Source organism: Rhinolophus ferrumequinum, chromosome X, assembly GCF_004115265.2.
Source record: "Rhinolophus ferrumequinum isolate MPI-CBG mRhiFer1 chromosome X, mRhiFer1_v1.p, whole genome shotgun sequence".
NCBI classification, from domain to species: Eukaryota; Metazoa; Chordata; class Mammalia; order Chiroptera; family Rhinolophidae; genus Rhinolophus; species Rhinolophus ferrumequinum.
The window spans coordinates 73,992,139-74,064,227 of NC_046284.1; the positions used below are offsets into that span (position 1 = coordinate 73,992,139).

Genomic DNA, 72,089 nt, shown 5'->3' on the forward strand with positions numbered 1-72,089 from the left:
GCTTCCAGTTTTTGGCTGTTATAAATAGTCCTGCTATGAATAATCTTATACATGCCTTTTGGTGAACATATGCGTATGTATGCATTTCCATTGGGTATGTATCTGGGAGTAGAATCATTCAGTAAAATTATATGTATATGTTCAGTTTTAGTAGATACTGCCAAATAGTTTTCCAAAGTTGTTGTAACCAAGGATTTTTAAAAATTTATTTCATTATTTTATTTCATTTTTTTCTTAATTTTTTTCGGGTGATAATGGTTAATAAAATTATGTAGGTTTCAAGTGTACAATTCTATAACACATAGTCTCAACATTTCTTGTAATACTGGTTTGGTGGTGATAAACTCCTTTAGCTTTTACTTGTCTGGGAAGCACGTAATCTGTCCTTTGATTTTAAATGATAGCTTTGCTAGGTAGAGCAATCTTGGTTGTAGGTCCTTGCTTTTCATTAGTTTGAATATTTTGTGCCAGTCTCTTCTGGCCTGCAAAGTTTCTCTTGAGAAATCAGCTGACAGTCTTATGGGAGCTCCCTTGTAGGTAACTAACTGCTTTTCTCTTGCTGCTTTTAAGCTTCTTTGTCTTTAACATTTGACATTTTATTTATGATGTGCCTTGTTGTGGTCCTGTTTGGGTTCATCTCTGTGCAGAGCTTGTATATCAATTTTCTTTGCCAGCTTAGAGAAGTTTTTCATCATTATTTATTCAAATAGGTTTTGAATTCTCTTCTCCTTCTAGTACCCCTATGATGTGAATGTTTTTACATTTGATGTTGTGCCAGAAGCCCATTAAACTATCCTCACATTTTTTTGTATTCTTTTTCTTCCCTTTTGCTGTTATGATAGGGTGTTTTCTGCTACCTTATATTCCAAATCACTGATTTGATTCTCTGCTTCATTAGATCTACTGTAGATTCCCTCTAATGTTTTTCTTTATTTCAGTTATTGTACTCTGCTTGTGAAATTGGTTCTTTTTTATGTTTCATCTCCATTTTTTTGTTTCTTTTATCTCTGTTGAAGTTCTCCCTGAAATCATTGAGCATCCTTATGACCATTGTTTTGAACTCTGTATCTGTTAGATTGTCTCCATTTTGTTTAGTTCTTTTTCTGGAGATTTCTTATTTTCTTTCATTTGGCATATGTTTCTCTGTCTCATCATTGTGGATGCCTCTCTGTGTTTGATTTTATGTATTAAGTAGAGCTGCTATGTCTCCTGGCCTTACGTAGTAGGTGTACTGTGTGGCCCAGTGGAACAGTCTCTCTGGTCACCTAAGCTGGGTGCTCCAGTTGTGTCCCTTGTGTGGGTTGTGTGTGCTAACAATAACAATATTGTTATTATGCCTTGATTGCTGTTGGCACATCAATGGGATTGAAGAACCCTCAGGCTGATATGGTTGTGATGACTAACCACAAATACAGTGGAGGAGCTATTGTGCAGGGGCTGACCCTATGGAGCAGGATTCACTTTATTGGGGCTCTTGTATCTGCCAGTTCTGCCCTTTGGATGTGTCATTTTTGGAGGTGGATGGGTGGTGCTCTGCTGTGGTCTGAAGCTGGTTCCTGGGTGTGTTGACTTTGCGGCCTCTTGGGAGGAGATCTGCAGACCAAGGTCAGCTGCAGCCTGTACTGTGCCTAGGGCCACTTGGTATGAGCTACAAAGTGACCTGCAGATGGTTTCCATTTTGCCTGGGCTCGTAGGTGCCTGGAAGAGGCAAAGTGGGAAAGTGAGGCCAGCTGCTGCTAATGCCGGGCTTGGGGGCCCTTAGCAAGTGGTATGGGGCACACTGAGGCCAGATGCTGCTTGTTTTCAGTTTGTGAAACATTGAGAGATTTTAGGAAAGTCCACAGTGTGAACCAAGACAGGTCATTTGTATGGAAAAGCCACTGGAAGTGGCTTGGGTGGGCCCACAAGTTGTGTGGGGTGGGGTCTCAGGGACTCACCAGGACTGGGCAAGCAGTGTTAGCCAGGTTGAAGGAGACTCAGATGTGGTGCCCCCCTGCACATGCAGGCTGGGTGGTGTAAGGGCTCAACAAAGGAACAGTGCTTTCTGCCAGCACTTCTGTCTCACAGAAATCTGCCCCGCTGGCCTTCACCCTGAAGCCAGATAATTCAGTTCCTCCAATATGTTCCTGGCAAATTTCGAGCTGCTGCTCGAGCTCAGGAGCTCATAGTGAGTGAGTCTGTCAGCGAGTAAGTCCCTGAGTGCTCCCTTTAAGAGGAGCACCTGGGACTCAAGCAGCCTTCCGTCTTACTCAGCCACAATCTCTGCTGGTTTTCATAGCCAGAAGTTATGGGGACTTCTCTACCCAGCGCTGGATCTCTGAGCTGGGGAACCTGGTGTGCGGTTGGGACCTCTTGCTCCTCAGCAGGCATCTCTCAAGCCTAGATATAACTCCTGATTTTTAACCACCACACGTGGGCATACAACCAGCTTGTTCTGTGTCTCTGCCCCTCGTACCAGTGTCAACGTGGCTTCTTGTGTATATCATTAGTTATAGGACTTTTGTTCAGATAGACTTCAATGGTTCTCAGTGGTTATTGCTGTGTAGTTTAGTCATAATTTTGACATGGTCTGGGAGGAAGTGAGCATCTTGACCTGAACCCTGCTCCTTTTTTTTCTATGCCAGTACCTTATTATCATTATGACTATAAGTTTTTAATATAGTTTAAAATCAAGAAGAATGATGCCTACAACTTTGTTATTTCTTTGCAAGATTGTTTGGCTATTTGACTTCTTTTGTGAATTAAAATCATGCACCACTTTATGACGGGACCATTTGGGAAATGCATTATTCGGTTATTTTTTTTTCTTTTTTAATTAAAGTTTATTGGGGTGACAATTGTTAGTAAAGTTACTTAGATTTCAGGTGTGCAATTCTGCAATACACCATCTATATATATCATTTTATTATTCTGTGTTAACCACCCAGAGTAATTTCTCCTTCCATCATCATATATTTGATCACCTTTACCTTCATCTACCAGCCCCTTTCCCCCTTACCCTCTGGTAATGACTAAACTATTGTCTATATCTATGAGTTCTTGTTTTTCATTTGTTTATCTTGTTCCTTTGTTAGTTTCAGTTTTATATACCACATATCAGTGAAATTGTATGGTTCTCGACTTTTTCTGTCTGACTTATTTCACTCAGCATAATAATCTCAAGATCCATCCATGTTGTCGCAAATGGTACTATTTCATCTTATCTTATGGCAGAATAGTATTCCATTATGTATATACACCACAACTTCTTTATCCAATCATCTATCCAAGGATACTTTGGTTGTTTCCATGTCTTGGCCATGGTAAATAAAGCTGCAATGAACATCGGAGTGCATATACCTTTACCAGTAAATGTTTTGAAATTTTTTTGTGTAGATACCCAGGAGAGGGATTGCTGGGTCATATCATAATTCTAGTCTTAATTTTTTGAGGAACCTCCACACTGCCTTCCACAGCGACTACATCAATTTGCATTCCCACCCACAGTGTATGAGCGTTCCCTTTTCTCCACAGACTTCTTGATGATAGCCATTCTGACTGGTGTGAGGTGATATCTCATTGTGGTTTTTATCTGCATTTCTCTGATGATTAGTGATGTTTAACATTTCTTTATATGTCTACTGGCCATTTGAATGTCTTTTTTGGAGAAATGTCTATTTGGGTCCTTTTTAAATTGGATTGTTCTGTTTTTGTTGTTGTTGAGTTGTATGAGTTTCTTATATATTTTGGATATTAGCCCCTTATCAGAGTTGCTGTTTGCAAAAATCTTCTCCCATTCAGTTGGCTGCCTCTTTGTTTTGTCAATGGTTTTTTTGCTGTGCAGAAGCTTTTTAGTTTGATATAGTCCCATTCTTTATTTTAGCTTTTACTTCCCTTGCATTTGAGGTCAAGTTCATAAAATGCACTTTGAACCCAAGGTCCATAAGTGTAGTACGTATGTTTTCTTCTATGCAGTCTATTGTTTCAGGTCTGATTTTTAGGTGTTTGATCCATTTTCAGTTAATTTTGGTGCATGGTGACAGATAGCAGTGTAGTTTCATTCTTTTGCACGTGGCTTTCCAGTTCTCCCACCACATTCATTGATGAAGTTGTCTTCTGCATTGAATGTTTTGGGCTTCTTTGTTGAAAATTATTGTCCATATTTATGTGGGTTTATTTCGGGCTTCCCAGTTCTATTCCATTGGTCTCCGTGTCTGCATTTCTGCCTGTACCACTGTTTTGATTATTGTTGCCCTGTAGTACAAGCTGAAGTTAGGGAGGGTGATACCTCCAGCATTGTTCTTTTTCTTAGGATTGCTTTGGTTATTCCAGGTCTTTTGTAGTGCCATACAAATCTGATGATTTTTTTGTTCTATTTCTTTAAAAAATGCCATTGGGATTTTGATGGGGATTGCATTAAATCTGCACAATGCTTTGGGTAATAGGGCCATTTTAACTATACTGATTCTTCCAATACCTGCAAATGGAATGTCTTTCCATTTTTTTGCGTCTTCTTCAATTTCTTTTAAAACAAATTCTTATAGTTTTCAGTATATAAGTCTTACATCCTTGGTTAAGTTCATTACTAGATATTTTATTATTTTGTTGTAATTGCAGAAGGAACTGGTGTTTTTTAAATATCTTTTTCTGAGATTTCGTTGTGAGTATATAGGAATGCAACAGACTTCTGTCCATCACTTTTGTAGTGGGCAACTTTACTGTATTTGTTTATTGTTTCTAATAGGTTTTTGGTAGAGTCTTTAGGGATTTTTATATACAACACCATGTCATCTGTGAACAGTGACAATTTAACTTTTTCATTCCCAATTTGGAAGCCTTTTGTTTCTTTCTCTTGCCTGGTTGCTCTGGCTAGGACTTCCAATACTATGTTGAAAAACAGAGGTAATTAGGGGCAGCCCTGTCGTGTTCCTGAACATCCAGCAAATAACTTCAGGTTTTCACCGTTAATTATGCTATTAGCTGAGGGTTTGTCATACATGACCTTTATTATGTTGAGGTATTTTCCTTCTATACCCATTTTATTAATTATTTTAATGATAAATGGATGTTGTATCTTCTCAAATGCCTGTTTTGCATCTATTAATATAATCATACAATTTTTGTCCTTTATTTTGTTTATGTGGTGTCTCACATTGAACAATTTGCATATGTTGAACCATACTTGTGCCCCTGGGATGAACTCCACTTGGTTGTGATGTATAATCTTTTTAATGCATTGTTGCATTGTATTTGCTGGAATTTTGTTGAGGATCTTTTCATCTGTATTCATTAGAGACATTGGGCTGTAATTTTTTTCTTTTTGTGTTTCCCTTACCACGTTTGGTATCAGGGTAATATTGGCCTCATAAAATGAGTTAGGGAGTATTGTCTCTTCTTCAATTTTTTGGAAGAGTTTGAGTAGGACAGTGATTAGATCCTCTTTGAATGTTTGGTAGATTTCACTAGTGAAGCCATCTGGTCCCAACTTTTGCTTTTGGGAAGGTTTCCGACTACTGATTCAATTTCCTTACTGGGAATAGTTCTATTTAGATTTTCCAGTTCTTTGTCATTCAGCCTAGGAAGGCTATATGTTTCTAAGGACATATCCATTTCTTGACCGTAATTGAATTTGGTGGCATATTCATAGTATTCTTGGATGATCCTTTGTATTTCTGTGGCATCCGTGATAACTTCCCATCTTCCATTTCTGATTTTGTTTATTTGTGTCTTTTCTCTTTTTATCTTAGTGAGTCTAGCCAAGGGTTTGTCAATTTTATTAATCTTTTCAATGAACCAGCTTTTGTCACGTTAATTTTTTCTATTGTCTTTTGGTTCTCTATTTCATTTAGTTCTGGTCTGTATTTTATTATTTCTTTCCTTCTTCTGACTTTGGGTTTCATTTGTTCTTTTTCTAGTTCTTTAAGTTGTAACATCAGGTTCTTTATGTGGGATTTTTCTTCTTTCTTGAGATAGGCCTGTAATGATACAAATTTTCCTTCTAAAACTGCTTTCGCTACATCCTAAAAATTTTGGTAGGATGTATTTTCATTTTCACTTGTTTCTATGTATCTCTTGATTTCTCCTCTTATTTCTTCTTTGACCTAGTCGTTCTTTAAAATTATGTTGTTTAATTTCCACATATTTGTTGTTCTTCCTAGTTTCTTTTTTGCAGTTGATATTCCATTACAAAACCTTGTGATCAGAGAATGTGCTTGGTATGATTTCCATCTTCTTTAATTTGCTGAGGCTGATTTCATGTCCCAATATATGGTTTATCCTTGAGAATGTTCCATGTACACTGGAGAAGAATGCATGGTCTTATTTTCTAGGATGAAGGGCTCTGTAAATGTCATTGTATCCATTTCATCTAATGTGTCAACTGGGGCTGCTATTTCTTCATTTACTTTCTGTTTGAATGGTGTAGCCATAGCTGTTAATGATGTATTTAGTTCCCATACTAAAATTGTGTTTTGGTCAATTTTTCCCTTTAGTTCTATTAGTAGTTGCTTTGTATATTTTGGTCCTCTCTGATTAGGGACATAAATATCAATGACTGTTATGTCTTCTTGTTGTATAATCCCCTTTATCATTATGAAATGTGCATCTTTGTCTCTTGTTATCTTTTTTTTTTTTTTATCCTGAAGTGTGTTTCATCTTATACCAGTATAATGATACCTGATTTTCTCTGAATACCATTTGCTTGGAGTGTCAATTTCCACCCTTTCACTTTGAGTCTATATTTGTCTTGTAGCTGAGATGTGTTCCTTGGAGGCAACGTATGGTTGGGTTTAGTTTTTGATCTTATCTGCTACTCTGTGCGTTTTTATTGGTGAGTTCTGTACATTTATATTTAGGGTTATTATTGTTATATGAGAATTTTCTATCACTCTATCTCTGGTTTTCTGGTAAGATTGTGTCTCCATTGTTTCTTTGCCTTATTTTTGCTGTCTGTTATTTCAGTGTGGTGGTATTCTATGATTTTTCCCTCTGTTTCTTTTTTTCTTATACTATGTATTTCAGTTCTGGATTTTTTTTTTTTTTGAGTGATTACCATTAAGTTTATGTAAAAGAAAGTTTGATATTTAGAGTATTCCAGTTTCTTTAGCGTGCTTACTTTCTCCATTTGCTTTGTGTCGGTTCAGACTTTACTCGCTCCCTTTTATGTTTTTGTTGTCACAAATTATCACTATTTATGCTGTGATTTGATTTCTTTGCTGCCATAGCAAGTTGTCTTTTCCTCCCTTTTTTAAGTGTTTTTTAATTCCTTCTTTACCCAGTATGTATGTTTAAGTGTACATTGTCGTATTTGGTGTAGGGGTTGCCATTTCCTGCTTCTGTCTGTTTGAAATACTACTCATGGTTTTGTATTCCTTTGCTTTTTTGTTTCAGGTTGAATAGCCTCCTTCAGTATTTCTTGCAGTGTATTTCAGTCGTGTGTTAGAAAATTCCTTCAGCTTCTGTATGTTTGAAAAGGTCTTTATTCCTCCTTCATATCTAAAGGATATCTTTGCTGGATATATTATTCTTGGCTCATAATTTCTCTCTCCCAATAGTTTGAAGATTTGATTCCACTCCCTCCTGGCTTGTAGAGTTTCTGCTGAAAAATCTGAGAGTAACCTAATGGGCTCTCCTTTGTAGGTTACCATCTTGTTTTCCCTAGTTGCCTTGAGGATTCTTTATTTGTTGTTAATTTTTGACAGCTTCAATACAATGTGCCTTGGAGACACATTGTTGGAGTTGATGTAATTAGGTGTTCTATTTGCTTCTTGAATCGAGGATCTAGTTCTTTCTACAAGTTTGCGAAGTTCTTGTCAACTATTTGTTCGAATACACTCTCTGCTCCCCTCTCCCTTTCTTCTCCTTCTGGTATACCCATTATTCTTATATTGCTCTTTCTGATAGCATCAGAATGTTCTTGTAAAGTTCTTTCTTTTGTTTTATCTCAAGTTTCTTCTTCCTTCTGTGTCATTTCCAGATTTCTATCTTCGATGTCACTGATTCTTTCCTCTGTCTGGTCAACTCTATTACCTAAGCTGGCTATTTCATTCTGCATTTCTTTTATTGAGTTCTTAATCTCCAGAAATTTTATTTGGTTATTTTTAAAGATTTCAATTTCTTTGGTAAAATGTTCATTTTTTACTTTGATTGTGTTTCTGAGTACATTAAACTGCCTGTCTGTGTTTTCTTGCATCTCATTGAGTTTTTTCAGAACTGCAATCTTGAATTGTCTGGCATTTAAGTCACATATTTCCATGTCTTTTAGTTCATTTTCTGGAGACTTTTCATTTTCTTTCTGAGTTCTCTTGTTACCTTGGTTATTCATGGCAATTAATGAATCATAATTTCTCTTCCTAGGCATCTACAGGAATGCATTGTGCAACAGGTTGATAGGAACAGGTCTTTGTTTTGTTTTCCAGTAGGTGTTTGTAGAATGTTTTATATTCTCTCTGACTGCAGCCTTTTATTCTCTCTCATGCTCTAGTGTTGTATTTTCTGTTCACTGTTTCAGCTTCTCAGACGATGGTGGGTTTCCCTGGAAGGTGGCCTTCTCCTCTGTAAACAGGTCACCTGTGTCACAGGGCACTACCTCTGTGGGTGGATGTGGAGAGCTTCGGAAGTTCCAAAGCTCTTCCTGCACCAGTTTCAGAACCTGTGTGTTTCAAAGGCTCTATTTACTCCTGCGGGGATCCGCCCAGAAAGGTGGGGACAGGGGCACGGTGGGTTGAGAGAGGTGTCCCAGAGCAATGGCAGCAACCACCAGCACAAGAGGTCCTGAACCCAAAGCTTCCTTCCCTTCATCAGAACTAGTTGGACTGTGAGTCCTTGGCTGTGGACCACAGTTCTCAGAACTGCAAATATTCTGTTCTTTGGTCTGACACTGCTGTCTTTCTGCTTCTAGCACTGGGAGGGTGGGTGAGTTCTGGAAGGGTGGGGAGGGGTTGGCTAGGTCCTGTGCCTATGCCTTCCGTCATCTGCTTGGCAGTGAGGGCTTAAACTGCCATTTTCCTTCTTTTTCTCTCAGTCTTTGCTCCAAGGTCTCTGCTATTCATGGTGTGTTCAGCCGTGTTATATGCCGATCCCTTAGGCAGGACTGTGCGCCATAAGCAGGGCACCAGCAGTCCAAATGCTTCCCTCTCTCACAACTGCTGTACCTGTGCAATGCACGGAGCTCAGAGCTCCAAGGTCCATCTGAGCTCTGCGGCCTGCGCCATGGCCCATGTCTCCGCACTTCCCTATTCTTTCCTCCCCTGCTAGCCCAATTTGCCCACCTTTAAATGATTTCAATTGCGCATCTCTTAGTCTTGCCTGTCTGCTGCCCAGGGAGTCCTTTATTGAATAACAGTTGTTCAATTTGTTGTAAATTCCAGGGGACATTTCAAGAGGCTCACTTTATGCCACCATTTGTATGATGTAATCATTTGGTGAATTCTTAATTGTGCAAACATCATAGGGTGTACTTACACAAACCTAGTCTATATGGTTTAGACTGTTGTCCTTAGGCTACAAGCCTGTAAATCATATTACTGTATAAAACAGCAGAAGATTAAATCCAGGACAATAGAAAATAATGCAATCAAGAGATGAGGTAAAGAGGTAATATATGAGGGTGTTGCAGGTGTAACACTGCATACTGTTTTACAGCAAATTTTTTTTATATGAAGAAAGAATACACTCTAATGTAATAATAAAAAGTATAGTAGGGTGAATACATAAAATAGTATCTTAAACATTTTTACCATTATCAAGTAGTATATACTGTATATAATTTTATGTGCTATATTTTATAAGACTGGCAACACGGTAGGTTTCTTAACACCAACATCACCCCAAACATGCTAGTAATTCATGGTTCTATGACTTTATGACAGCTGTAATTTCACTAGGCAATAGGAATTCTTAGCTTCATTATAATCTTATGGAATGCTGATGCATATGCAGTTCATTGTTGACTGGAACATTGTTATACAGTACACAACTGTAAATATAAATTTCAGTATTGTTTTCTTTCTGTGAGAGATACCATTAAAATTTTGATAGGGAATGCTTAGATATGTGTATTTCTTTGAGTAATGTGCACATTTGAACAATATTGATTTTTCCAATTCATGAACATGGACTACATTTCTGTATATTTGTGTCTTCTTTAATTTCTTTCAATAAAGTCTTGTAGTTTTTAGTGTACAAATCATTAAACTTCTTGGTCAAATTTGTAAGTATTTTAGTTTTAATTTCTCTTTTAGATAGTTCACAATTCATGTATAGCAACACAACTGATTTTTAAAAAATATTTATTTAATTTTTAAGTTACCCTTTATAATCAATATTATTTTATATTAGTTTCAGATGTACAGTATAGTGGTTAGGCATTTATATAATTAAGTGATTCCCTGGAACTATATACATAGATGTTGAAACATTATTGACTATATTCTCTATGCTGTACTTTATATCCACCTGATTGCTTTGTAAATGTCAACTTGTATTTTTAATCTTTTCACTTTTTAACCCAGCTTCCCAACCCCCTTTCCTTCTGGCAACCATGAGTTTGTTCTCTGTATCTATGAGTCTGCTTCTGTTTTGTTTGCTCATTTACTTTGTTCTTTAGATTCTATACATAAGTGAGACCATAGGGTATTTGTCTTTCTGACTTATTTCACTTAGCACAATACATTTTATGTCCATCCATGTTGTCATAAACAGTAAGATTTCATTCTTTTTATGGCAGAGTAATACTCCATTGTATATATGTACCACTTCTTCATTATTCAATCATCTATTGAAGGACACTTGGGTTGATTCCACATCTTGGCTATTGCTAATCATTCTGCAATGAACATAGGGGTGCATATATCTTTTCAAATTAATGTTTTGGATTTCTTCAGATAAATACCCAGAAATGGAATTGCTGGGTCAAAAGGTAGTTTTATTTTTAATTTTTTGAGGAATCTCAAATTTTTGAGGAACTTCATAGTGGTGCACTAATTTGCAATCCTTCCAACAGAGTGCAAGCATTCCCTTTTCTCCATATCTTCACCAACACTTGTGTTTTTTTTTAATTGATAATGCCCATTCTTAAAGATGTGAGGTAATATCGTGTTGTTGTTTTAATTTGCATTTTTCTGGTGATTAGTGATGTCGAGCATCTTTTCATATGTCTACTGGCCATCTGTATGTCCTCTTTGGAGAAATGTCTATTCAGGTCTTCTGCCCATTTTTTAATTGGATTGTTTGTTTTCTTGGTGTTGAGCTGTATGAGTTTTTTAAAATAAATTTTGGATATTAACTCCTTATCAGATGCATCACTGGCAAATATCTTCTCCCCTTCTGTAGGCTGTCTTTTCATTTTGTTGATGGTTTCCTTTGCTGTACAATACCTTTTTACTTTCATGTAGTCTCACATGTTAATTTTCCTTTGGTTTCCCTTGCCTGAAAAGATATATCACAGAAAGTATCACGAGCAGCAAGTCAGATAGTTTACTGCCTATGATTTCTTCTAGGAGTTTTAGGATTTTGGGTCTTACATTTGAATCTTTAATCCATTTTGAGTTTATTTTTCTAGATGTTGTAAGAAGGTGGTCCAGTGTCATTTTTTTTGCACACATCTGTCCTATTTTCCCTGCATCATTTATTGAATAGATGGACTTTATTCCACTGGATGTTCTTGCCTTATTTGTTGTAGATTAAATGACCATATGGGCAGGAGTTTATTTCTAGGCTCTCTATTATGTTCTATTGGTCTACCTTTCTGTTTTAATACCAGTACCATGCTGTTTTGATTACTATAGCTTTGTAATATAAAGTGATATCAGGCAGCAAGATACCTCCACTTTTGTTCTTTCTCAAGATTGCTGTGGCTATTCAGGGTCTTTTGTGGTTCCATATAAATTGTAGGATTACTTGTTCTAGTTCTCTGAAAAATGCAATTGGTATTTTGAGAAGGATTGCATTGAATCTATAGATTACTTTGGGTAGTATGGACATTATAACAATGTTAATTATTCATTTCCACGAACATGGTATATGCTTCCATTTATTTGTATCTTCTTCAATTTCTTTCTTTGATGGCTTATAATTTTCCAAGTACAAGACTTTTACCTCTTTAATTAAATTTATTTCTAGGTATATACATATTTAATTTTTTATTGGGAAATATTGGGGAACTGTGTGTTTCTACAAAACCCATCAGCTCCAAGTTGTTGTCCTTCAATCTAGTTGTGGAGGGCACAGCTCATCTTCAAGTCCAGTCACCAATTTCAATCTTTAGTTGCAGGGGTCACAGCCCACCATCCTATGCGGGAATTGAACTGGCAGTCTTTTTGTTGAGATCACGCGCTCTAACCAACTGAGCCATCCGGCTGCCCCACTAGCAGCTCAGCAGCAGCTTGCTGTCTTCAATCTAGCTTTGGAGGGTGCAGATCACTGGCCCATGTGAAAGTCGAACTGGCAACCCTGTTGTTCAGAGCTCATGCTCTAATCAACTGAGCCATCCAGCCGCCCCTAGGTATTTTACTTTTTTGATGCAATTGTAAATGGGATTGTTTTCTTAATTTTTCTTTCTGATAGTTCATTATTAATGTATAAAAACACAACAGATATTTTAATATTAATTTTTTATACTGCTAATTTCCAATTTTCAGTTCCAATAGTTTTTCAGTGGAATCTTGAGGGTTCTTTACACATAATAACACGTCATCTGCAAATAATGAGTTTGACTTCACCCTTTGCAATTTGGATGTCTTATTGCTTTTTCTTACCTGATTGCTGTGGCTAGGACATCCAATATTATGTTGAATAAAAGGGTGAAAGTGACCATCTTTGTCTTGTTCCTGATCTTAAGGAGCATGCTTTTAGTTTTTCCCTGTTGGGTATGAGTTTAGCTGTGGGTTTATCATATATGGACTTTTATTATGTTGAGATATGTTTCCTCTACTCCCACTTTGATGAGAATATTAATCTTAAATGGATGGTCGATTTTGTCAAATCATTTTTTGGCATCTATTGATATGGTCATATGATATTTTTCATTACTATTTTTATTATTATTATTTTATATTAACTTCAGGTATACAGCATAGTGGTTAGATATTTATATAATTTAAGAAGTGATCCCTGTGAATTGTCTAGTACCTACCTGTCACTATACATTGTTATTACCATATTATTGACTATATTCCCTATGGTTTACTTTACATCCCCATGACTACTTTGTCACAACGAATTTGTACTTCTTAATCCTTTCCCCTTCTTTCACCCACACCCCAACCCCCCTCCCATCTGGCAACAATCAAAATGTTCTCTGCTCTATAAGTTTGTTTCTTTTTGTTTGTTTCTTTATTTCAATCTTTTAGATTTCACATAGGCGAAATCACAGTACACATGTCTTTCTGACATAGTACACTCAGCACCATGCCCTCCAGGTCCCTCTATACTTCTGCAGATGACAAGAAGATTCCCTTCCATGGCCAAGCAATATTTTATTGTATATATGCAGCACTTCTTTATCCATTCATCTATCAGTGGACAACCAGGCTGCTTCCACATCTTGGTCATTGTAAACAATGCTACAATGGACATATGGATGCATATGTCCCCTTAATGCAGTATTTTGGTTTCCATTGAATAAATACCCAGAAGTGGCATTACCGGGTCTTCCTACGTCACTTGAAATAGCCTTTGTTTTCAAGTCTATTTTGTCTGGTATAAGTATTGCTTCCCCAGATTTTTTTTTTTTTTTTTTTTTGGTTTCCATTTTCATGAAATATCTTTTTCCATCCTTTTAATTTCAGTCTGTGTGTCTTTCAATCTGAACTGAGTTTTTTTGTAGGTAGTACACATAAGGGTTTTTCTTTGTTTTTTATCCATTTTGACACTCTGTGTCTTTTGATTGGAGCTTTTAAACCATTTACATTTAAAGTAATCATTGATAGATATGTAGTTATTGCCATTTATATATACATATAAATACCATATATATATATATATATATATATATATATATATATATATATTTAAGATCATATTTTATATATATATTTAAGACCATATATAAAATATGGTCTTAAAGAAGTCCCTCTAAGACTCTTTGTAATACTGGTTTGGGGGTGATAAACTCCTTTAGTTTTATCTGCTTTGGGAAGCTCGTCATCTGCCCTTTGATTTTAAATGATAGCGTTGCTGGGTACAGTACTCTTGGTTGTAGGTCCTTAGTTTTCATCACTTTGACTATTTCATACCAATCCCATCTGGCATGCAAGTTTCTGTTGAGAAATCAGGGACAATCTTATGAGAGCTCCCTTATAAGTTACTAGTTGCCTTTCTCTTGATGTTTTTATGATTATCTCATTGTCTTTAACCTATGTCATTTTAGTTATAATGTGTCTTGGTGTGGGCCTGTATGGGTTCATCTTGTTTGGGACTCTCTGTACTTCCTGGGTTTGTATGTCTATGTCCTTTGCCAGGTCAAGAAAGTTTTCAGTCTTTATTTCTTCAAATAAGTTCTCAATCTCTTGCTTTTTCTCTCTTCTTCTTCTGGTACCATATGATGCAAATATTCTTATATTTGATGCTGACCCAGATATCTCTTAAACTGTCTTCATTTAAAAAGAAATGTTCCTTTTGTGTTCAATTGGGTGTTTTCTGCTTTGTCTTCCAAATTGACAATTTGATCCTCTGCTTCATCTAATCTGCTGCTAATCCTTTTTAGTGTGTTCTTCATTTCAGTTACTGTAGTCTTCATTTCAGACTGGTTCTTTTTAATGGTTTCTATATCCTTTTTTTTTCTCTATTGCTTACTAACTCTTTGTTGAATTTTTCACTGAGTTCACTTATTCTTTCCTTAAGTTCATTGTATATCCTTATAATCATTGTTTTGAACTCTTTATCTCATAGATTGCTTGCCTCCATTTCATTTTGTTCTTCTTTTCTGGAGTTTCCACCTGTTCTTTTGTTTGGGACATATTCTTTGTCTCTTAATTATGGCTGCCTCTCAGCGTTTGTATGTGTTAAGTGATCTGTGGCATTTCCCCGCTTTGGCAGAGTGACTTTATGGAGTATTTTTCCAGCAGGGCCAAGTGGCACAGTCTCAATGATCACATGATCTAGGTCTTCCAGGAGTGTCCCTTATGTAGGGTGTGTGTACCCTTTTATTGTAGTTAAGCCTTGATTATTGGCACATCAGTGAGTGGGATTGACTTTTAGGCTGACTAGAGTTAAGGATAGACCGTGACACCAGGATACAAACTACTGTGCAAGGTTGATCCCATGGAGAAGGATTCCTCCCAGTGGACTCTGGTACCTGCTGTGACCACCCTTTTGTTGTGCTGCTTGTGAGGTAATTAGGTAGCTCTCTGTTGTAGTCTGATGCCGGCCACTGGGTGTGTTGTATCTTGGGCCTCTGGAGAGAGGCTTTTGTGCATTCTATGGTCAGCTGCTGTTCATGACCAGCAAAGGGCTATCTGGTAGGACCTACAAAGTGATCTGTGGTTGGTCACTGTCTGTGTTGGACCCAGGACCTGTGAGAGCGGCCATGCTGCCAACAAAGGTTGGCTGCCACCAGAACAAGGCCTAGGGCAGTTCAGCAAATGGCATAACACACTCCAAGACCTTATGCCACTTGTCTATGGCTCCTTAGGCCAATCTACTGAATGAGTCTTGAGAGGTTCATGAATTGGTTGAAGTGGGATCTCAGGGAGTCGCCAGGGTTGGAAAAATTTTGCTCAATAAATTAATTCAGATTCAGATTTGGTAACAGTGCTGAAGCTGGAGCCACTCAGCAAAAGGCTCACTGCACACCAAGGCCAGCCACATGTCACCTGGGGCCAGCGAAACTTTCAGCGTTTTTTTTTTTTTTATTTGTTTGTTTGCTTTTTAATTTTTATTCTTATTATTGGGGATAATATAATATATTAGGAAACAGTGCAGTTCTCTAGGACCCTTCAGCTCTAAGTCAAGTCACAACTTTCTTTTTTTTTTTTTAATTAAAGTTTATTAGGGTGATAATTGTTAGTAAAGTTACATAGAGTTCAGGTGTACAATTCTGTATTACATCATCTATAAATCCCACTGTGAGTTCACCACCCAGAGTCAGTTCTCTTTCCATCACCATATATTTGATCCCCTTTACCCTCAACTATCACTCCCCTCCCCCCTTAACCACTGCACTATTGTCTGTGTCTATGAGTTTTTGTTTCTCATTTGTTTGTCTTGTTCTTTTGTTGTTTTTGGTTTATATACCACATATCAGTGAAATCATATGATTCTCTGCTATTTCTATCTGACTAATTTCGCTGAGCATTATAATCTCAAGATCCATCCATGTTGTCGCAATTGGTCCTATTTCATCTTTTCTTACCACCGAATAGTATTCCATTGTGTATATATACCACAACTTCTTTATCAATTCATCTATCGAAGGCCATTTTGGTTGTTTCCATGACTTGGAGACCATAAATAAAGCTGCAATGAACATTGGAGCACACGTGTCTTTATGTATAAATGGTTTCCCATTTTTTGGGTAGATACCCAAGACAGGGATTGCTGGGTCATATGGTAATTCTATTTGTAATTTTTTGAGGAAACTCCACACTGCTTTTCATAGAGGCTGCACCAGTCTGCATTCCCACCAACAGTGAATAAGGGTTCCTTTTTCTCCACAGCCTCTCCAACACTTGTGACTATTTGTCTTGTTGATGATAGCCATTCTAACTGGGGTGAGGGGATATCTCATTGTGGTTTTTATTTGTATTTCTCTGATGATTAGTGATGTTGAGCATTTTTTCATACGTCTATTTGCCATTTGTATGTCCTCTTTCGAGAAATGTCTCTTCAGGTCTTCTGCCCACTTTTCAATTTGGTTGTTCGTTTTTTTGTTGTTGAATTTCATGAGTTCCTTGCATATTTTGGATATCAGCCCCTTACCGGAGGCACTGTTTGCAAAAATCTCCCATTCAGGTAGTTGCCTCTTTATTTTGTAGATGGCTTCTTTTGCTGTGCAGAAGCTTTTAAGTTTCATATAGTCCCATTCATTTATTTTAGCTTTCACTTCCCTTACCTTTGGAGTCAAATTCATAAAATGCGCTTTGAACCCAAGGTCCATAAGTTTAGTACCTATGTTTTCTTCTATGCAGTTTATTGTGTCAGGTCTTATACTTAATTCTTTGATCCATTTTGAATTAATTTCAGTACATGGTGACAGATAGTAAGTAGTCCAGTTTCATTCTTTTGCACGTGGCTTTCCAATTCTCCCAGCACCACTTATTTAAGAGTAAGTCTTTTCTCCATTTTATGGTTTTGCTTCCTTGTCAAAAATTATCTGTCCATATATATACGGTTTTATTTCTGAGTTCTCAATTCTATTCCATTGGTCTATGTGTCTGTTTTTCTGCCAATGCCATGCTGTTTTGATTATTGTTGTCCTGTACTACAAGCTAAAGTCAGGGAATGTGACACCTCCAGCATTGTTCTTTTTTCTTAAGATTGCTTTTGTTATTCGGGGTCTTTTGTGGTTCCAAACAAATCTGATGATTTTTTTTCTCTGTTTCTTTAAAAAATACCGTTGGGATTTTGATGAGGATTGCATTAAATCTTTATATTGCTTTGGGTAATATGGCCATTTTAACTATGTTGATTCTTCCAATCCATGAGCACGGAATGCCTTTCCATTTCTTTGTGTCTTCTTCAATTTCTTTTCAGCCGCTATGGAAAACAGTATGGAGGTATCTCAAAAATCTGAAAATGGAACTACCTTATGATCCAGTAATTCCACTCCTAGGTATCTATCCGGAGAAATCCAAAACTTCAATTCAAAAATCTTTATGCACTCCTATGTTTATTGCAGCACTATACACAATAGCTAAGACATGGAAACAACCAAAATGCCCATCGGTAGATGACTGGATTAAGAAACTGTGGTACATTTATACAATGGAGTATTATGCAGCCATAAAGAAGAAAGAAATCTTACCATTTGCAACAACATGGATGGATCTAGAGAACATTATGTTAAGTGAAATAAGTCAGACAGAGAAAGATAAGTACCATATGATCTCACTTATCTGCGGATTCTAAAGAAAAGAATAAGTGAATGAACTAATCAGAAACAGTTTGGGAGACAATGAGGAAAAACTGAGGGTTGCTAGATGGGCGGGAGGGGTGGGGGGTGGGGGGGAGGGTGAGGGGATTGGAGGGCAGTCGGTGACCACAGGATGGCCACGGGGTTTCAAAATTAATCTGGGGAACGTAATTTGGTGGTTACCAGAGCGTAAGGGGGTTGGGGGTTGGGGGATGAGGGTGAGGGGGATCAAATGTATGGTGATGGAAGGGGAGCTGACTCTGGGTGGTGAACACACAGTGTGATTTATGGATGATGTGGTACAGAATTGCACACCTGAAATCTATGTAATTTTACTAACAATTGTCACCCCAATAAATTAAAAATAAATTAATAAAAAAAAAATGTCTTACAGTTTTCAGCATATAGGCCCTTCACATCCTTGGTTAAGTTTATTCCTAGGTATTTTATTCTTTTTGCTGCAATTGGAAAATGAATTTTTTTTTCTTTTTCTGAGATTTCATTGTTAACATATAAGAATGCAATGGATTTTTGTACATTGATTTTGTAGTCGGCAACTTTACTGTGTTCGTTTACTGTTTCTAATACCTTTTTGGTGAGTCTTGGGGTTTTCTATATATAGCATTATGTCATCTACAAAGAGTGACAATTTAACTTCTTCATTCCCAATTACAGTGCCTTTTATTTCTTCCTTTTGCCTGATTGCAGAGGCGAGGACTCCCAACATTATGTTGAAAAGCAGAGGTGATAGGGGACAGTTCTGTCGTGTTCGTGAACGTCGAGCAAAGGGCTTTAGTTTTTCACCATTAATTATGAGATTAGCTGAGGGTTTGTCATTTATGGCCTTTATTATGTTAAGATACTTTCCTTTTATACCTATTTTATTAAGTATTTTTATCATAAATGGATGTTGTATCTTGTCAAATGTTTTTCTGCATCAATTGATATAATCATATGATTTTTGTCCTTTATTTTGTTTATGTGATGTATCACATTGGTGAATTTGCATATGTTGAACCATCCTTGTGCCCCTGGGATGAACCCTACTTGCTCGTGATGAATAATCTTTTTAATGCATTGTTGCATTCAATTTGCTAGAACTTTGTTTAGGATTTTTGCATCTGTATTCATCAAAGATATTGGTCTGTAGTTGTCTCTTTTTGTGTTGTCCTTACCAGGTTTTGGTATCAGGGTAATGCTGGCCTCATAAAATGAGTTAGGGAGTACTGTCTCTTCTTCAATTTTTTGGAAGTGTTTGCGCAGGATTGGTATTAGATCCTCTTTAAAGGTTTGGTAGAATTCACTAGTGAAACCATCTGGTCCAGGACTTTTGCTTTTGGGAAGGTGTTGGATGACTGATTCAATTTTGTTACTGGTGATCGGTCTGTTTAGATTTTCCAGTTCTTCATGGCTCAGCCTAGAAAAGCTATGTTTCTAAGAACTTGTCCATTTCTTCTAGGTTATTGAATTTGGAGGCATATGGTCCTTCGTAGTATTCTGTGCTGATCCTTTGTGTTTCTGTGGCATCCATGATAACTTCCCCTTTTTCATTTCTGATTTTTTTTTTATTAGTGTCTTCTCTCTTTTTATCTTAGTGAGCCTAGCCAAGGCTTTGTTAATTTTGTTAATCTTTTCAAAGAACCAGATTTTGTCACACTAATTTTTTCTATTGTCTTTTTGCTCTCTATTTCATGTAGTTCTGCTCTGATTTTTTATATTTCCTTTCTTCTGCTGACTTTGGGTTTCTTTTGTTCTTCTTTTTCTAGTTGTTTAGGGTGTAACATGAGGTTATTTATTTGGGATTTTTCTTGTTGCTTGAGATAGGCTTGTAATGATATAAATCTCCCTCTTAAAACTGCTTTAGCTGCATCCCAAAAATTTTGGTAGGATATGTTTTCATCGTCATTTGTTTCTATGTATCTTTTGATCTCTCCTCTAATTTCTTCTTTGACCCAGTCGTTGTTTATAAGTATGTTGTTTAATCTCCATGCATTTGTGTTTTTCCCTGCTTTCTTTTTGCAGTTGATATCCAATTTCAAAGCCTTGTGATCAGAGAATATGCTTGGTGTGATTTCAATCTTCTTAAATTTGCTGAGACTGATTTTATGTCCCAATATATGGTCTGTCTTTGAGAATGTTCCATGTACACTACAAAAAAATGTGTACTTCTGACGTTTTAGGATGAATTGCTCTATAAATGTCAATTATGTCCTTTTCATCTAATGTGTCATTTAGGGCTGCTATTTCATTATTTATTTTCTGTTTGGATGATCTATCCATAGCTGTCAATGATGTATTTAGGTCCCCTAGTACAATTGTGTTTTGGTCAATTTCTCCCTTTAGTTCTGTTAGTAGTTGCTTGCTATATTTCGGAGGTCCCTGTTTGGGGGCATATATATTTATGACTGTTATGTCTTCTTGTTGTATAGTCCCCTTTACCATTATGAAATGTCCATCTTTGTCTCTTGTGACCATTTTCACCTTGAAGTCTGTTTTATCTGATATTAGTATAGCTACACCTGATTTTCTCTGGATACCATTTGCTTGGAATGTCAATTTCCACCCTTTCACTTTGAGTCTATTCTTGTCTTTGTAACTGAGATGCGTTTCTTGGAGACAGCATATGGTTAGGTTTAGTTTTCTGATCCAATATGCTACTCTGTGCCTTTTTATTGGTGAGTTCAGTCCATTTACATTTTAGATGATTATTGATATGTGAGGATTTCCTGTCATTCTCTCTTTAGTTTTCTGGTAAGGCTGTGTCTCCATTGTTTCTTTGCCTTTTTATTGTTGTCTATTATTTCTGTGTGGTGGTATTCTATGATGTTTCCCTTTGTTTCTTCTTTTATTACAATATATATTTCAGTTTTGGATTTTTTTTTGAGTGGTTACCCTTAAGTTTATGTAAAAGAAAGTTTCATATTTAGAGTATTGCATTTACGTCAGCATGCTTACTTTCTCCATTCCCATATTCCGGGTCAGGCCTTTACTCTCCCCCTTTTTATGTTTTGGTTGCCACAAATTGTCCCTGTTGATGGTAGTCGAATAGCCTCCTTTAGTATGTCTTTTAGTGCAGGTCGTGTATTAGAAAATTTCCTCAGCTTCTGTATATCTGGAAAAGTATTTATTCCTCCTTCATATCTAAAGTATATCTTTGCTGGGTATATTATTCTTCGCTCATAATTTCTCTCTTTCAATAGTTTGAATATTTGGTTCCTCTCCCTCCTCGCTTGTAGAGTTTCTGCTGAAAAATCTGATGATAATCGAATGGGCTTTCCTTTGTAGGTTACCGTCTTCTTTTCCATTGCTGCCTTGAGGATTCTTTCTCTGTCATTGATTTTTGACAGCTTCAATAAAATGTGCCTTGCAGAAGGACTGTTGGGGTTGAGGTAATTACGTGTGCTATTTTGTTTCTTGCATTGGAGGATCCAGTTCTTTTCCCAAGTTTGGGAAGTTCTCATCGACTATTTGTTTGCATATACTGTCTTTTCCCTTCTCTCTTTCTTTTCCTTCTGGTATGACCATTTTTCTTACATTTCTCTTTATGATGGAATCAGAAATTTCTTGTAGAGTCCTTTTATTTCTTTTGAGTCTCATGTCTCTTTCTTTTTTCATCCGTGTCATTTCCAGGTTTGTATCTTCTATGTCACTGATTCTTCTTCTGTCTGGTCTACTCTACTACCTAAACTGGCTATTTCATTCCTAATTTCTTCTATTGATTTCTTAATCTCCAGAAATTCTATTTGGTTCTTTTTAAAAATTTCTATCTGTTTGGTAAAATGTCTGTGTTGTTCTTTGATTGTCTTTCTGATTTCATTAATTTGTCCTTCTGTGTTTTCTTGCATCTCTTTGAGTTTTCTCAGAACTGCAATCTTGAATTCTCCGTGATTTAAGTCACATATTTCCATATCTTTAAGTTCGTTTTCTGGAGACTTTTCACTTTCTTTCTGAGATGTCTTGTTGCCTTGGTTATTTTTAACAATTAATGATTTATTATTTCTATTCCTAGACATCTACATGAATGGGTTCTGCAACAGGTTGATAGAAAGAGTTCTTTCTTTTTTTTTTCCAGTAAGTTTTGGTAGAATGTTTTATTTTCTCTCTGACTGCAGCCATTTTTTCTCTCTCACACTGTAGCATTATATAGTCTCTGCCCTATTCCAGCTTTTCACACAATGGCGGGATTCCCTGTAATGCAGGGTTCTCCTCTGTTATCAGTAAACCTGGGTTATAGGGCACCATGTCCCTGTAGGGATGCAGAGAACTTTTGAAGTTCCAAAGCTCTCCCTGCACCAGATTCAGAGCCCGTGTGTTTCACCAGTTCTTTTTACTCCACAGGCATCCGCCTAGATAGGTGGTGACAGGGGTGGGGTGAGTTGTGAGAATTGGCCCAGAGCATGGTGGCGACCACCACTACTGCTGGTCCTGATTCCACAGCTCTCTCCCCTTTGCTGGAACTAGTTGGTCTGCAAATCTGTGTCTGCAGACCACAGTTCTAAAGACTGCAAATATTCTGTCTTTTTTATCTGACACTGCTACTGTTCCGCTTCTAGCACTGGGCAGGTGGGGCGGGGCGAGCTCTTGGAGGGTAGGGAGGGGGCGGTAGTCTCAGTGCCTAAGGCTTCCCTTCTCTGCTTGGCAGTGAGGGCTTAAACCACCGTTTTCAGCCTTTTTACCTCAGTCTTTTCTCTGAGGTCTCTGCCGTAAGTGTGGGGTTCAGTCATTTTATATGCTGTCCCCTCAGCCCTCTTGGCCATCAACGGAGCCCTAGCAGTCTGAATTCTTCCCTCTCCCGCAGCTGTGCTAGTTCCAGGATGCAGCGAGCTCAGAGCACTGAAGTAAGTCTGCATCCTGTGCCTGCGCAGCTCCGGCTCTGCACTTCTCCTTTCCCTCCTCCCCTGCTCGCGCAATTTACCCACCCTTAGGTGAATTCAGTAGTGAGCCTCTTCGTCTTGCTTGTCTGCTGTGCAGGGAGTCCTTTGTGGATTTACAGTTTTTTAATTTGTTGTAAATTCCAGGGGAGATTTCCAGAGGCTCACCTCATGCCGCCATTTTGATGATGTCCCCCGTAATTTTCAATCTAATGGAGTGTGCAGCTCACTGGCCCTTGTGGAATCGAAGTGATGGTGTTGGTGTTATGAGCACTGTGTTCTAACCAAGGGAGGCAACTGGCCGTCCCCTTTTAGTGCTTTTAGCAAAGACTGCAGCATGGGCCAATGCTGGAAGTTTGTTGCTGAAAGAGCCTCTGAAGTTGGGTCCGTTGTGTGGTGTGAGATGTCTAGGAGTCATCAGGGTGGATCCAGTGGAGTTCACCTGGTTAATGCAGATTGGGATTTGTCTGTGGGGTGGGGACGATCAACACAAGAAAGATGGAACCTATTTCCTGAATGTGTAGGAGGAGGGTTCAACACTGGGACAATGGTGGCTCTCCTGCAAGCCCTTGCTCTGGAGTCACACAACTCAATTTCTCCCTGTATGTTTTTGGCACCTCTTGAGTGACTATCCTGCTGGAGCCCAGGGTGAGTGACTGGGAACAAGAGAGTCTGTGCACAGGTCCTTTAAGAGTATGACTCTGTTTCTTGTGACCTTCTGTCTCACCCAGTTGGACAGAATCCCTGCTGGTTGTCATAACCAGATGCCATGGGGTTTCCTTTTCCCTGCACTCATGCTGTGCTGGCGAGTCTGGTGTAGGGCTCATACACTTCACTCTTCAGGGGGGTCCTCTGCAACTAAGGTACCCCTCCCCCAAATCTCAACTGCCACATGTGGGTTGGGGAGCAGTCTGTTTTGTATCTCTGACCCTCTTACCAGTCTCGACATGACTTTATCTTTATATCCTTGTTTATAGGACTTCTGTTCACCTAGTCTTCAGATGGTGCTCCAGGTTAATTGTTGTATAATTTAGTTGTAATTTTAATGTTGTCATTGGATGAGGGGATCCACCCTGATGGGTGGGGGCAGTGTCGGGGTTGGTTGTGAGAGGTAGCTGTGAGTAATGGTGAAGACCACCAGCACAGCCCATCCTGCACCTTGGGCTCCCTCCCTTTAACCGGAACTAGTTGGGTGCAAATCCATGGCTGCAGTCCACAGTTCTCAGAACTGCAAATATTCTGTTCTTTTGATTTGACACTGATACTGGTTAGGTTTTAGCACTGGACACGTGGTTGTTGGGCGAGCTCTGGCAGGGTGGGAGGGGTCGGCTAGGCTCCATGCTTAAGCCTTCTGTCCTCAGTCTTTCCTTCGAGGTCACTTCCGTGAGTGTTGTTTTCAGCCATATTATAGGCTAATCCCTCAGGTGGGTCTTTGGGCCATAAGAGGAGCACTAGCATTCCAAATTCTTACCTATCCCATGGCTGAGGTAGTTCCAAAATGCAGGGAGCTCGAAGCTCTGAGCTATGTCTATGTCCTGGAGCCTGTGCCATGTGTCTCTGCACTTCCTTCTCCCCCACTCCCTCAATTTGCCCACCTTTAGATGATTTCAGTTGCTGGTCTCTTAGTCTTGCCTGTCTGTTGTGCAAAGAGTCCTTTGTAGAATTATAGGTGTTCACTTTGTTGTAAATTCCAAGGGAGATTTCAAGAGGCTCACCTCATGCAGCCATTTCTATCATGTTTCCCCAAACCAGTTTTAGTAATATATATTTTCCCAGATAACATGAACTTGAAATTCATTTGGGTTAACTTTTATTATTTATCTTAATTTATACAAGTGATTAATTTTAAGCCAATCAAAGAGAGCTCTTTATAAATTAACTTTGGCAATACCATCCAAAGTAGAAAAATAGCAAAATTTTAACATATATATAACATACAAATACATAAACAGATGCAACCCAAGACCTAATCTTTTATTTTAAAGTTCTAACTGTGACAGTAATGTAAAACTCACCAGTTTACAACTAACAGTTGGTATAAGTTAAGTCTATCTGGTAGGATGGCTAAGGCTTTTATTATTTGTGGACAAAACTTTCAGATTTATATTTGTTCTTGACAAACTATTCTAAGGAAGGTAGGGGCTACATTGTGGGTAATGGCACCTTTTCAGCAGATTGGTCCTTTATAAGGCCCCCTATTTTCCTTTTATTTCATTGGTTTCAGGTTATATGGATTGAATTAATTGGGCTTAGTCTCAGGTGACTGTGGTATGTGTTTACATTCCTGCCTGATTATTTACAGGAGGGTCTGGGTAATTGCTGAGGAAGGCTAAAAATTCCTATCAGACTTTGAATATCAGCTTTCATTCTGGCCAATTGATAATTATACAGTTGTAAAATCATTTTAAATAGTCTGTCATTTCAGCTGGAACAAACAGTAAATGTTTCTGGCAGTATCAAACAATTTTATGAACCAACAAGTGTGCAAAATTTATTACCCTCCCAAGATCAAGAGTCACTATCAAAATATTAATAGAAAAAGAAAAAAAGATAAAAGAAAAAGGAACTGTCAACAGGCATGTCCAAAGCTGGCAGAAAGCCAAGCCAAGCATTAAGAACACAACATAAGGCAAACAATAAGGCAATAATTATTCTGGGAGAGAAAAGATCAATAACTAACTGGTCTGGAGTTGAAAAGGGAGGGACAACATGAAGTTTTATTTCCCTCTATCATTGGGCTCAGGAGTTAATCCATTTATGAAAACATTTGTGGATCTTTCCTGGAATTAAGAAATTCTTTAACTGGCCCTTGTATCAGGTTCTGACAAAAGGTTAAAAGACACCAGAGGGTGCTTTCTGCAACCTAAAGAAGTTGCAGGTTAAATGTAAGTGTTTAATAGTCTCCTCAGAGTGGGAAATCAGTTCTGATGAAGGAGTACTAGAATGAGCACTCAAATAAAGGAGGATAGTAAGGAACAGTAGGAATTGTGTCAGTCTTGGAGTAATTTGCTTCTATTAGGTACTCTTTTCTTTAATTTTTCATTAGCCTATTACAACAAATATTTTTTTTCATTTATTTTGTTCTTTAGATTTCACATATAAGTAAGATATATGGTATATGTCCTTCTTTGTCTGACTTAATTCAATTATCATAATACCCTCTAGGTTCATCCATGTTGTTGTAAATAGTAAGATTTAATTTTATTATGGCTGAGTAATATTCCATTGTATATATGTACCACATCTTCTTTATCCAATCATCTATTGATAGGTACTTAGTAAATTAATAAACAAGTGTTGGTGAGGCTTCGGAGCAAAGGGAAACCTTGTTTATTGTTGGTGGGATTGCAAATTGGTACAGCCACTATGGAACAGTTTGTAGGTTCCTCAAAAAATTAAAAATGGAAATACCTTATGACCCAGCAATTCCACTACTGGATATTTATCCAAAGAAATCCAAAACACTAATTAGAAAAGATACATGTACCCCTATGTTCACTGCAGTATTGTTTAAAATAGCCAAGATATGAAAGCAACCTTTGTTCCATCAATAGATGATTAGATAAAGGAGATGTGGTACAACAAATATTTCATGAAAGTATTTTGAAATATTGAAAACTTTTGCAAATTTCTGCATGCCAAATAATATAAGTATCCTATCCTGTTTATTTTATTTGAAAGCTGTTGCTTTCAAGTGTACTTTTTTTAAAAAAATTAATTAAAATATACTTGGCATACAATATTATATTAGTTACAGGTATATAACGTGGTGATTTAACATTTATATACATTTCAATGTTGGGAGAGTGTTAGACTGAGAATCTAAGTGTACTGTTATGCAATGGAATACTATTCTGACATAAGAAAAGATGAAATAGTACTATTTGCAATAACACGGATAGATCTTGAGATTTTTATGCTGAGCGAAATAAGTCAGACAGAAAAAGTTGAGAACCATATGATTTCACTGATATGTGGTGCATAAAACTGAAAACAACAAAGGAACAAGACAAACAAATGAAGAAACAAAAAATCATAGGCACAGACAATAGTTTAGTGGTTACCAGAGAGTAAGGGGGGAGGGGGGTTTTAGATGAGGGTAAAGGGGATCAAATATATAGTGATGGAAAGAGAACTGACTCTGGGTAGTGAACACACAACGTGATATATAGACGATGTATTGCAGAATTGTATACCTGAAATCTATGTAACTTTACTAATAATTGTCACCCCAATAACCTTTAATTTAAAAAAAAAATTGCTACATACCAAAAAAAAAATTATAATAATAAAAATCTTATATATCAGGAACATTCCTCGTAATGACCACCAGGGGCCACTGTAACTTTAAATCATCTTTAGTATTGTTTGTCAACTGGGACAAAATTTTATAAAAGGAAGGACTGTATTTCTTAAACATAGAACCAGCTGAAATTCCCAAAAGAGAAATTTCTCAAGAAATTTTAGAAATTAAAAGTCTCATGTTAAAGACAAATAACATTGAGAGCTGGCACAGCTGGACAAAAGACAAAAGATGATAGTCACAAGCCCTGTGCTTCTAACCAACTGGCTACAAAGAGATGACAGTCTCAATCCCCAAGTTTTTGCCTATGCTTCTGAAAAATTGAGTACATCTGCTTGGAATCCCAATCTATTTGATTAGATGCCAAATACATGCCAGTATATGCACTTTCTAGATGGCAGAAACCAGAGAAAATATTCTCATCAAAAAGCCAAATTCTTTTGTTTTTTAAATTAAAGATTACTGGGGTGACAATTGTTAGTAAAGTTACATAGATTTCAGGTGTACAATTCTGTAATACATCACCTATATATCACATTGTGTTCACCACCCAGAATCAGTTCTCTTTCCATCACCATATATTTGATCCCCTTTTTGACCCTCATGTACCACCTCCCTCTCCCCTTACCTTCTGGTAACCAGTAAACTATTGTCTGTGTCTATGAGTTTTTGTTTCATTTGTTTGTCTTGTTCTTTTGTTATATACCACATATCAGTGAAATCATATGGTTCTTGACGTTTTCTGTCTGACTTATTTTACTTAGCATAATAATCTCAAGAAAACAATTGCATTTTGAAATTAAAAACACAATGTGATTTATAGTAGTAACAAAAATGAATATTTAAGAGTAAATCTAAGAAAATATATATAAGATTAATTTGCAAAAAGCTACAAACCTCTGATGAAAGAAATATAGATATAAATTAATGGAGAGCTATTCCATTTTATGTTTTAGGAAAGTCAATATTGTTAAGATTAGTTATTCCCAGCCTGTTCTATAAATTGAGTGTAATCCCAACAAAAATTCCAGCAAGATAATTTGTAGATATCAAGAAACTGATTACAAAAATTACATGGAGAGGTCAAATCACCTACACAATACTATGTCCACATAGTATAATGTTTGTGGACTACAGTATTTGATTTGGAAAATAACCATAAATCTTTCTCAATCATAGATCAATGCAAACAGACTAGAGGGTTTGTATCAAGTCAAAATAAATTGTTATAACTTTAGGATTATAGATGCAATTTTAAAGAAGTGTCTAAGAAAATATCTCTTAAATTTTTATATATTGAATAAACACAAAAGGAAATGAGAAATGCCTCAGAACCTGTCATTAAAAAGATTTAACTGAACACAAGAGAAATAGTAAAGAAATAAATGAGAGACAAAAAAGTTATGACGTACAGAAAAGAGTAACAAAATAGAAGAAGTAAGTCCTGCATTGTTAGTAATTACTTTACATGTAAATGGATTAGCATCTAAAATTAAAAGACATAGGTTGGTAAAATGGATAAAAATCCATGATGCAACTATATAGAGCCTACAAGAAATTACTTTAAATCTAATAATTCAACTAGTTGAAAGCAAAAGGATGGACAAATATATTCCATGTAAATAGTAATGAAAAGGAATTTGAATGCTTATACTAACATAAGATAGACTTTGATGGCATCATAAAAATGTTTTTTATGAAAAACCATTTACAACAAAATGAAATTTACAACAAATGGAACAACTATAATTCCACAAAGGACTCCCCGTGAAACATACAGGCAAGACTAAGAGGTGCACAACTGAAATTATCTAAAGGTGGGCAAATTGGGGAAGCAGGGGAGTGTGGACATGAGGGCCACACGGGCACAGGAGCAGAATGGAGTTCAGACCCCTGCATTCCGGAGCTACTGCAGTTGCTGGAGAGGGAAGAATTTGGACGACTAGTGCTCCGCTTATGGCCCACAATCCTGCCTGAGTGATCAGCATATAACGCAGCTGAATCCAACGCTCACAGCAGAGACCTCAGAGCAAAGACTGAGGGAAGAAGGATGAAAATGGCAGCATAGGACGGAAGGCATAGTCAAGGAACCTAGCTGCCCCTTTCCACCCTCAAAAGCTCACCCCACACCTACCTTCCCAGTGATAGAAGAAGAAAGGTAGCAATGTCAGATTAGAAGAACAGAATATTTGTAGTTCTGAGAACTGCAGCCCTCAGTCACGGACTCCCAGGCCAACTAGTTCTAGCAAAGGGGAGGGAGCCTTGGGTGCAGGATGGGCTGTGCTGGTGGTCGCCAACATTGCTCTGGGCCACCTCTCCAACCCACCCCGCCCTTGTCCCCACTTATATGGGTGGATCCCCATAGGAGTAAACAGAGCTGCTGAAACACACAGCCTCTGAAACTGGTGCAGGAAGAGCTTTGGAACTTCAAAAGCTCTCCACATCCCCACACGGAGGTGGTGTCCTGTGATGCAAGCAACCTGTTTTCAGAGGAGAAAGCAGCCTCCCAGGGAATACCCCCATTGTGTGAGAAACCGGAACAATGCAGAGAAAACATAACACTACAGAGTGAGAGAAAATTAAAGGCCGCAGTCAGAGAGAAAAAAAAAAAAAAACATTCTACCAACACCTACGAAAAAACAAAAGAAAGACCTGCTCCTATCAACCTGTTGCAGAACCCACTACTGTAGATGCCTAAGAATAGAGATAATAATTCATTAATTGTCACAAATAATCAAAGTATTAAGGCAGCTCAGAAAGAAAGTGAAAAGTCTCCAGAAAATGAACTTAAACACATGGAAATCTGTGACTTAAATGACAAAGATTTCAAGATTTCAGGTCTGAAAAAACTCAATGAGATGCAAGAAAACACACACAGGCAGTTTAATGAACTCAGAAACACAATCAAAGAACAAAATGAACATTTAACCAAAGAGATTAAAATTTTAGCAAAGAACAAAATAGAATTTCTGAAAATTAAGAACTCAATAAAAGAAATGAAGAGTGAAATAGCAAGCTTAGGTGCTCTGTTTCCCCGAAAATAAGACCTAGCCAGACAATCAGCTCTAATGCATCTTTTGGAGGAAAAATTAATATAAGACCCGATATTATATTATGTTATGTTATATTATGTTATAGACCCAGTCTTATACTAAAATTAGAATAGGTCTTATGCTAATTTTTGCTCCTAAAGATGCGTTAGAGCTGATTGTCCGGCTAGGTCTTATTTTCAGGGAAACACGGTAATAGAGTTGACCTAATGGAGGAAAGAATCAGTGACATCAAAGATAGAACTCTAGAAATGACACAGATGGAAGAAGAGAGAGACTTGAGAGTTTAAAGAAGGCAAAGAACTCTATGAGAACTTTCTGACTCCATCAGAAAGAGCAATATAAGAAAAATGGGCATACCAAAAGGAGAAGAAAAGGAGAAGGGAACAGAGAGTATATTCAAACAAATATTTGATGAAAACTTCGCTAACTTGTAGAAAGAACTGGATTTTAGAATCCAATAATCAAATAGAACACCTAATTACCACAACCCCAACAGGCCTTTTCCAAGGCAAATTGTATTGAAACTATCAGAAATTTACGACAAAGAAAGAATCCTCAAGACAGCCAGGGAAAAGAAGACGGTAACCTACAAAAGAAAGCCCAGTAAATGATCGTCAGAATTTTCATCAGAAACTCACCAAACCAGGAGGGAGTGGAATCAAAAATAAAAACTAATGAAAGAGAGAAATTATGAGCAAAGAATAATATACCAAGCAAAGATATCCTTTAGATATGAAGAAGGAATAAAGACCTTTCCAGACATACAGAAGCTGAGGGAATTTTCTAACACACTACTTGCACTACAAGAAATAATGAAGGAGGCTATTGGACCTCAAACAAAAAAGCAAAATAATACAAAATCATGAGTAGTATTATAAACAGACAGAAGCAGGGAATGGCAGCCCCTACATCAAATAGGACACTATACACTTAAACATAAAATACAGGGTGAAAGAAAAAAAGAAGAAAAAAACAACACCTGAAAAAAGAGGAAAAAGACAACTTGCTACTGCAGCGCAGAAATCAACTCATGGCATAAATAGGGAAAATTCAGTACAACAAAAACATAAAAGAGGAGAGATTAAGGTCTGAACTGGCACAAGGGAATGGAGAAAGTAAGCATACTTAAGAAAATAGAATAGTCTAAATATGAAACTTTTGTTTTACGTAAACTTAGTGGTAACCAGTCAAAAAAGTCCAGAACTGAAATATATAACATAAAAAAGGAAGAAGTAAAGGGAAAAATCATAGCATACTACAACACTGAAGTAGTAGATAGCAACAAAAAGGCAAAGAAACAATGAAGACACCATCCTACCAGAAAACCAGAGATACAATGATAGAAAATTCTCATATATCAATAATCACCCTAAGTGTAAATGGACTGATCTCACCAATAAAAAGGCACAGAGTAGCAGATTGGATGAAAAACTAAAATCCCACAATATGCTGACTCCAGGAGACACATCTCAACTTCAAGAACAAATGCAGACTCAAAGTGAAAAGGGTGGAAACTGATACTCCAAGCAAATGATATTCAGAGAAAAGCAGGTGTAGTCAAAATGATATCAGATGAAACAGACTTCAGGATAGAAAAGGTAACAAGAGACAAAAATGGAAATTCATAATGATAAAGGGGACTATTTAATAAGAAGATATAACAGTCATCAATATTTATGCCCCCAATCAGGATGCAACAAAATATACCAAAATAATGCTAACAACTAAAGGGAGAATTAGACCAAATCACAATTATAGTAGGGAACCTAAATACATTATTGACAGCTATGGATAGATCCTCCAAACAGAAAATAAAGAAAGAAATATCAGCCCTGAATGACACATTAGATGAAATGGACATCATTGACATTTATAGAGCACTTCATCCTAGAACACCAGGGTATACATTCTTTTCTAGTGTACATTTAACATTTTCAAGGATAGACCATATATTGGGACATAAAATCAGCCTCAGCAAATTTAAGAAGACTGAAATCATCTCAAGCATATTCTCAGGTCAGAAAGCATTGAAATTGGATATCAACAGCAAAAAGAAAACAGGAAAAACCACACATGTGGAGATTAAACAACATACTTTTATTTATTTATTTTAAAAATACTTTTGAAGAATGACTGGGTCAAAGACAATATAAGAGGAGAGATAAAAAAAAAAAAGTACATAGAAACAAATGACAATGAAAATAAATCCTACCAAAATTTTTGGAATGCAGCGAAAGCAGTTTTAAGAGGGAAATTTGTATCATTATAGGCCTATCTCAAGAAAGAAGAAAAATCCCATTAAAAATCCTCAAGTTACAACTTAAAAAAGTAGAAAAAGAAGAACAAATGAAACCTAAATTCAACAGAAGAAAAAAAATAATAAAAATCAGAGCAGAACTAAATGAAGAGAAAACAAAATGACAATAGAAAAAACTTAATGTGACAAAGAGCTGATTCTTCAAAAAAATTAATAAAATTGACAAACCGTTAGCCAGATTCACTAAGATAAACATAGAAAAGGCACAAATAAACAAAATCAGAAATGAAAAAGGGAAAGATACTACAGATGCCACAGAAATACAAAGGATCATCCAAGAATACAATGAAGGAGTATATGCAACCAAATTCAATAATCTAGAAAAAAATGGACGTGTTCTTAGAAACATATAGTTGTCCTTGGCTGAATAATAAAGAATTGGAAAATCTAAATATACCGATCACCAGTAAGGAAATTAAATCAGTCATCCAAAACATTCACAAAAGCAAAAGTCTGGGAACAGATGGCGTCACTAGTGAATTCCACCAAATATTCAAAGAGAATCTAACACCTGTCCTACTGAAACTCTTCCAAAACATTGACGAAGAGACAATACTCCCTAACTCATTTTATGAGGACAACATAACCCTGATACCCAAAACCTGGTAAGGATAACACAAAAAAAGAAAATTACATACCAATATCTCTGATGAATAGAGATGCTGATATCTTACACAAAATACTTGCAAATCAAATACAACCATGCATTAAAAAGATTATACATCACAATCAAGTAGGTTTCATCCCCAGGGTACAAGGGTGGTTCAACATATGCAAATTGATCAATGTGATACACCACATAAATAAAATGAAGGAAAAAATAATATTGTTATATCTATAGATGCAGAAAAAGTGTTTGACAAGATACAACATCTACTTATGATTTAAACACTTAACAAAATGGGTATAGATGGAAAAACCTTAACAGAATTAAGGCCATATATGACAAACCCTCAGCTAATGTCATAATTAATGGTGAGGAATGAAGCCCTTTTCTCTATGTTTAGGAATTCGACAGAGTAGTCCCCCATCACCTCTGCTTTTGAATATAGCATTGGAAGTTTTAGCCAGAGTGATCAGGCAAGAGAAAGAAATAAAAGGCATCCAAATAGGGAATGAAGAAATTAAATTGTCAGTTTTTGCAGATGACATGATGCTATGTGTAGAAAACCCTAAAGACTCCACCAAAAAGCTATTAGAAACAATAAACGAATGCAGCAAAGTTGCTGGCTACAAAATCAACATAAAAAAAGTCCATTGCATTCATATATACTAACAATGAAATCTCAGAAAAAGAAATAAAATTAAAAAAACAATTCCTTTTGCAATTGCAACAAAAAGAATAAAATACCTAGGAATAAACTTAACCAAGGATGTGAAAGTCTTATACACTGAAAACTATAACACATTTTTAAAATAAATTTAAAAAGACACAAAGAAATGCAAATAACATTCCATGTTCATGTATTGGAAGTATCAATATATAGAAATAAAATGGCCATATATTCCAAGGCAATAAACAGAGTTAATGCAATCCCCATCAAAATCCCAATGACATTTTTTAAAGAAATAGAACAAAAAAAAAAAATCATCAGATTTGTATGGAATCACAAAAGACCCTGAATAGCCAAAGCAATCCTAAGAAAAAAGAACAATGATGGGTGTATCACATTCCCTGACTTCAGCTTGTACTACAGGGCAACAATTATCAAAACAGTATGGTATTGGCAGTAAAACAGACACACAGACCAATGGAATGGAATCGAGAACCCAGAAATAAATCCACATAAATGTGGACAGACAATTTATTAGGATGAGGCCAAAAATATACAATGGTGAGGGGAGCTAATGCAGTGCTGATACATAAAGAGTTAAAATGAACAGAAAAAGTCTAAGCAGGGACTTGGTTAATCAGGAGGCACAAATAGAGAATTCCCAAGGGGAACTTATCTAAACTAACGAAACAAGTAGAAACCATCTGTCCTGGGAACAGGGACTTATCTAAAGGTTGGAGGACAGTCAAGGCCTAACATTAGACACTACAAGATTACTTTATATTTACTGTGTCAGTCTTCTGATGTAACCTTCCTGTCTGTACACATAAAAGAGAGCTGTAAAATAAAGCAGGTTCAGCAGTCTAATGAGAACTGCTTGCCCTCCCGATCCCATCTTTGTCTCTTGTCTTCTTTTTTCTCAATCCTCGCTCCCCACTTCAGGACCGTTCGTCTCGTCGGCAGGCTCTGACACAATGGAGAAAAGATAGCCTCTTCAATAAATGGTGCTGAGATAATTGGAAAACCATGTGCAAAAACATGAAACTCATGCTACCTGTCACCATGTCCCAAAATTAACTCAAAATGGATCAAAGACATAAACATAAGACTTGAAACAATAAACGGCATAGAAGAAAACATAGTTACTAAGCTTATGGATCCAGGGTTCAAAGACGATTTTATGTATTTGACCTCAAAGGCAAGGGAAGTAAAAGCTAAAATACATCAATAGGACTATATAAAACTAAAAAGATTCTGCACAGCAAAAGAAACCATCAACAAAATAATGAGGCAAACAACAAAATGGGAGAAAATTTTTGCAAACAACGCCCATGATGAGAAGCATCAAAAAGTGTAAAGAACTCATACAACTCAGAAATAAAACCAAAAAAAATTCAATTAAAAAATAAGCAGAGGATCTGAATAGACATTTCTCCAAAGAGGACATACAAATGGTCAATAGACATATGAAAAAAATGTTCAGCATTGCTAATCATCAGATAAATGCGAATAAAAATCACAGTGAGATATAATCACACCAGTTAGAAAGGCTATCATCAACAAGACAAATAATAACAAGTGTTGGAGAACCTGTGGCGGAAAAGGAGCCCTCGTACACTATTGGTGTGAATGCAGATTGGTGCAGCCGCTATGGAAGGCAGTGTGGAGGTTCCTTAAAAAAATTAAGATTATAATTACCATATGACCCAGCAAACCCTCTCATGGGTATCTACCCAGAAAATCTGAATACATTTATCCACAAAGATATATGTTCACTGTTCATTGCCCAATGTTCATTGCAGCTTTATTTATGGTGGCCAAGACATGGAAACAACCAAAGTGTCATTCAATAGATGAATGGATAAAGAAGTTTTGTATATATACACAATAGAATACTATTCTGCCATTAGAAAAGATCAAATAGTGTCCTTTGTGACAACATGGATGGATCTTGAGATTATAATGCTAAGTGAAATAAGTGAGACAGAAAAATTGAGAACCATATGATTTCATTGATATGTGATATATAAAACTGAAAATTACAAAGGAACAAGACTGACAAATGAAGAAACAAAAACTCATATACAGAGACAATAGTTTAGTGGTTACCAGAGGGTAGGGGGGACAAGGGTAGTAAGTAGATGAGGGTAAAATGGATCAAATGTAGGAGGATAAAAAGAGAATTGACTCTGGATGGTGAACACACAATGTGATATGCAGATGATGTTTTACAGAATTGTATACCTGAAACCTATGTAACTTTCCTAACACTTGTCACCCCAATAAACTTTAATAAAAAATAAAATGTGCAGAGGATATGAATAGACATTTTTCCAAAGAAGACATACAAATGGCTAATAGGTACATTAAAAAAGATGCTCACTGTCACTAATGTGAATCAAAACCACAATGAAATATCACCTCACACATATTAGCATGACTATTATCTAAAAGTCAAAAGACAACAAGTGTTGGCTATGATGATGTGAAAAAAACAAAACAAACAGTTGCAAAGTTGGTGGGGATTTAAATTAGTATAGCTACTGTGGAAAACTGTATGGAGGTACTTCCCCAAATTAAAAGTAGAACTACCATAGCATCTAAGAATCCCACTTATTGTTATATATCTGAAGGAATCGAAATCACTATCTTGAGTAGGTATCTGCACCCCCATGTGCATTGCAGCATTATTCACAATAGCAAAGACTAGCCAATACCTATGTATCCATTGATGATTAATTGATAAAGAAAGTGTAATTATTAAATATATATATAACATATATAATTGTATAGCCATATAAAAGACAGAAATTGTGTTATTAGAGACAACACAGATGTACCATAAGAACATTATGCTAAATGAAATAAGTCAGAATGAAAAATACGGTATAATCTCACTTATATGTGGAATCTTATAATGTTAAACCCATGTCTTTTCATGAAGATGGCATTGAAAGCAATGAAGAAAGCTCCTGCCACTCCCAAAGCTGAAGCCAAAGCAAAGGCTTTGAAGGCAAAGAAAGCAGTGCTAGAAAGTGTCCACAGCCACACACACACACACACACGCACACACACACACACACAAATTAAATTAAAATAAAAAGATCTGCACAACACCCAACTTCCAAAGGCCCAAGACACTGCAGCTCTGAGCCCAAATATCCTGGGAAGAGCACCCCCAGAGGAAACAAGCTTGACCACTGTGCCATCATCAAGTTCCCCCTAATGACAGAGTCAGCTATGAAGATAGAAGACAACACTACACCTGTTCTCATTGTGAATGTCAAAGCCAGCAAGCACAAGGTCAAAAAGGCTGTGAAGAAGCTCTATGACATTGATGTGGCCAAGGTCACCACCATGATCAGGCCTGATGGAGAGAAGAAAGCATACGTTCAACTGGCTCCTGACTGTGATGTTTTGGATATTGCCAACAAAATTGGGATCATCTAAACTGAGTCCAGCGGGCTAATTCTAAATATAAAAAATTTTCACTGTAAAAATAAATAATTAAAAAATTATGAATGTGAAATCTGTAACAACAGAGAGACAAATTATGACTGCCAGGAACTGAGGGGGAAGTAAATTGGGGAGATCTTGGTTGAAGGGACAAACTTCTGCTTATACGATGTGTAGGTTCTGAAGATGTATTGTACAGCATGATTACTATAGTTAAAAGTGTTTTATTATATGTTTGAAATTTCCTAAGACAATGTATCTTAAATGTTCTCACCACAAAAACAAAGTGGTAACTGTGTGAGGTGATGGAGATCTTAACCAATCTTTTCATGATAATTATTTCACAATATATATGTGTATGAAATTATCACATTACATACCTTAAATGTACACAATGTTATATGTCAATTATATATCAATAAAACTGGGGAAGAAAAGAATTATCAAGCAAGAAAAATAAACACTGTAAGAACAGTCTGTTCTCAAATCAAGGAATAGCCATAGTCTCTTTAAAGAAATATTGATTTAAATGGATAAAACATTTTTATATTTTATGAAGAAATAAAAATACTTATAAAAATATAGGGCTTTGTATTATTAACATTTTTATTTATATCATAATTCATTATCACAGTAACTGTATAGAGTTCATAATATTATTTTTCTTTTGTGGAAGAGGAAACTGAATGAAACACATAGAGTTACCTCATATTCTACAGCTAATAAGATGTGAAAACAAAGCTAAAACCAGTTCTGGAGAATGTGTAGCCAATGAAATCTTGAGGGAATTTTGGTCAAAGTGAACCTGTGAAAGCCAAGGGGAATAGTATGTATTAAAATAATAGTTTTACCATTCATTAAAATAATAACAACAAAAGTATATTAACCAAAGGGACTATCATTGATATTGTACACATCTAAGACAAGTACTATTTTTCAAACATGTCAGGCTTATGCTAAACACTTTTCATATATTAAGTGATTTGTAATCCTTACAATAAAGCCATATGTGTTGGTTTAATTATCACCATTCAACATATGAAGAAAGTGTGACTTGAAGAGGTTGAGACATTTGGTTAAGAACACATAAAGCATAACTTCTAACCCAAGTCTGTTTAACAACACCTATGCTATGCTGCACCACATTATTTTAACCCAAAGGAATGACCTCAGTGATTTCAAATATCTTTGCAAGTTGGTGTGGGTATGCCTGGTGGTAATGATGGTAGTAGACAAAACCTAACCAGTGTACAACTTATGAGGTAAAGTACCAACATTTGGTCCCCTGAAGACTGATGAGGTATCATTTCCTCTTTAAAAACAATACCTGGGCTGGCCCAGTGGGGTCAGGTGGTTGGAGTGCAGTGCTCCTAAGGATTAGGTTGCCCTTCGATTCCCTCTTGGGCCAGTGAGCTGCGCCCTCTACAGTTAAGATTGTGAACAACGGCTCTCCCTGGAGCTGGGCTGCCCTGAGCAGCTGGAGGTCGGTTTGGGCTGCTCTGTGTTGCCGCTGGCTTTTGTGCTGCCATGGGCTACTGTGTGCCGCCACGAGACACTGGTGGCCAGCGTGAGTGTCTGGCAGCTGGCAAAAGCTGCTGTGAGCTGCTGTGAGCGGCTGACAGACGACCGGAGACTAACTGCCTCAGCCAGAGGAGCGCAAGGCTCATGATACCAGCATTGGCCAGGGAGCTTTGTCCTACAAAACTAGACTGAAAAACAAGGGATTGAACCGCTTTGGTGGGGGGCGGGTAGAAGAAGGGAAAAAACCAAAAAACAATACCCTATTTGATATGACATGAACAGAAAGGCAAAAAAATATAATTTATTCAGAACATTAGTCTTTCATAAGTAGATTCCTACCTAGAAAAGATTTATACCAATTTAAATTGCATTCACTTGATAAAGCTTTATTTCATTTTTTACTATTTATTTTTATTTAATTTGTTTATATTTGATTAATGCTGAAGAAAAAGATAAAAAATAACTTTAAAATTTAACTTTTAATATGAGAAAATTAGAAAGACTTGGGACCTTAGGTTTTAAGTTAAGACAAAATATATGTCAATACTAAAGAATGAGGTACTAAATAAAGCTCAATCCAGATATTGCCACCAATTCTATCTACTGAAATTGATATGTGGTTCTTTGAGGAATTTAAGGTTTCTCATTAACCAGGCAGTTCAGTGTGGTCAAGAAACCAATTGGCTTGTGGTAGAACCTGTGAGGTTTAGAATGGATAGTTTTTCTTTAAGACGAAAGAATATTAATTTGCTATATTGGTAATTCATGCCTTTTCTAATCTCTAGTTTGAATCAGGTCCCCTTGTTACTTTCATATTGCATTCAGTCCTTTTCCTTCATAATACTTAAAGTAGTTTTTACTGATTTATTCTTGGGCTTTTGATTCTCTTTCTCCCCCATAAGGGTAAGGACCTTTTTAGTTTGTTTAATGCCACATCCTCAGTGGCTAATACATAGTGATGCCCATCAAATGTTTGAAAGAATAAATGATTCCTTTTTTTCAAATCATCGTCTGACTTAACTACTTTCTAATAACAAAATTCAAAGGGAATGAGAGGTTTTTTGTTTTATTTTATTTTATTGGGGAAGGGGAACAGGACTTTAGGACTTTTTCCAAGTCAAGTTGTTGTCCTTTCAATCTCAGTTGTGGAGGGCGCAGCTCAGCTCCAGGTCCACCTGCCTCTGCCAGCTGCAGGGGGCGCAGCCCACCATCCCCCAAGGGAGTCAAACCAGCAACCTTGTGGTTGAGAGGACGCGCTCCAACCAACTGAGCCATCTGGGAGCTCAGTGGCAGCTCAGCTCAAGGTGTCGTGTTCAATCTTAGTTGCAGGGGGCGGAGGCCACCATCCCTTGCGGGAGTCCAGGAGTCCAACTGGCCACCTTGTGGTTGATAGCCCACTGGCCCATGTGGGAATTGAACCGCCAGCCGCCGGCGTTAGGAACACGGAGCTCCAACTGCCTGAGCCACCGAGCCGACCAGGGAATGAGAGTTTTTGTAGAGATGGGTGTGGAAGCATTAAATATGGCATCAAGTATTGTATCATGGTAAAAAGGTAATGTCAGTAGCTAGAGAGCAGAAGTTTCACTACTAGTCTATATCCCTAAAATATGGGGTGAAAGTTAGGAAATGTCACTTCCTAAAAATAAAGTTACTCAGAATGAACACAGAAATAATGACAGTAACTGTAGCTTATTAAACATTCTGATCTCAAAATATTTTATTTGTGCAATTAACATGGTAGGAAGACACTACCCTACAGCTCAATTAAATGTTAGATATAGGATAATATTGAATATTCGAAACATGTGAATAAGACATAGAGATAGGTAGAATTCCTCATGGAATCTAGAAGAAGTAAAGTTAGAAGATGACATTTGTCAGCACTGGAATTTTACTGCATCTGGTTGATACATGTGCTTCAATGAATGGAAAGAGATATTTTTATACTGGAGAAACACTATCACAGTTTGTAAGAAATATCTCCCAAATCAACAGGAATTTCTTTTCTCTGTAGTTACCAGTTTCTTATAATTAATTCATTTTCTGTGTTTTATTTTTTTATACACAGAGGGGTTGCATATGAAAATACATCTTTTCATATGTCTGTTGGCCATCTGTATGTCCTCTTTGGATAAATGTCTATTCAGGTTTTTTGCCCAATTTTTAATTGGATTGTTTTTTTTTTCTTGTTGAGTTGTATGAATTCCTTATATATTTTGAATATTAGCCTCTTATCACAGGCACTGTTTGCAAATATCTTCTCCCATTTGGTTGGTTGGCTCTTTATTTTGTTGGTGGTTTCTTTTTCAGTGCAGAAGCTTTTCAGTTTGATATACAGTGGTACCTCGGTTTTTTAACATAATCCATTCTGGAAGACTGTTCGAGTTCTGAAATTTTCGAAAACAGCCAACAGCTAGACCTCAGGATCTTTCACTCAGCGGAAGTCGCGTGACATGTTCGACTTCCAAGGCGTGTTCGAAAACTGAAGCACTTACTTCTGGGTTTACGGCGTTCATAAACCGAAATGTTCATCAACGGAGATGTTCGAAAACCGAGGTACTACTGCAGTCCCATTCATTTATTTTAGCTTTTACTTTCCTTGCTTTTGAGGTCAAATTCATAAGATCCATAAGTTTAGTACCTATGTTTTTCTCTATAAAGTTTATTGTTTCAGGTCTTATGTTTAGGTCTTTCACCCATTTTGAGTTAATTTTGGTACACAGTGGCAGATAGCAGTCTAGTATCATTCTTTGATATATGGCTTTCCAATTCTCCAGGCACCATTTATTGAAGAGGCTGTCTTTTCTCCATTGTATATTTTTGGCTCTTTTGTCAAAACTTACGTGTCCATATTTATGTGGGTTTATTTCTGGGTTTCCAATTCCATTCTATTAGTCTGTGTGTCTGTTTTACTGCCAATACCTTACTGCTTTGATTTTGTTGTCTTGTAGTACAAGCTGAAGTCAGGGAGTATGATAACTCCAACATTATTCTTTTTCTACAGATTGCTTTGGATATTTGGGAGCTTTTGTAGTTCCATACAAATCATTAATTATCAGAGAAATGAGACTAAAAACCACAATGAGGTATCACCTCACACCAGTGAGAATGGCTATCATCAACAAGACAATAACAAGTGTTGGAGAGGCTGTGGAGAAGAAGGAACCCTCACACACTGTTGGTAGGAACAAAGATTGGTGCAGCCACTATAGAAGGCAGTGTGGACATTCCTTAAAAAATTAAGAATAGAACTGCCATATGATCCAGTAATCCCACTCATGGATATTTACCCCAAAACATCTGAAAACCTTTATCCATAAAGATATATGTGCTCCGATGTTCATTGCAGCCTTATTTATGGTGGCCAAGACATGGAAACAATCAAAGTGTCCTACAGATGAGTGGATAAAGAACATGTGGTATATATACACAATGGAATGCTGTTGTGCCATAAGAAAAGAAAAAATAGTGCCATTTGTGACAACATGGATGGATCTCGAGATTACTATGCTAAGCAAAATAAGTGAAACAGAAAATCAAGAACTATATGATTTCACCGATATGTGGGTTATAAAATTGAAAGCAATAAAGGAACAAGACAAACAAATAAAAAACAAAAACTCATAGACACAGACAACAGTTTAGTGGTTACCAGAGGGTAAGGGGGGAGGAGGGTGGTAGACAAGGATAGATGGGATCAAATATATAGTGATAGAAGGAGAACTGACTCTGTGTGGTGAACAATATGATATATAGATGATGTAATACAGGATTGTGCACTTGAAACCTATGGCACTTTGCTAACCATTGTCACGCCAATAAACTAATAAAAAAGAAAGAAAAAGCAAATACAAGTGTTCTTCCCAATGTAAATTAATGAACAGGAATTCTAATTTTCAATTCATTTGATTTGGGAGTTGAAAAGTAAATCAATTCACCAGAGTTTGCTCAGCTCTTAAACTGCTAAAACTAAACATTTGAAATAGAAAATCTGGACTGGCCCAGTTGCTCAGGCGGTTGGAGCTCCATGCTCCTAACTCCGAAGGCTGCCGGTTTGATTCCCACATGGGCCTAGTGGGCTCTCAACCACAAGGTTGCCAGTTCAACTCCTCGAGTCCCGCAAGGGATGGTGGGCTCCGCCCCAAGCAACTAAGATTGAACATGACACATTGAGCTGAGCTGCCACTGAGCTCCCAGATGGCTCAGTTGGTTGGAGTGCGTCCTCTCAACCACAAGGTTGCCGGTTCAACTTCCGCAAGGGATGGTGGGCTGTGCCCCCTGCAACTAGCAACAGCAACTGGAGCTGGAGCTGAGCTGCGCCCTCCACAACTAAGACTGAAAGGACAACAACTTGAAGCTGAACGGCACCCTCCACAACTAAGATTGAAAGGACAACAACTTGACTTGGAAAAAAAGTCCTGGAAGTACACACTGTTCCCCAATAAAGTCCTGTTTCCCTTCCCCAATAAAATCTTAAAAAAAAAAAAAAAGAAATAGAAAATCTGTAGATAAGCTTCTGATAATTTTACCATTTGTTCTCCCATGAAATCTAGCCTGATTCAACTAACTTGATTTAACTTGCAGTAAACAGTAGAATAAGGTATTTCTGAATAGATGCAGACATCTTAGGGATCCTATCCACATAGGAAAAAAGTAATAAAATGTATGTTTTTGTATGTTTTTGGCTTCTTTGTCGAAAATGATTTGACCATATTTTCTGGGTTTATATCTGGGTTCTCAATTCTATTCCATTGGTCTGTGTGTCTGTTTTTCTACCAATACCATATGTTTTGATTATTGTTGCCCTGTAGTACAAGCTGAAGGCAGGGACTGTGATACCTCCAGCATTGTTCTTTTGTCTTAGGATTGCTGTGGCTATTCACAGTCTTTGGTGGTTCCATACAAATCTGATGATTTTTTATTCCTTTTCTTTAAAAATGTCCTTGATATTTTTATGGGGATTGCATAAAATCTGCATATTGTTTTGGGTAATATAGCCATTTTAAGTTATGTTGATTCTTCCAATCCATGAATATGAAATGTCTTTCCATTTTTTTGGGTCTTCTTCAATTTCTTCTTAAAATATCTTATAGTTTTCAGTGTACAGGTCTTTCAAATCCTTGGTTAAGTTTATTCTAGGGTATTTACCCCATTTATTCTTTTTGTTGCAATTGAAAAAGGAATCTTTTTTTTTTTATTTCTTTCTTGAAGTTTCATTGTTAGTATATAGCAATGCAATGGACTTTTGTCAGTTGATTTTGTAGCTGGCAAATTTACTGCATTTGTTTATTGTTTCTAATGGCTTTTTTGCTGGAGACTTTGGGGTTTTCTATATATAGCGTCATGTCATCTGCAAAAATTGACAACTTAATTTCTTCATTCCCTATTTGGGTGCCTTTTATTGCTTTCTCTTGCCTGATTGGTCAGGCTAGGACTTCAAATAGTATGTTGAAAAGCAGAGGTGATAGGGCACCGCCCTGTCATGTTCCTGAACATAGAGCATAGGGCTTCCTTTTTTCACTGTTAATTATGATATGAGCTGAGGGTTTGTCATATATGGCCTTCATTATGTTAAGGTATTTTCCTTTTATACCACTTTTACTAAGTGTTTTAATTACATATGGATGTTGTAACTTGTCAAACACATTTTCTGCATCTATTGATATATATAATCATATGATTTTTTCCCTTTATTTTGCTAATGTGGTGTATCACATTGATCAATTTGCATCTGTTGAATCATCCTTGTGTCCCTGGGGCGAATCCCACTTGGTCGTGATATATAATATTTTTTTTTTTAATTTAATTTAGTGGGGTGACAATTGTTAGTGAAATTACATAGATTTCAGTTGTACAATTCTGTATTACATCATCTGTAAATCCCGTTGTGTGTTCACCATCCAGAGTCAGTTCTCCTTTCATCACCACCATGTATTTGATCCCCCTTACCCTCCTCTCCCATCCCCCACCCCCTTACCCTCTGGTAACCACTAAACTATTGTCTGTGTCTATGAGTTTTTGTTTCTCATTTGTTTGTCTTATTCTTTTGTTGTTTTTGGTTTATATACCACATATCAGTGAAATCATATGGTTCTCTGCTTTTTCTGTCTGACTTATTTCGATTAGCATCATACTCTCAAGATCCATCCATGTTGTAACAAATGTTCCTATATCATCTTTTCTTACCGCTGAATAGTTTTCCACTGTGTATATATACCACAACTTCTTTAGCCATTCATCTATTGAAGGACATTTTCGTTGTCTCCATTTCTTGGCCACCGTAAACAAAGCTGCAATGAACATTGGAGCACACGTGTCTTTATGTATGAATGTTTTCAGATTTTTTGGGTAGATACACACGAGAGGGATTGCTGGGTCATATGGTAATTCTATTCGTAATTTTTTGAGGAACCTCCACACTGCCTTCCATGATGGCTGCACCAGTCTGCAATCCCACCAACAGTGTATGAGGGTTCCTTTTTCTCCACAGCCTCTCCAACACTTGTTACTATTTGTCTTGTTGATGATAGCCATTCTGACTGGGGTGAGGTGATATCTCATTGAGGTTTTTATTTGCATTTCTCTGATGATTAGTGATGTTTAGTATTTTATCATATGTCTATTTGCCATTTGTACGTCCTCTTTGGAGAAATGTCTCTTCAGGTCCTCTGCCCATTTTGCAATTGAGTTCTCTGTTTTTTTGTTGTTGAGTTACATGAATTCCTTGTATATTTTGGATATTAGCCCCTTATCGGAAGCACTGTTTGCAAAAATCTTTTCCCATTCAGTTGGTTGCCTCTTTATTTTGTTGATGGTTCCTTTTGCTGTGCAGAAGCTTTTAAGTTTCACATAGTCCCATTCGCTTATTTTAGCTTTTACTTCCATTGCCTTTGGAGTCAAATTCATAAAATGCTCTTTGAACCGAAGGTCCATAAGTTTAGTACCTATGTTTTCTTCTACGCAATTTATTGTGTCAGGTCTTGTGCTTAAGTCTTTGATCCATTTTGAATTAATTTTGGTACATGGTGACAGATAGCAGTCCAGTTTCATTCTTTTGCACGTGGCTTTCCAATTCTCCCAGCACCATTTATTGAAGAGGCTGTCTTTCCTCCATTGTATATTTTTAGCTTCTTTGTCAAAAATTATCTGTCCATATTTATGTGGTTTTATTTCTGGGTTCTCAATTCTATTCCATTGGTCTATGTGTCTGTTTTTCTGCCAAAACCATGTTGTTTTGATTATTGTAGCCCTGTAGTACAAGCTAAAGACAGGGAGTGTGATACCTCCAGTATTGTTCATTTTTCTTAAGATTGCTTTGGCACTTCAGGGTCTTTTGTGATTCCAAACAAATCTGATGATTTTTTGTTCTATTTCTTTAAACAATGCCATTGGGATTTTGATGGTGATGGCATTAAATCTTATATTGCTTTGAGTAATATGGCCATTTTAACTATGTCGATTCTTCCCATCCATGAGCACGGAATGTCTTTCCATTTCTTTGTGTCTTCTTCAATTTCTTTCAAAAATGTCTTATAGTTTTCAGCGTATAGGTCCTTCACATCCTTGGTTAAGTTTATTCCTAGGTATTTTATTCTTTGTGCTGCAATTACAAAAGGAATTGTTTTATGCATTTCTTTTTCTGAGATTTCATTGTTAGTATGTAGGAATGCAATGGACTTTTGTACGTTGATTTTGTAGCCAGCAACTTTACTGTATTTGTTGATTGTTTCTAATAGCTGTTTGGTGGAGTTTTTAGGGTTTTCTATGTACAGCATCATGTCATCTGCAAAGAGTGATAATTTAACTACTTCATTCCCAATTTGGATGCCTTTTATTTCTTTCTGTTGCCTGATTGCTCTGGCAAGGACTTCCAACACTATGTTGAAAAGCAGAGATAATAGGGGACAGCCCCGTCGTGTTCTTGAACGTAGAGCACAGGGCTTCAGTTTTTCACCATTAATTATGAGATTAGCCGAGGGCTTGTCATATATGGCCTTTATTATGTTAAGGTATTTTCCTTCTATACCCATTTTATTAAGTGTTTTAATCATAAACGGATGCCGTATCTTGTCAAATGCTTTTTATGCATCAATTGATATAATCATATAATTTTTGTCCTTTATTTTGTTTATGTGATGTATCATATTGAGGATTTGCGGATGTTGAACCATCCTTGTGCCCCAGGGATGAACCCCACTTGGTCGTGATGAATGATCTTTTTAATGCATTGTTGTATTCGATTTGCTAGAATTTTGTTTAGAATTTTTACATCTGTATTCATCAAAGATATTGGTCTGTAGTTTTCTTTTTTTGTGTTGTCCTTACAAGGTTTTGATATCACGGTAATGTTGGCCTCGTAAAATGAGTTAGGGAGTACTGACTCTTCTTCAATTTTTTGGAAGAGTTTGAGCAGGATTGGTGTTATATCCTCTTTGAAGGTTTGGTAGAAGTCACTAGTGAAGCCATCTGGTCCTGGACTTTTGCTTTCGGGAAGGTTTTGTATGACTGATTCAATTTCGTTACTGTTGATCGGTCTGTTTAGATTTTCCGGTTCTTCATGGTTCAGCCTTGAAAGGCTATATGTTTCTAAGAACTTGTCCATTTCTTCTAGGTTATTGAATTTGGTGGCATATAGTCCTTCATAGTATTCTTGGATGATCCTTTGTATTTCTATGGTGTCCGTGATAACTTCCCCTTTTTCATTTCTGATTTTGTTAGTTAGTGTCTTCTCTGTTTTTATCTTAGTCTAGCCAAGGGTTTGTCAATTTTGTTAATCTTTTCAAAGAATCAGCTCTTTGTCACATTAATTTTTTTCTATTGTCTTTTTGTTGTCTATTTCATTGAGTTCTGCTCTGACTTTTGTTATTTCCTTTCTTCTGCTGACCTTGGGTTCCACTTGGTCTTATTTTTCTAGTTCTTTAAGGTGTAACATGAGGTTATTTATTTGGGATTTTCCTTGTTTCTTGAGATAGGCCTGTAATGATATAAATTTCCCTCTTAAAACTACTTTCGCTGCATCCCAAAAATTTTGGTAGGATGTATTTTCATTGGCATTTGTTTCTATGAATCTTTTCATCTCTCCTCTAATTTCTTCTTTGACCCAGTCGTTCTTTAAAAGTATGTTGTTTAATCTCCATGTATTTGTGTTTTTCCTGCTTTCATTTTGCAGTTGATACCTAATTTCAAAGCCTTGTGTTCAGAGAATACGCTTGGTATGATTTCAATCTTCTTAAATTTGCTGAGACCGATTTTATGTCCCAATATATGGTTTATCCTTGAGAATGTTCCAGGTACACTAGAAAAGAATGTATAGTCTGATGTTTTAGCATGAAGTGCTCTATATATGTCAGTTATGTCCATTTCCTCTAATGTGTCATTTAGGGCTGCTATTTCGTTATTTACTTTCTGTTTGGATGATCTATCCTGTGGCGTGTCAGCTGCCACAAATCGAACAGTACCTGAATGGGGGAGTGGGAATGAAAAAAGACACTCCCACAAATGATGATGCGGCCGGTCTTCAGTGATGCTGAAGCACCGAGTTTACTTTCCTTCACCAATTTATACCATCTGTGTACGTGCAGCTGAACAATCACGAGTGTGCATTACCTCATTAAGAGTAAATTTTTAACTTCTACTTAGAAACTACAAAATCACTGAAACTTCCCCAAAGTCATTATCTCATGACAAAGCCCACCAATTATCCTGCTAAACTTCAGTCCTCAGTGTCCGGGAACCGGTTACTCCCACCTCATTCCTCAGCAGCTTGGAAGCATCCTCCAGGTGCAGGCAGAGATAATGCCTTAGGAGCTGAAACAAGTTAATCATAAACTGAGCCAGTCTGCAAGGCTTCAGAATAACAAGAAATTATGGCTCCCCACACTATCCATAACTGTCAATGATGTATTTAAGTCCCCTAGTATAATTGTGTTTTGGTCAATTTCTCCCTTTAGTTCTGTTAGGAGTTACTTGGTATAATTCGGTGCTCCCTGATTGGGGGCATGAATATTGTTGACTGTTATGTCTTCTTGTTGTATAGTCCCTTTTACCATTATGAAATGTCCATCTTCGTCTCTTGTTATCTTTTTCACCCTGAAGTCTGTTTCATCTGATATCATTATGGCTACACCTGATTTTCTCTGGGTACCATTTGTTTGGAGTGTAAATTTCCACCCTTTCAATTTGAGTCTATGCTTGTCCTTGTAGCTGAGATGTGTCTCTTGGAGACAGCATATGGTTGGGTTTTGTTTTTTGATCCAATCTACTACTCTGTGTCTTTTTATTGGTGAGTTCAGTCCATTTACATTTAGGGTGATTATTGATATGTGAGGATTTCCTGTCATTCTATGTTTAGTTTTTTTGGTAAGGCTGTGTTTCCATTGTTTCTTTGCCTTTTTGTTGTTGTCTATTATTTCTGTGTGGTGGTATTCTAAGATGTTTCCCTCTGTTTCTTCTTTTATTACAGTATATGTTTCAGTTCTGGATTTTTTTTTGAGTGGTTACCCTTAAGTTTATGTAAAAGAAAATTTGATATTTAGAGTATTCCATTTTCTTTAGTACGCTTACTTTCTCCATTCCCATATTCCGGTTCAGGTCTTTACTCTCCCCTTTTTATGTTTTGGTTGCCACAAATTGTCCCTGTTGATGGTGGTCGAATAGCCTCCTTTAGTATGTCTTGTAGTGCAGGTCATGTATTAGAAAATTCCCTCAGCTTCTGTATGTCTGGAAAGGTCTTTATTCCTTCTTCATTCTAAGTGTGCTTTTCCAGGACCCATCAGCTCCAAGTCAAGTAGTTGTTTCAATCTAGTTGTAGAGGGTGCCGCTCACAGTGGCCCATGTGGGGATTGAACCGGCAACCTTGTTGTTAAGAGCACCACGCTCTAACCAGCTGAGCTAACCGGCCACCCCTCCTCCTTCATATCTAAAGGATATCTTTCCTGGATATATTATTCTTGGCTCATTATTTCTCTCTTTGAATGGTTTGAATATTTGGTTCCCTCCTGGCTTGTAGAGTTTCTGCTGAAAAATCTGATGATAATCTAATGGGCTTTCCTTTGTAGGTACCGTCTTCTTTTCCCTGGCTGCTTTGAGGATTCTTTCTTTGTCGTTGGTTTTAGACAGCTTCAATACAATGTGCCTTGGAGGTCTGTTGGGATTGAGGTAATTAGGTGTTCTATTTGCTTCTTGGATTCGAGGATCCAGTTCTGTCCACAAGTTTGGGAAGTTCTCACCAACAATTTTTTTGAATATATTCTGTGTTCCCTTCTCTCTATCTTTTCCTTCTGGTATGTCCATTATTCTTATATTGCTCTTTCTGATGGAGTCATAAAGTTCTTGTAGAGTTCTTTCATTTCTTTTAAGTCTCAAGTCTCTTTCTTCTTCCATCCGTGTAATTTCCAGGTTTCTATCTTTGATGTCACTGATTCTTTCTTCCATCTGGTCAACTCTACTACCTAAGCTGGTTATTTAATCTTAGTTTCTTCTATTGAGTTCTTAATCTGCAGAAATTCTATTTGGTTCTTTTTAAAATTTCAATCTGTTTCGTAAAATGCTCATGTTGTTCTTTGATTGCGTCTGAGTTCATTAAACTGCCTTTCTGTGTTTTCTTGCATCTCATTGAGTGTTTTCAGAACTGCAATCTTGAATTCTCTGTCATTTAAGTCACATATTTCCATATCTTTAAGTTCCTTTTCTGGAGACTTCTCACTTTCTTTCTGAGCTGTCTTGTTGCCTTGGTTATTCATGGCAATTACTGATTTATTATTTCTCTTCCTAGATATCTACAGGAGTGGCTTCTGCAAGAGGTTGATAGGAAGAGGTCTTTCTTTTGTTTTCCATTACTTTTAGGTAGAATGTTTTATTTTCTCTCCGACTGCAGCTTTTTTTTTTTTATCTTGCACACGGTTGTGCTACGTTTTCTCTGCACTATTCCAGCTTCTCACGGAAGGTGGGGATTCCCTGGTAGACAGACTTCTCCTCTGTTAATAGTTTGCCTGGGTCACAGGGCGCAGTGTCCGTGTGGGTATGCGGAGAGCTTTTGAATTTCCAAAGCTCTTCCTGCACCAGATTCAGAGCCTGTATGTTTCAGCAGCTCTGTTTACTCCTGCAGGGATCTGCCTAGATAGGTGGGGCCAGTTGTGGGGTGAGTTGTGAGAGGTGGCCAAGAGCAATGGAGGCAACCACCACCACAGCCGGTCCTGCTTTCACAACTCCCTCCTCCTTGCCAGCACTAGTTTGGCTGCGAATCTGTGTCTGCAGTCCACAGTTCTCAGAATAGCAAATATTCTATTCTTTTGATCTGACACTGCTACTGTTCTGCTTCTATCACTGGGCAGGTGGGGGTACGGTGAGCTCTGGCAGGGTAGGGAGGGACGGCTAGTCTCAGTGCCTAAGTCTTCCGTTCTTTCTCGGCAGTGAGTGCTTAAACCACTGTTTTCAGCCTTCTTCCCTCAGTCTTTTCTCTGCAGTCTCTGCCATGAGTGTTGGGTTCAGCCATGTTGTATGCTGCCTCCTCAGCCCTGTGGGTCATAAGCTGAGCCCTAGCAGTCCGAGTTCTTCCCTCTCCTGCAGTTGAGGTAGTTCCAGGATGCAGCGAGCTCAGAGAACTGAGCTAGGTCGGCGTCCTTCGTCAGCGAGGCTCAGTCTCCGCACTTCTCCCTTCCCTCCACCCCTGCTCACGAGATTCGGCCACCTTTAGGTGAATTCAGTAGTGGGCTTCTTCGTCTTGCCTGACTTCTGTGCAGGGAGTCCTTTGTGAAGTTGTTGTTGTTCGATTAGTTGTAAATTCCAGGGGAACTTTACAGAGGCTCATCTCACGCCGCCATTTTGATGATGTCACTTGTGATGTATAATCTTTTTATTGCATTGTTGCTTTGGATTTGTTAGAATTTAGTTTAGGATTTTTATGCCTGTATTCATCATAGATGTTAGTCCGTAATTTTCTTTTCTTGTGTTACACTTACCAGGTTTTGGATCAGGATAATGTTGGCCTCATAAAATGCGTTAGGGAGTGTTGTCTCTACTTCTATTTTTGGAAAAGTTTGAGTAGATCATGTATTAGATTCTCTTTCATTGTTTGGTAGAATTCCCTAGTGAAGCCATCAGGTCCTGGACTTTTGATTTTGAGGAAGTTTCTGATGACTGATTGAATTTCTTACTGATGATCAGTCTATTTAGATTTTCCATTTCTTTGTGATTCAGCCTTGGGAAGGCTTTGTGTTTCTAAGAACATGTCCATTTCTTCTAGGGTATTGAATTTGTGACATATAATCCTTCATAGTATTCTTCAATGATCTTTGTATTTCTGTGGCATCTGTGGTAACTTCCCCTCTTTCATTTCTGATTTTGTTTATTTGTGTCTTTTCTCTTTTTATTTTAGTGAGTCTGTCCAAGTGTATGTCAATTTTATCAATCTTTTCAAGACCACCTCTTTCTTGCATTGTTTTTTCTGTTTTTCTATTCTGTATTTCACTTATTTCTGCTCTGATTTTTATTATTTCCTTCCTTCTGCTGACTTTGGGTTTCAGTTTTTCTTTTTTTTCTAGTTCTTTAAGGTGTAATGTGTGGTTATTTATCTGGGATTTTTATTCTTTCTTGAGATAGGCTTGTAATGATATAAATTTCCCTCTCAAAACTGCTTTCACTACATCCCAAAAATTTTGGTAGGATGTATTTTCATTGTCATTTGTTTCCATGTATCTTTTGATCTCTCCACTTATTTCTACTTTGACCTAGTCTTTAAAAGTATATTATTTAATCTTCCCATATTTGTGGTTTTTCTTGCTTTCTTTTTGCCATTGATATCCAATTTCAAAGCCTTGTGATCAAAGATATGTTTTTTATGATTTCATTCTTCTTAAATTAGCTGAGGCTAGATTTTTGTCCCAATATATGGTGTATCCTTGACAGTGTTCCATGTACCTCATGAAAGAATGTATAGTGTGATGTTCTAGGATGAAGTGCTCTATAAATGTCAATTAGCTCTATTTGGTCTAATGTGTCATTTAGGGCTAATGTTTTCTTACTCATATTCTGTTTGGATCATCTATCTATAGCTGTCAATGATGTATTTAGATCCTCTACTATAATTGTGTTTTGGTTAATTTCTCCCTTTAGTTCTGTTAGTAGTGGCTTTGTATATTTCAGTGCTCCATGATTGGGGGCATAAATACTAATGAATGTTATGTCTTCTTGTTGTAATTCCCATTTATCATTCTGAAATGCCCATCTGTGTCTCTTGTTACATTTTTTATCCTGAAGACTGTTTCATCTGATATCATTATAGCTAAACGTGCTTTTTTCTGAATGCTGTTTGCTTGGTTTGTTAATTTCCACTCTTTCACCTTGAGTCTATATGTGTCCGTGTAGGTGAGATATGTGTCTTGGAGGCAACATATGGATGGGTTTAGCTGTTTGATCCATTGTGCTACTCTGTGCCGTTTTATTGGTGAGTTCAGTCTATTTACATTTAGGGTGATTATTCATATATGAGGATTTCTTTTCATTCAATCTCTGGTTTTCTGGTAGGATGCTGCCTCGATTTTTCTTTGCCTTTTTGTTGCTGTCTATTATTTTGGTGTGGTGGTATTTTATAATATTTCCCCATGATTTTCTTTTTCATTTTACATATTTCACCTCTGGATTTTTTTTTTTTTTGAGTGGTTACCATTAAGTTTATGTAAAAGAATTTTCATAGATAGAATATTCCATTTCTTCCGCTTGATTACTTTCTCCATTTCCTTGTGCCAGTTAAGACATTTACTCTCTCTCCTTTTATGTTCTGTTGTTACAGATTATCTCTATTTATTCTGTGGTTTGATTTCTGTGCTGCAGTAGCAAGTTGTCTTTATTCTCTTTTTTAAAAGTGTCTTTCTTCTTTACTCTGTATGTTATCTTTAAGTGTAGAGTGTGTTATTTGGTGTAGGGGTTGCCATTTCCTGCTTCTATCTGTCTTTTCATAATACTACTCATGGTTTTTTATTCTTTTGCTTTTTCGTTTCAGGTCAAATAACCTCCTTGTGTATTTCTTTTAGTGTAGGTCGTGTGTTAGAAAATTCCCTCAGCTTCTGTATGTCTGGAAAGGTCTTTATTCCTCCTTCATATCTAAAGGATATCTTTTCTAAATATATTATTATTGGCTCATAATTTATCTGTTTCATTAGTTTGAATATTGGATCCCCCTTACTTCTGGCTTGTAAAGTTTATCCTGAAAAATCTGATCATAATATAAAGGGCTTTTCTTTGTAGGTTACAGTTTTCTTCTCCCTGGGAGCCTTGAGGATTCTTTCTTTGTCGTTGATTTTAGACAGCTTCAATACAATGTGCCATGGAAAGGGCCTGTTTGGATTGAGGCAATTAGGTATTCTATTTGCTTCTTGGGTTTGAGGATGCAGTTCTTTTCACAAGTTTGGGAAGTCCTTGTTGACTATTTGTTTGAATACACTCTCTGTTCCCTTCTCCCTTTCTTCTCCTTCTGGTATACCCATTATTTTTATATTGCTGTTTCTGATGGAGTCAGAAAGTTCTTTTAGGGTCCTTTCATTTCTTTTAACTCTCAAGTCTCTCTCTTCTTCCATCTGTGTCATTTTCAGATTTCTGTCTTCGATGTAGTGACATCTTTCCTTCATCTGCTCAGCTCTATTGCCTAAGCTATCTTTCCTTATTTATTTTTTTCTGTGTTCTTTGATATATTATTATTATTCAAATTTTTTTATTAGTTTCAGGTGCACAAGACAAAGTAATACTTAGGTGTTTATCTTTTATATCCCTCACACTGTGTGAACCCCCTCCATCCACTATCCCTCTGACATCGCACAGAGCCATTACTTTTCCACTGACTCTATTCCTAATGCTGTACCCAGCTACTTGTAAGCACATGCATATACATATATATACATATACATATACATACAAACTTGTAGTAGACATTCATTATTGTTCAGCTTCAGCTTCAGGTGTACAATGCAGTGATCAAGCATCTACATCATCCCTGAGGTGGTCTCCCTAATGAGACAAGTGTCCATCGGATACCCTACAAAATCTTTACAACATTATTGATTACATTCCCCAAATTTATTTTCAGAACCCCGTGGCAATCTTGTGGTTACTGACTGTTTTCTAATCCCCTGACCTTCGCCCTTATCCCCACCCCCCTCCTATCTAGCAACGTTCAGTTTTTCCTCTATGTCTCCAAAACAGTTTCTGATTAGTTCATTCACTTATTCTTTTCTTTAGATTCCACATAAAAGTGAGATCATATGGTATTTGTCTTTCTCTGTTTGACTTATTTCACTTAACATAACGTTCTCTAGGTCCATCCATGTTGTTGCAAGTGGTAAGATTTCTTCTTTATGGCTGTGTAATACTCCATTGTATAAATGTACTACAGTTTCTTTTTTTTTTTTTTTTTTTTTTTTTTTTGCATGAAGAGCAAAAGTTTAATATACCAAGGACACTGTTGTTTGATGAACTTAATGTCAATATTTGGGGCAATTTTTAAGGTTTTTCAAAAAAAATGCATTAATAATAGCTTTGTACAATATTTAAAATAACAAGACAATGAAAACATCTTTATACCATATTTTCACAAATTGTTCTATAGACAGCAAACTCGTGCTCAGTTGTTTTTCCTTTGCTTTAAAATAAGCTATCAGAAATTCTAAACCAGTCTAAAATGTATTGTTCATGGATCAAATCTAAGCATTCATTCTTGCAAAAATGTTTTGCAGTGAGTCCTTGGCCTAAAAAGAGACTAAAGTTTATTTCCAAATTGTGTGACTGGCTTCCAATAATCCTTTATCAGTAGACTTACTGGCAAAATACCAGATATTAAGGATCAGATTTAATTCTTTGGTATAATAAGCATGAAACTATTTTTGATAGCTTTCCGTGGGTAGCATGAACCACGTAACCCAAGGAGCATGGGAGACAACAATGAAATCTAGTATACAATGCAAGGCAGGCAGGAGTTATAACTTAATGTTTTGTTTCGCTTTTTGTTTTTGTTTGTTTTTTTTATAGGGGAAATCAACTCTAATAATACACTCTAGGGAAGCTAACACCTACTTAGAGGTTTTAACATTATAGCAAACCAAAAGGTTAGCTTCAAAACGACCAAACTTGTAGCTGGGTATTTTGCTGCATTTTGGCATTATACCATAGCTTGTAGATTACAACCATCTGAGGACTCAGCACTAGCTTGGCACAGCAAACTAACTCCTTCCCCTCCAGAGTGTGGCTGGGTCGGGGGACCTTTTCTCACCCTAAACGCCTGAACTTTACACAAGAAGTAAGAGTGAAAGGTATAAAATAAGGTTATGATGTTACCCTAGTCTCATTTTGCATTTTTTTCTTTGTGACATATACTAGTTTTGTTTTTGGAGCTGTATACTGTTTATTTAGCAAGCTTAAATGCTGATAAATTTAACTTTTCGAATAAGAAGTATAAGACTTTATGGCTATGAATTTTACTATCAGAATATCTAAGGGACTCATTTTAATTTTTCTAAATGTCATTTGGAGACTTCTTTGTGGACACTAGACTCAAGATTACCATAAATCCAAACAGTATAGCTATGACCTGGGTTTTAAAGTTTTTCACCTCAGTTACCAGTACCTGTCTTCAACCTATTTCCTCTCATGCTTTTTTCATTTACTTACACAAACTGTCAGATTTTTACATTGGATCTTCTCCAAGGCTCTACTAGATAATTTTGTAAACATGCATTTATGGCCTTCAAACAGCAACATTTTAAACTGAGACTAATGCCTAGAGTCACCTTTCTTGTTAAAATTTCAACTTTAAAGATTTACAACTCTAGAGGATTGACCTAATACTATCTGAAAAACGAGCCAAGTTCCAGATATTCCCATAAATCTTAAAACCCAAAAGTAGAATTCTAATTTTTTTAATAGCGCTAATGAAAGTCAACTGTACTTATTACATCAACACTATCTATTAAAGAATAAGTGACAGCAACAAAGGGACCTACTCATATTTCTGAAGACCAAGATTTATCATGGCAAAGTGTAAAAAATGGGCCAAGGAGATGAGATCCTAAATACCACTATCATAAAAATAATTAATTTCTCTTTCTGTCTTCTTCCTGCTTCATGAGAAACCAAAAAAGTTAAACAGAACTGTTCTGTCTGGGCCAACCAAGAAATCTTTAAGAACAGATAGGTATATTCCCTGTTATTCTTTCAGGGCACGATTTATACATGTTTTTTTTTAAAAAAAAAACTTCAAAAATAAAAATAAGAGTAATCTAGCCTTGTGAATATTTTGAAATAAAGTTCCTTGAATTTCTGTGATAAACTCTTCAAGCAATTCAACTTTTTAAACAGAGTCATCACTCCAAAAGTCCCTTTGACATGGGATCTATCCCACGGTTACAAAGCGGCTTCCTCCTTTGTTGAACGTGAGAGTGGCTCTTTGTTCCTTCAGGATCCCAAATCGTTCATTCAAAGTCATCCCAGTCTGTTTTCCAACACTATTTATGTCAAATTGCAGGGGGACACCTTTAGGAACTTTCTTTACATCAGACTGCTCCCGTTTTGTTAAGAATGAGGGTACAGCAGTACGAGTTAATCGTGGTTTCTGAGTTACTGGGCACTGCACTGCTCCAGGGTTATCAATGGACACAGTCAAAATTCCTCCATTTGTGGTGGAAGTTCGCCATTGACGAGTTCTCTTTGCTACTACATCGTCTAGCAGTTGTTCTGTGTTCAACTGGGCCTGAGCCTTCAGGCCTCTTCTGAAAAGAAAAGTTGCCTGACGAGTGTCTTTCTGGTGACTTAATTTATTTCCACTCCTGGTATAATTGGCTGGAATGTTATTTTTTTCTATTTAGCTGGTTAGATCTCTTGAGAACTGCAACTGTTTTTCTCTGCACTTCATTTTGTCTCAGAAGGTTTGCCTTCCTTTTTAATGCTGGAAAATATCGTTCTATATTCTTATCACTTAGAGGTGGTCGATTCATAGGGCTAATTCCTTTTCGAATTCCAGTTGCTTTCCTAGCTGCAAGTCCAGTGATAACTCCGTAAGGACGTTTCTTTCCAGGCATCACTCTTCCTCTACGACTCAGACTATTCTTACCAAAACCAGAATTCTGTTGGATTCCCCATCGTACTCTCATCCTGAATTGCCGGGCGCCACTTTGCTGGAGTCTTCTATTTAGTCTCGGAAAATTCTGCTTCTTTCCTTCCTTTCGATTCAATTTGATGATATCATCCAGAGACATCAATTTTGTCGAGGTTTTCATTACTGCGGACTTTCGGCGGCGGTGACGGGGTCGCCGTGGCTCCCACTAACCGGGTACCAAACCGGTTCATGGCTGGAGACGTCGCGCTGGATCAGTCAGTGGAGAAGGCCTACAGTTTCTTTTTCTTTTTTAATTTGAGGATTTTTTCTTTTGATTTTTTTTAATTAGTTTCAGGTGCACAAGACAAAGTAATACTTAGACGTTTATCATTTATAACCCTCACACTGTGTGAACCCCACTCCCCCCATCCACTATCCCTCTGACATCGCACAGAGACATTACATTTCCAATGCCTCTATTCCTAATGCTGTACTCCGCTTCTTGTAAGTATATACATACATATACATACATACATATATATATATATAATTATAGTTAGCATTCATTATTGTTCAGCTTCAGGTGTACAGTGCAGTGATCAGGCATCTACATCATCCCTGAGGTGGTCTCCCAAATGGGACACGTGTCCATCGGATACCCTACAAAATCTTTACAACATTATTGATTACATTCCCCAAATTGATTTTCAAAACCCCGTGGCCATTTTATGGTTACCGACTGTTTTCTAATCTCCTTACCTTCCCCTTTATCCCCAGCCCCCCGCCCATCTAGCAACCCTCACTTTTTCCTCTATGTCTCCAAAACTGTTTCTGATTAGTTTATTCACTTATTCTTTTCTTTAGATTCCGCATATAAGTGAGATCATATGGTATTTGTCTTTCTCTGTCTGACTTATTTCACTTAACGTAATGTTCTCTAGGTCCATCCATTTTGTTGCAAATGGTAAGATTTCTTTCTTCTTTATGGCTGCGTAATACTCCATTGTATAAATGTATCACAGTTTCTTAATCCAGTCATCTACCAAAGGGCAATTCGGTTGTTTCCATGTCTTGGCTATTGTGTAAATGCTGCAATAAACAAAGGAGTTCATAAAGTTTTTTGAATTAAAGTTTTGGATTTCTCCGGATAGATACCTAGGAGTGGAATTGCTGGATCATAAGGTACTTCCATTTTCAGATTTTTGAGATAGCTCCATACTGTTTTCCATAGTGGCTGCACCAATCTGCAATCCCACCAACTGTGCACAAGTGTTCCCTTTTCTCCACATCCGCGCCAGCACTTGTTGTTTGTTGATTTATTGATGATAGCCATTTTGACTGGGGTGAGGTGGTATCTCATTGTGGTTTTTGTTTGCATTTCACTGATGGTTAGTGAGGTTGAGCATGTCTTCATATATCTGTTTGCCATCTGTATGTCCTTTTTAGAAAAAATGCCTCTTCATGTCCTCTGCCCATTTTTTAATTGGGTGTTTTGTTTTCTTGGAGTTGAGCTGAGTGAGTTTTTTATAAATTTGTGATATTAACCCCTATTCAGATATATCATTGGCAAATATCTTTTCCCATTCAGTAGGATCCCTTTTTGTTTTATTGATGGTTTCCTTTGCTGTGAAAAAACTTTTTATTTTGATGTAATCCCACATGATTATTTTTTCTCTTACTTCCCTTGCGCGAGGGGATATATCAGTAAAAATCTTACTCCGCGTAACGTCTGTGAAGTTTCTTCCTATATTTTCTGCTAGGAATTTTATGGTTTCAGGTCTTACATTTAGGTCTTTAAGCCATTTTGAATTTATTTTTGTATATGGTGTAAGGAGGTGGTCCAGCTTCATTTTTTTGCATGTGTCTGTCCAGGTTTCCCAGCACCATTTATTGAATAGACTGTCTTTACCCCACCTTACATTCTTGCTTCCATTGTCATAGATTAAATGACCATATAGGCATGGATTTATTGCTGGACTCTCTGTTGTGTTCCATTGATCTATGTGTCTGTTTTTATGCCAGCACCATGCTGTTTTGATTACTGTAGGCGTGCAGTATAATTTCATGTCAGGTATTGTTATACCTTCCACTTTGTTCTTATTTCTCAATATTGCTGAGGCTATGCGGGGTCTTTTATGGTTCCATATAAATTTTAGGATTATATGTTCTATTTCTGTGAAAAACGTCCTTGGTAGTTTGATAGGAATTTTGTGAATATGTATATTGCCTTAGGCAGTATGGATATTTTAACTATATTACTTCTTTCTATCCATGAACACAGTATGTGTTTCCATTTATTTGTATCTTCTTTCATTTCTTTCTTCAGTGTCTTATAATTTTCTGAGTACAGATCTTTTACTTCTTTGGTTAAATTTATTCCCAGATATTTTATAGTGTTTGAAGCAATTGTAAATGGAATTGTTTTTTTTTTAATTTCTCCTTCTGATGTTTTATTATTGGTATACACAAATGCAACTGATTTCTCAATCTTAATTTTGTAACCTGCTTCTTTTTTAAATTCATCTATCAGCTCTATTAGTTTCTTGGTGGAGTCTTTAGGGTTCACTATAAATAGTATGATGTCATCTGCATATAATGATAATTTTACTTCCTCCTTACCGATTTGGATGTCTTTTATTTCTTTTTCTGGTCTGATTGTTGGGGCTAGAACTTCCAGCACTATGTTGAATAGAAGTGGAGAAAGTGGACAACCTTGCCTTGTTCCTGATCTTAAGGGGAATGGTTTTAGCTTTTCTCCATTGAGTATGATGTTAGCTGTGGGTTTATCATATATGGTCTTTATAGTATTGAGATATGATCCCTCTATTCCCACTTTCCTAAGGGTTTTTTATCATAAATGGCTGCTGGATTTTATCAAATGCTTTTTCTGCATCTATCGATATGATCATGTGATTTTTATTTTTCATTTTGTTGATGTGGTGTATCACATTAATTGATTTGCAGATGTTGAACCACCTTTGCATACCAGGGATGAATCCCACTTGATCATGGTGTATGACCTTTTTAATGTATTGCTGAATTCTTTTCGCTAATATTTTGTTGAGGATTTTTACATCTATGTTCATTGGAGATATTGGTCTGTAGTTTTCATTTTTTGTGGTGTCTTTGTCTGATTGTGGTATCAGGGTGATAGTGGCTTCGTAAAAAGTGTTTGGGAGTCTTCCTTCCTTCTGGATTTTTTGGAAGAGCTTGAGGAGAATAGGTGATAATTCTTCTTTGAACGTTTTGTAAAATTCAACTCTAAAGCCATCTGGTCCAGGGCTTTTGTTTGTTGGGAGATTGTTGATTACTGATTCAATTTCCCTGGTGGTAATCAGTCTATTCAGATTTTCTGTTTCTTCTTGAGTTAGCCTTGGAAGGTTGTACGCCTCTTGAAAATTGTCCATTTCTTCCAGATTGTCAAATTTGTTGGCATATAGTTGCTCATAGTAATTTCTTAAAATTACTTAAAGTTTGTATTTCTGCAGTGTCTGTTGTCACTTCTCCTCTTTCATTTCTAATTTTATTAATTTGGGTCCTCTCTCTCTTTTTTTTTAACGAGTCTGGCTTAAGGTTTGTCGATTTTGTTTACCGTCTCTAAGAACCAAGTCTTGGATTCATTCATCGTTTGTATTGTTTTTCTGGTTTCTATTTCATTTATTTCCAGTCTGATCTTTATTATCTTCTTCCTTGTACTCCCTTTGAGCTTATTTTGCTGTCTTTTTTCCAGATCCCTTAAGTGTGAAGATAAACTGTTGATTAGTGATGTTTCTTGTTTCTTTAGGTAGGCTGTAATGCTGTGAATTTCCCTCTTAGGACTGCTTTCGCGGCATCCCATAGATTTTGGGTTGTCGTGCTTTCATTTCCGTTTGTCTTGAGATATCTTTTGATTTCTTCCTTGATCTCCGTTGACCCATTCATTATTTAGTAACATGGTATTCAGCTTCCATGAATTGGTGTGTCTTCCAGCTTTTTTCCTGTAGTTCATTTCTAATTCCATAGCACTGTGGTCAGAGAAGACAATTGGTATGATTTCAATTTTCTTAAATTTATCAAGACTTGTTTTGTGGCCTAACATATGGTCTATCTTGGAAAATGTTCCATGTGAGCTTGAGAAGGACGTGTATTTTGCAGCATTGGGGTGAAATGCTCTGAAAATATCGATTAAATCCAAATGGTCGAATGTGTCATTTAAGGCTGTTGTTTCCATATTGATTTTCTGTGTGGAAGGCCTGTCCTATATTGTCAGAGGTGTGTTGAAATCCCCTACTATGATAGTGTTACTGTTGATCTCTGTCTTTATGTCAGTCAATATGCGTTTTATATATTTAGGTGTTCCTATGTTGGGTGCATAGATGTTTACTAGGATTATGTCCTCTTGTTGGATTGATCCCTTTATTATTATATAGTGCCCATCTTTGTCTTTTATTATGTTCTTCATTTTAAAGTCTAGTTTGTCAGATATAAGTATTGCTCCAGCTTTTTTCTCATTTTCATTTGCATGAAATATCTTACTCCAATCCTTCACTTTCAGCCTGTGTGCGTCTTTTGATCTGAGGTGAGTCTGTTTTATACAACATATACAAGGGTCTTGCTTTCTTATCCACTCAGCCACTGTATGTCTCTTGATTGGAGCATTTAATCCATTTACATTTAAAGTGATTATTGATAGGTACATAGTTATTGCCGTTTGTAAATTTGTAGTTAGATTGTTTTCATCTTTCCTCTATTTACAGAAGTCCTTTTAGTATTTCTTACAATGCTGTCTTGGTGGTAATAAATTCCTTTAGCTTATTCTTTTCTGGGAAGCTCTTTATCTGTCCGTCAACTTTAAATATAGCCTTGCTGGATAAAGCAATGTAGGTTGTAGGCCTTTGTTTTCCATCACTTTGAGTATCTCCTGCCACTCCCTCCTGGTCTTCAATGTTTCTGTAGAAAAGTCATTCGATAGTCTTATGGGAGTTCCCTTGTATGGAACCCTCTGTCTTTCTCTTGCTGCTTTTAGGATTCTCTCTTTGTCTTTCAGCTTTGCCATTTTAACTATAATGTGTCTTGGTGTGGATCTGTTTGGGTTTATCCTGGTTGGAACTCTCTGCACTTCCTGGGCTTGTATGTTGGTTTCCTTCATCAGGTTGGGGAAGTTTTCGGACATTATTCCTTCAAATATGTTCTCAATCCCTTGCTTCCTCTCTTCACCTTCTGGTACTCCTATGATGCACATGTTGTTGTGCTTGATGTCATCCCAGAGGTCTCTTAAACCATCTTCATTGTTTTTTTATTCTTTTTTCTTTCTGTTGTTCCATTTGGGTGATCTCTGCTAACTTGTCTTCTAAGTTTCTGATTGGATCCTCTGCTTCATCTAACCTGCTCTTAATTCTTCCAAGTGAGTTCTTTATTTCAGTAATTGTATTCTTTATTTCTAACTGGCTGTTCATTATGATTTCTCTATCCTTCTTTATGTTGTCTCTAAACTCCTTAAACATTCTTATCATCAGTGTTCTGAACTCTGTCTCCGATAGGTTGGTTACCTCTGTTTCATTTGGTTCCATTTCTGGAGGTTTCTTCTGTTCTTTTATTTGGGACGTGTTTCTTTGTTTCCCCATTCTGGCTGAGACTCTGTGTTTGCTTTGATGTATTAGTTAGATCCCCTAGAGTTCTTAGTTCTCGCTGGGTTATCTTATGCAGTATGTGTCCTTTATATTTAACTTGCATTACTTAGTTCTTCTCCTCTGCGTGTGCTCCAAAGGTGACTCTAGCTTTGTGTATATTGTCCTGTTAACGAAGATCTTTAATTGCTTTTCACTTGTGAGTACTTTGGGTTAACTCCTAGGCTGACTAGTTGTGAGACTTGGCTCTTCCCATCGCAGGGTGTTCTGTTGTGTGAGGGTTGACCACTTAAATGTGGTTTGGCTTCTATAGGCTCTTGTGCCTGTAGAGAATTTCCTCTGGGTGTGTCACTTGTAGGTCAAACCCGGTAGTACTCTAGTTTGGTCTGGAGTTGGCCTCTGCATGTGTTGTATCTTGTGCCTCTTAAGCTGGGCCTTGGTAGGGCAATTTCAGAACATAGCAAATCACCAAGCACAACAACAACAACAACAAAGAAAATCAAATACATTCACATGTAAAAACAACCGACAACCCACACTCAACACAGGCAAAGATATCAAAGATATAAAGACAAAACAAAAGAAAGCAAAAGCAAAAAAAAAAGCAGCGCCAGTCTTGGCTTAAGCCCACCAAGTAATGTCCAGGTTGTCCTCTGCTGTCCCAAAGAGTCATTCCTTTGGTATTGTGCAGGAAGAGCCAGTCACCTGGTGCCCAGAGTGACGTTGGGACTGCAGATTTAGATGCATGGGGCTGAGGGGTCTGGATGGTAGTTTCTACAAAGTCAGTGCAGTTTCTACCCTTGCCTGCATCTATACTCACTGGGAGTAGCACCACCAGCTTTGTGTCCAGTTCTTGTGAGTCTTAGGGCACTTCTTCCGTGTGTGTGTGTGTGTGTGTGTGTGTGTGTGGTGGGTGGGAGGTTTCTGAGCTGCTGAAAGCCCAGAGTTGTGTCTGTCACCTACTGCTGATCCCTGGGAGTGCCTCCGCAGTTGTGATTGCCCTGCCCTAGGCAGGCCAGAAAGGGTGGGGTCTGGGGATGGAAGGGTCTCTCTCCCAGCCCAGCCGTGTCACACTCTTCCTGCAGGCCAGAAAATGTAGTGGCTGGGGGTGGAGGAATCTCGTCTCTCCTAGCCCAGCAAAAATCACACTCTTCGCAGCCTCTTCCTTGGGTCAGAGCTGCATGCCAGTCTTCCCAGAGCCTGACCACTAAGGCTCCTCTGTAATCTGATACTACTCCTCAGTTCAGGGGCCAATTTAAATCTTTGGAAGGGTGGGGGTAGGATTGGAAAAGCGGGCAGAGGGGCCCAGGTATGGAGTTTGTTTCCTTTGTCTGACCTAGGCCCCAACTGGCTTGCTCCTCGGCGGGAGATATCAGCTGTAGGACCCAGGGAAAGAGCCCACCTCCTGGCTTTTGTGTTCTCTGTTGCTTCCTGGGATCCCCTGCATCTCTGAAGCTGCAGATGCCAGCAGCGTTTCCACAGTCGCAGATGCCGTTGTAGTTTCCACAGCCGCAGATACAGGCCGCGTCTCCACTCCACTCCTTTCCCTCTTCCCTTGCTCGCCCAATTTGGCCACCTTCAAGTAATCCTTGCATGAGTCTCTTAGCTGTTCTGCATGATGAGCAGAGAGTCCTTTGATGGGTTATAGATGTCCCGTTTGTGATAAGATCCGGAGGAGAACTCAAAAAGTGTGCCCCACTGCCTCCATTCCTATGGCGTCACTCCATTTCTTATTTATTTATTTATTTTTAAATTGGGTTCTAAATTTCCAGAAATTCTATTTGGTTCTTTTTTCAAATTTCAATCTCTGTGGCAAAATATTCATTTTGTTGTTTGATTGTGTTTCTGAGTTCATTAAACTCCCTCTCTGTGTTTTCTTGCATCTCATTGTGCTTTTTTTCAGAACTGCAATCTTGAATTCTCTGTTGTTTTAGTCACATATTTCCATGTCTTTTAGTTCAATTTCTGAGCACTTTTCATTTTTTTGTGAGCTGCCTTGTTACCTTGATTATTTTTGGCAATTAATGAATTATTATTTTTCTTCCTATACATCTACAGGAGTGGGTTCTGCAACAGGTGGATAAAAAGAGGTCTTCCTTTTGTTTTCCAGTAGGTGTTGGTGGAATGTTTAATTTTGTCTCCCATTGCAGCCTTTTATTCTCTCTCACGCTGTAATGTTATATTTTTCTGCACTGTTCTGGCTTTTCATACAATGGGGGGGGGCTTCCTGGTAGGTGTTCTTCTCCTCTGTGAGCAGGTCTTCTGGGTCACTATGCACCACCTCTATTGGAGGATGTGGAGACCTTCTGAAGTTCCAAAGCTCTCCTGCACTACTTTCAGTGCTTTTAAATGATTTCAATTGCACATTCCTTAGTCTTGCCTGTCTGCTGTGCAGGTAGTCCTTTGTAGAATTACAGCTGTGCTATTTATTGTAAATTCCAGGGTAGATTTGAAGAGGCTCACCTCATGCCACCATTTCTATGATATACTACAATTCTTTTTCAAGTTCTGTTTTTTTTTTTTTTTTATAACAAGAACTTTGTTAGTGCAGAATTGAAGTTAATAAGAGGAATTGATGAGTAAGTTGGAGTTAAGGTAATAACAGGAATAGACAACACTTTTTTGCCTTCTTGTTGTCGTTTTTGTCTTTTTTTCTTTTCTTAGTTTGATTTTAATTACTCAAATGATATATAAGTACATTTTTTGTTTCATAACAACATACCTCTACTTCTTTCTGGTTCATTTATTATTATGGTAGAATATGTGTTTTAGGAATTAATTATTATTCAGAGAGGGCTGGTATATGGTCAACATTCAGATCCTTTTTGTGTCTATAAAGGACTTGAGTTAGTCTTCATACTCTGATGATTTTTTTTTGGCTGATGTATTAGTTTGATAAAGGACTAATTTTAGAGTAAACCTGATTATTTTCCCTTTATATAGATAGACCTTTTTGTGTAGACACAGACTTCTTGTACAAAAATCCAAGAAGGCTTTAATACTGCATTCCATTCTCTCAAGACCAAAAATGAAGAAAGGGAGAATCACTAGCTAGAGAAGGTAGGAAAATTCATAGTTTCTCATCAATCCAGGTAGGCTGCAGAACAAGCTGACAGTTTGGAAGTGTCACAAGCTGTCAGTTGGGAAAGTGGGTTCCGACAGCAGTAGCATAGTTTGGGTAAATATAATGTTGACTCAGGTCATTTCAGAGAGCAAGTATTCAGGCACTGCTTCTTAAAGTCCAGCTGGATCTAATCCTCTTTTCTACTACAAGTAGTGAGGCACAACAGCCTAATTGAAATAATGGGTAAAGGAAATGAGAAAATACTGAAAAAGTAATTAAAATGGCCATTAAACTATGAAAATACACTCAACCACCAGCACAATAAGAGAAATGCCAGTTACAATTACTTGTGTACTTAGATAGCACATTTCACTTATTAGATAGACAAAAATCTTAGTTTGACAACATACTCTATAGGCAAATCAATGGGAAAAAATTCCTATACAATGCTAGTGGGAGAACAAAATGACACAATTCTTAAGTGGAATACTTTGGAAGTACTTGTCAAAATTAAAGATGCATGTTTACTTCTATTTAGAAAGTCCACTTTTCATTTTTGTAAACAATGCCTTCAATAAGGGGCTATTAACAAAAATTTATGAGAAACACATACAACTCAACAACAAATAAACAAATAATCCAATTAAAAAATGGGCAGAGGACCTGAAGAGACATTTCTCCAAAGAGGACATACAGATGGCCAATAGACATATAAAAGATGCTCAACATAACTAATCACCAGATAAATGCAAATAAAAACAACAATGAGATATCACCTCACACCAGTTAGAATGGCTATCATCAACAAGACAAATAATAACACGTGTTGGAGAGGCTGTGGAGGAAAAGGAACCCTCATACACTGTTGATGGGAATGCAGATTGGTGTAGCCACTATGGAAGGCAGTGTGGAGGTTCCTCAAAAAATTATAAATAGAATTAGCATATGACCTCAGCAATCCCTCTCTGGGTATGTACCCAAAAATTCTGAAAACATTTATCCATAAAGACAAGTGTGCTCCAATGTTCATTGCAACAATTGTCTTCTGAAAGGAATCCTGTGTCAGGGACATGGAGGTGGATGCACTATCCTGAGCACATCCAGGCTTTCTGGGCATGGTCAGTGTTTTCAGGGTACCACAAGTCTTTCTGGGCTCAGCCAGACTATCCTGGGTATCTACCCAAAAAATCTGAAAACATTTATCCTTAAAGATATTACACAATGGAGTACTATTTTGTCATAAGTAAAGATGAAATAATGCCATTTGTGACAACATGGATGGATCTTGAGATTATAATACTAAGCTAAATAAGTCAGACTGAACAGGTAGAGAGCCATATGATTTCACTGATATGTGGATATAAAACTGAAAACAACAAAAGAACAAGACAAACAAATGAGAAACAAAAACTCATAAACACAGACAATAGTTTAGTGGTTACAGAGGGTAAGGGGGGTGGGTAGTAGATGAGGGTAAAAGGGATCAAATATATGGTGATGGAAGAAGAACTGACTCTGGGTGGTGAACACACAACATAATATCTAGATGATGTATTACATAATTGTACACTTGAAAGCTATGTAACTTTACTAACAATTGTCACCCCAATAAACTTTAATTAAAAAAAAAATAAAAGAAAATCCACTTCTCAAAATTATCACATATACTTTGTACACAAATGTATATATTTAAAAGTTTGTCCATTCAGCATGACTTGTAACAGCAAAGATATGGAAAACCAATGCCCATATATAGAAAACATGTTTAATAAACTATAGCACATCCATACAATGGAGTATTATGCAGATGTAAATATACAAGAATGAGGGGATTCTCTATGTACCAATGTGGAAAGATTTCTGAGATATATTAAGTGAAAGACAACAATGCATGTAATAGTGTATATTGCATGCAAACTTTTGTAATAAAGGGGCAAGGTAAGAATATAATATATTTATATTCATTTGTAATTTCAGAAAGAAACACTGGAAGGAGATATTAGAACCGAACAAAAGTGTTTACCACCTATGAAGTGATTGGGGATTGTGGAAATTGGTAGATAGGAATGTGGAAAGAAAAGTAGTGAAACAAAGCAGAGGTTATGCAGCCTATACACACTGAAGTTGTTTAAGGATTGGGCTTTCCACATACATTCAGGGTTTGGAACAGTCTGGGGAAAAAGAACTCATTAATACATTAAAATAAAACCAAAAACCCGATTACAAATTTCAAGCATCGTTGGAACCTACATTAGAACTGTTGTATTACAGTCAAACTAATCTACCAGCTTTATAACAATTGTTACAATATTTTATTACTTCATGGGACAGTTTGACAAACAATAACGTTTCCTTTCAAAGTGTTTTTTGCTTCGAAGGAATTATTCCACAAGGTGAAAATTGTTATAAGGATTCATTACCAAGACACGAAGGTAATGGAACGAAGAAAGGAAACTAAAAATGTTATAGTAAAAGAATGTTTATGGAGAACACACCAATAATTTTGTCTATAACTGGCCATTTGTTAATGCAGTATTTATAATTTTTAAAATAATTTTAACATCTGCTACAAACATGAAAGTGGTAATATTTATCCATATCTCTAGCTTTCTAAATATTACTCTGATCTCATTTTAAAGATAAGCCAAATCTGAGGTACATGTTGTGTATACCTTATACATTAGAATGGAATATTTAATTTCATGTGACTACCACATGAAATACCTTATACATTAGAATGGAATATTTAATTTCATGTGACTACCACATTTCCTCTTGCAAAGAAATTAGGATTCAAGTGTGACTGTAGACAGGCCAAGAATTGGAATTTGGATCTATAAACCTGCACTTTGCCACTAAAGCGACAAGGCAGGTTTTGATGCAAATGTGGTTTCTTTTCAATTCAAAATCATTTTATTGTTTTTATTCAGATAAAAATCCATGCATAACACCTCAATAATTTTTTGGTATCAAGTGAGGTGTTGGTCCTTGAAACATCTGGAAAATTATTTTGTGTGATTGTTACTGTATCATCAAAATGCTACATTGGAGTTGGTTTAGTAATGTCAGACTTATTAGTGGAAGTGACTCTGATTTCGTTATATGAGAAGATTAAAGTGAGCAGGAATTGTAATTTTTTTTAGCTAAAGGAAATATCTGGTTTGGGTCAATTTGAGCAGATTACTTTAATTGGAGAGAACTGGTATGTTGTTCTCTTTGAAGTTTTCTACTGCCTTTCATTGATGGTTAGTTTGAAGATGAGATGGCGCACTAGTATTTTTAGTGCAAACTGTTTTGCTTACTGTTTACCCTAGAAGAGTTTCTTTTTCTTTTCTTGGTTTCATAGAGTCTACATGTTTCTTGTTGGTTAAGCCATTTTGTTTCTTAGCACTTTAAAGACATGACATGTTCTATCAAAATAATAAGTAAATTAAACAGGCATAGTAGGGGCTCAATATATGTTTGTTGAATTTGACTGACTTGTTATAAAGAATGACTTCCAGATCAAGTAGAAGAAACTCTAAACCTTGGTTATTTTTGTTTTGCTAGTAGACTTACCAGACTATGAACACCAAAGATACGTTTTACTTCATTCACTTTTGTGAGTCGCATGTCCACAAGCCACTTGCAATAACTATTCAAAATAGAAATGATAAACAACACTAAATCTGGCACTAGTGAAAATATAGGCTAGTGAATCTAAAGAAAACAATTACAATACAATACACAAAACAAGAAAAAAATAGGGAAATCATTTGCCAAGAGTAGGGAGCAAAGTGACAGAATTGAGAATAGAAGGAAAGTTTTGAAATTATGCTCTAGAGAAAGCATTCCAGCATTAGGATTGAAATAAAGTTTCTATTAACATTTTAGAAAACTTGATTTCTTGGTGTGTGTGTGTGTGCTCACATGTGAGTGCGTGTATTGTGAAGTAACTTTAAATTTTTTTTTAGCTTTATTGAGGTAAAATGGTCAAATAAAATTATAGTGTGCCAAAAAATGTATACAAGTGGACACTTTGGTCAACGTTGCTCAAGAAGTAGTCTGCCATAATCAGAAGTGTCTGGACGCTGATGGTAACCACTTTGAGCACCTCTTGTAATTGCAGAAGTCAAACATGACTTGTATTCATCTTTTGTTATTGGTATATATTGAGTATTAAAATTTTAATAGTTTTTTCCTTTCTTATAATGTGTATGTTTTTTGGCACCCTCTGTATATGTTTAAGCTACACAATGTGATGTGTTAATACATGGATGCATCATAAAATGATTACCACAATCAAATCAAACTAATTAAAATATCCTTCACTTCACATAGTTACAATTTCTGTGTGGTGTGGTGTGTGTGTGTGTGTGTGTGTGTTTGTGTGTGGTGAGAACAATTAAGATCAATTCTCTTGGCAAATTTCAAGGATGCAATACAGTATTATTAACTATCATCACCAGGCTGTACACTAGATTTACAGAATTTATTCATCTTTCATAAATGGACTTTTGTCTATTTTGACCAATATATCTTCATTTTCCCACCCTCCTCAAACCCCTGGCAATCACCATTCTATTCTTCACTTATATTTTTTATTGCACATATAACTGAGATCATGCAGTGTTTCTCCTTCTGTGTCTGGCTTATTTCATTTAGCATAACGTCCTCTAGGATCCTCCATATTGTTGAAAATAGAAAGCTTTTCTTCCTTTTAAGTCTAAGACTATGCCATTTGTGTGTGTGTGTGTGTGTGTGTGTGTGTGTGTGTGTGTGTGTGTGTATTTTCTTTATCTATTCATCCATAAGTGGATGTTTAGGTTATTTCCATATCTTGGATATTGTGAATAATGCTGCAATAAATATGAGGGTACAACTATCTCTTCAAGAGAGTGATATCATTTCCTTTGTATATATACCCAATAGTAGGATTTCTGGATCACAAAGCAGTTCTATTTTTAATACTTTGAGGAAAATCCATAGTTTTCCATAGTGACTGTACCAATTTATATGCCCACCAACAGTGTACAATGATTCCCTTTTCTCCACCGTCTTACCAATAGTTATTACCTTTTGAATTTCTTTTATAATAGACATTCTAAGAGGTGTGAGATGATATATCATTGTGCATTTAATTTGCATTTCCCTGATGATTAGTGATGTTGATTATCTTTTCATACACCTGGTGGACATTTGTATGTCTTCTTTTGAGAAATGTCTATTCAGGTCCTTTGCTAATTTTTTGTTTTTATTTTTTTTGCCATTGGGTTGAGTTCCTTGTTGATTTTAGATATTAACCCCTTACCAGATACATGTTTGAAAATGTTTCCTCCTATTCCTTAGTTGCCTGATTGATCTGTTGATTCTTTCCTCTACTGTAAAAAAGTTTTTATTTTACTTGATGTAAACTTACTTGTCTATTTTGTGCTTTTGTTGACTATGTTTTTGTTGATGGTGTCATATCCAAAAAAATCACTTCCCAGTCCAATTTCCAGAAGCTTACTCCAGTAAT

The 72,089-nt window shown here is 36.9% G+C and overlaps 1 protein-coding gene and 1 pseudogene across 1 annotated transcript; one reads left to right on the top strand and one right to left on the bottom strand.

Annotated features, from left to right (window-relative positions):
* The first annotated feature begins 36,811 nt into the window (after positions 1 to 36,811).
* LOC117029382 (60S ribosomal protein L23a-like) lies at positions 36,812 to 37,317 on the top strand (annotated as a pseudogene).
* A 19,805-nt stretch (positions 37,318 to 57,122) lies between these two features.
* Positions 57,123 to 58,204, bottom strand: LOC117029918 (UAP56-interacting factor-like). The gene is given in 3 exon segments (XM_033119245.1): positions 57,123 to 57,682; positions 57,684 to 58,080; positions 58,082 to 58,204. Coding segments are annotated over 3 exon segments (951 nt in total). The 5' UTR covers positions 58,174 to 58,204; the 3' UTR covers positions 57,123 to 57,220.
* Positions 58,205 to 72,089: the final 13,885 nt, after the last annotated feature.